This window comes from Loxodonta africana, chromosome 2 (assembly GCF_030014295.1).
Source record: "Loxodonta africana isolate mLoxAfr1 chromosome 2, mLoxAfr1.hap2, whole genome shotgun sequence".
NCBI lineage: Eukaryota > Metazoa > Chordata > Mammalia > Proboscidea > Elephantidae > Loxodonta > Loxodonta africana.
In genome coordinates this window covers 130,433,104-130,494,051 of record NC_087343.1, presented here as the reverse complement: position 1 = coordinate 130,494,051, position 60,948 = coordinate 130,433,104, and the positions used below count along the sequence as shown (strand labels likewise).

Genomic DNA, 60,948 nt, shown 5'->3' with positions numbered 1-60,948 from the left:
CCTAGCATAGGGCCAGGCTCATAGTAGATCCCCTGTTGCTAATAACAATCTCTAGTATTTATTGAGCACTTAACTATGTACCATGCACTGTTTTAGACCTTTTGTAGTGACTCACTTGATCCTCACAACAACCGTGTGATATCCCTTCCATCTGCTCTTCCTCAGAGTTTCTAAGTTGAAGGACTGTTCTAGGTATGATATCATGCTATGTGCTAAACATCAAAGCCTCTTTTTATAGCAACTGGAGATATTCCAAGAAAATTTGTTTTTCTACAGGACAACCTCTTTCTTGAACACATTAAGAAAGAAAATGGCATTTTAAATTGGCATCGGCTTGCCTTCATGGGAAAAGGGATAATTCATACCTTTCCTGGTACCTAGGAATCCCTGGGTGGCCACAGAATGATTTAAGTGTGTGGCTACCAACCAAAGAAAGGTTGGCAGTTCAAACCCACCCAGAGACACCTTCAAAGAAAGGTCTGGCAATTTGTTTCTGAAAAATCAGCCATTGAAGACCCTATGGAACACAGTTCTACTCTGACACACATGGGGTCCACCATGAGTTGGAGTTGACTCCATGGCAACTTGCTACTGGTTTAGGAGGCCAGGTTGCAGTGAGCTCTTTGTAGCAGGTATGTTACAATAAAGTGAAGGAGGAATTCAGAGTTTGGGACAAAACAAAAAAAAAAGCCAAACCCAGTGCCGTCGAGTCGATTCTGACTCATAGCGACCCTATAGGACAGAGTAGAACTGCCCCATAGTTTCCAAGGAGCGCCTGGTGGATTCGAACTGCCGACCCTTTGGTTGGCAGCCATAGCACTTAACCACTATGCCCAGGGTTTCCAAAGAGGACCATAAAAAACAAGATAGGGCTTCAAAACCCCCAACCACTTTCCAGGTCTTGAATTGTAAGCTTTTAGAAGATTTGGGCTTCTAAACCATGTTCCTCATCTGAATTTTGAATTTAGGTAGGAGTTGAGTTCCCTTGAGGCATCAATATAAGAATAGTAACTGGCCAGCCAAACAAAGAAAAATGGATTATACCTTAGAAATGAATTGTATCATTATTTATTATGAATACCCCCAGATTATGACAGATTCACATGTAAGTATGCCAGGGAAAAGTAGCCGTGAGCTATAATACACAAAATCATTTATTACCCAAGAGAATTTAGGTGCTAACGTAGATGGTATTGGCATCTTTGAAATTCTGAAACCCACAAAGGATTCCAAGATATAAAGCCAAATATAATACAGAGAGAAATGATTTTGATTATGCAACATTTTTATATAGCATTTTATTTTACATTTTCAGATTGGTTTTCAGTCATTGGTTTATTCTTCATAGCACACCTGGGGAGTATATCCATGCTGTTATCCTCTGTTCACAGCTGAGGCAGTGAAGACTGAAAGAGGCTGGATGTTTTTGTCCAAGGGCACCACAGGGGCAGGGTGAGAAATTGTTCATTCATTAAATTCCGCATCTATTCAGCACCTCCTCTTGGCCCAGCACCTGGGTCTGTTTGGTGGAGGTGCACAGCAGTGGGTACTGTATATGTGGCTTCTGTCTTGCAGGAACTTGCAGTCTGCTGGGGCAGTTCATGGATTATGCCTCCAGGAGTGCTCTAGACAGAAAGGACCAGGGTTTAGAGGAAAAGGTGAGTATTTTCTAAGATTCCTGGAGGCAGTGGAATTTGGGACAGGCCCTTCAGTGATGGGTAGAATTTTGACAGATGGAGCCTACCGTTGGTGAGAAAGATACAAACAGAAAAACAAAGGTGGGCAAATTCAAGATGTATTAGGGAATGTTTGACTCTAGCAGGGCATTTGTGGGGAAAGGGCTGGAGAGTGGAAAGGAGTAGATTTTACCAGCTGAATAGAAGGATTTCAGCCTGTGGGCAATGGGGGCTGGATTCAGGCCCTGACTTCTGCCATTCGCTCATTAATCTAATGTGCTGAGTGTTAATACATGCTTAGGCTACAGGTATTTTCCCATACACAGGCTTTTCTAACCTTCACAGGATTCCAGTGATATATGCATATCATTAGTCTTCCTTTAGTGGATAAAAAAAAATTGATGTGCTTAGAGGTTGAGACTTGCCCAAGATCATATAGCTAATAACAGATGTGGGATTTGAAAGCAGGACTCCTGGCTTCCTGACTCATAGGAAGAATGAGTGCAGGCTCAAGGCAGTTGCTCAGGATGCCCATCTAATAATATGCCCCTTACCCTGACTCAGTGTCCTTCTAGAAATACTAAGTACATTGGAGAGAAATAAAAGTAATTCCTTCACATGTAGATCATTTTATGTGAAAGTCAACCTAGGTCAAAATGAAAGACAAAGACTGTTTCCCTGTATTTTGTCTGCTCTAAAACTAAAAATAAAAGTCTGTTTTTTGATAACTTTAGTCTTGTGAATGTGTTTAATACATTCTGATCTCAGTGTAATCTTTTCACTAAGCCAGAATCTCTCTGGAGTTGGCCAGTTCTGATCCCTAATCCCTTCCCCTTAGTACTGCAACCTAACCCATTAATCTTAGCCCCTTATGAGGTCTCCATCTCAACTTGAAGCTGCGCCCATTAAGAAATAGCTTTTTCTCTAGATAGAGGCTACTAATTAGCACATTTACTATTTTATCAGGCCTAAAATAAAATAACAAGTGAAAAAGAAGTATCGTTAACTAAAAATATTTAGAAAGGAAACAGATTGCTGATTTAAATCTTTCTGCAATGAAATAAAGAGATGCTCTAAGGAGGTGGGTGGATATTTAAGTGACAAAAATTGAAACAGTGAAAATTTTAACATCTGTTAAATAGAGTACTTCCCATTGATCTGCTTTTGTGGAGAAGTTTGTTTTCTAGCCTTTTTTTTTTTAATAATTTTTATTGTGCTTTAAGTGGAAGTTTACAAATCAAGTCAGTCTCTCACACAAAAACCCATATACACCTTGTTACACACTCCCAATTACTCTCCCCCTGATGAGACAGCCTTCTGTCTCCCTCCACTCTCTCTTTTCATGTCCATTTCGCCAGCTTCTAACCTTTACCCTCTCATCTCCCCTCCAGGTAGGAGATGCCAACATAGTTTCAAGTGTCCACCTGAGCCAAAAAGCTCACTCCTCACCAGCATCCCTCTCCAACCCATTGTCTAGTCCAATCCATGTCTGAAGAGTTGGCTTCGGGAATGGTTCCTGTCCTGGGACAACAGAAGGTCTGGGGGCCATGACCGCCGGGGCCCTTCTAGTGTCATTCAGACCATTAAGTCCTGTCTTACGAGACTTTGGGGTCTGCATCCCACTGCTCTCCTGCTCCCTCAGGGGTCCTCTGTTGTGTTCCCTGTCAGGGCAGTCATCGGTTGTAGCCGGGCACCATCTAGTTCTTCTGGTCTTAGGCTGATGTAGTCTCTAGTTCATGTGGCCCTTTCTATCTCCTGGGCTCGTAATTCCCTTGTGTCGTTGGTGTTCTTCATTCTCCTTTAATCCAGGTGGGCTGAGACCAATTGATGCATCTTAGATGGCTGCTTGCTAGCGTTTAAGACCCCAGACACCACTCTTCAAAGTGGGATGCAGAATGTTTTCTTAATAGATTTTATTATGCCAATTGACTTAGATGTCCCCTGAAACCATGGTCCCCAGACCCCTGCCGCTGCTACACTGGCCTTCGAAGCATTCAGTTTATTCAGGAAACTGCTTTGTTTTTGGTTTAGTCCAATTGTGCTGACCTTCTCTGTATTGTGTGTTGTCTTTCCCTTCACCTAAAGTAGTTCTTACCTACTATCTAATTAGTGAATGCCCCTCTCCCACCCTCCCTCCCTCCCCTCCTCTCGTAACCACAACAGAATGTTTTCTTCTCAGTTTAAACTATTTGTCAAGTTCTTATAATAGTGGTCTTATGCAATATTTGTCCTTTTGCAACTGACTAATTTCATTCAGCATAATGCCTTCCAGGTTCCTCCATATTATGAAATGTTTCACAGATTTGGAGGAGTTTTGTTTGTTTTTTGAAGAAAATTCCTTTCTATGATCAGTCAGAAAAGTCTACCTCTAAAACAAATATCTTCCATGAATAACAGGCCAATATTGACCTTCTACAGGAAGGCAAATAAGAAACCACCAAAATGGGACATTTTAAAATGCTAAATCCAATATACAACGTTCTCCTGGTCTTCCAACACTCCAGTGCCTCATTTGGTTTTTCCCAGCCTGCACTTTATGACCCAAGTCATGGATAATCATGAGTAAATGGCTGAGTGTTTTTCCACCCCTTCAGAAGCTGAAAGAGAGAAAGTAAACTTTAAAGACTGATCAAGTTTCATCTAAGATGTCAAGGATTCCCTTCGATATCAAAGCAAGCGCTAGACCAGAAAATTGTACCTGATTCCTCCTGTGACTTAGAAGTCCGTGACTTTTCCCTCTGATTTAAAGGAAAGCAATGGGCTGGGACATGGGTGATCTATATTTCACTGAGGAAACCGATAAAATTAATTAATGATGCCTTAGCATCTAGAACTGCAAGGCAGGGGAACACTTATCTTGAGATATTGGAAAAACAGGACTTTGAAAGACTCAGAGGAAATCATATAACTTACTGTAACCATTTGCATCTCTTTACAGGGGAAAAATCCACAATGCACACTTCTGGAATTTCCCGTAGTGATGGAAGACAGTGTTCGGGACACTTACATGAATCCCGCTGAAGGCATGTATTAGCATTCATTTCCCCTAACTATTGAAATGAAGCCTGTGTGCTTCTTTCTCTAGCTAAAATGATCAACAAAAATGCTGAGATTCTTAATAAAAAAAGATCATTAAGGTAGAAACATGCTATAATTAATCTTATTTTAAAAACATTTCCTGTGCATAATAGAACATTTTCCCAACCAATGAGACTAACTTTACTGAGTCTTTGCTCATAGAGCTTCTGAATCTGATTGAGCTCTAATGGATATTATAGGTAGAAAAATGTGTGAGAAGTTAAGTAGCATTTCAACTTGCTAGCTGCTGAAGGCCAGTCCAGGAGTTCCCAGGAAACCTTCATGTCAGCTGACCAAACCCTGAGAGTCTCTGTGGGGAGGTTGTTGGTTTTGTCCTGACTTAGGAACACAAGGTCATTTTAGTTAGAGCAACATAAGTGTCTCAAGGAACTTTTAATAACGTCCACAGCACTGACTACAGTGTTATCCACAGAGATAAGTACTAAGTAAATATTTGTTAAATAGGATTTAATTGTTAGCAGGTACTGAGCTTAACCAAAGCAGAAAACTGCCTGTGGAAATACAACCTAAACCCTTAGGAGGTCTAAGGAAAGAGCATGGTCAAGGTCAAGAGGGCCCAGGAGAGTCATGCTTGCCTAGGATTCATGGGCAAATCATCTATGGAGGAGGAGGTCAGGGCACTAAGTCTCGCTCATGGTCACATAACCCATTTAATGGAAGTGAACTGGAATGTTAAAATGGACCTGGCCCTTTCAAAGCAAAATGGAAAAAAAAAAAAAAAAAAGTTTGTTTTCTGCCTCTCTTTTCCAAGAAGCTGAAAATACAGTTCTAATGAGCCCTTAGCTGTAGGCTCAAAACCTTTACAAGATCTGTCTCCAAGGCTAGAAACTCCGTCTCTGCCTCCCCACTCTCATTCACCCTCAACTTGAGATAGGTCTCATTTTGACCACGTACTCCTTCAGTCACTTGGGAGAGATGAGAAGAGGCTAAATGTAACTATGCAAAACCCATCAGCGATAGTAGAAAACAACTTCAGTCTTAACATCAGAAGTGGGTAAGTTGTGTGAATGTGTACAAATATTTACTAAGAATATTTTTCAGAAGAATGCATTTATAAGCACTCTAATTTCTTTATAAGTAATGTGTAAGAGAAATTTAACTAACTGTATTTCAGAGCTTTTATATTATTTGCTGCCATCATTGGCCCTTTGTGACTGGACCATCTGTGTCTGCTTATTAGTCCTGGTGGTAAAGGAAATTGCTATACTTTAGTGGTGGGAAAGGATCTTTCAGATGATGAGGAAGGTTGCAGGAAGGCTTGTTTAAGTATTTATTTCAGTATTTGTTTCATTTTAAAAGGCTGTGACTAGGACTTCATAGCTGTCTAATAAGCATGCGTGTAACATTTTTATGTTTGCCAAGTGGTTCATAGTCCCTATTAGACTCCACAATACCCCTTGAGGGTACATCAGTATTACCGTCTACAGTTTACATTTGAGGAAATTTAAGACACAAAGGGATTATGTGATTTGTACAAGGTCACCCAGCATGAAAGCCTAGCTAATAAAAGACAATTGCAAAGCTTTTTCCAAATAAAAAATGCCTTATAAATGTTTGGTAGTACTAATGGGCATGATCCTAGGATGAGTAAAACACTCTCTGAGAGTATAGTGCTCATACATGTGCTATAATATTCTTTTTTTAACCTCAGGGTTTCTTCTGAAATATTAATTCTCAAACCTGGCTATGTACCAGAAACATCTCTAGAGCTTTTACAACATGCGAGTACCTGGGCCCCTATTCAAGGGTGGGACCCAGATAATTTTGTATCTTGAAAAAGCCCCATAGGGGATTCTGATGTACAGCTAGTGTTAGTAATTATTCTAGAGTAATAACTTCAGTCAAGCCCAGAGCAACAGTGAGATGTTGTAGCGTCAATTCAGGAGAGAAGTCTGGTATCTTCAGGCTTCTGTCTACCCAGTTCACAACTATTAGCAAAAGAATTCAACTGTAGTATCCCTATAGGGAATTTCAGGAAATAGCATAGATTAAAGTGTGTTTAAAACCCACCAGTCCTTAAATGTTATAATTTATTGGCCATTCTTCGGTAATGTTATTATTGAGTACCTCGTATTTGATGATAATAGGCATAGTAAAAGTCTGTAATCTCCATTCATTCATCCATCTAGTAAGCATTTATTAACACTTGCTATGTGGAGATTTCAGAGTGAAAATAACTGTCTTGCCCACGAAAAGTTTATGACCTAATGCAGACACAGGCAAAAACAAGCAAAGACCCTATAATACAAAACCATCCATGCATATTAAATGATAATGACAAAGAACAATCAAAGTTCTTCATGAAGGATTATTCATAATAGCTAAAAGGTGGAAACAACCCAAATGCCCACCAACTGATGAATAGATAAAATGTGATTTTATTGTAATTCATCACTGAAATAGAATGAAGTACTGATACATGCTACAACATGGATAAGCCTTATGAAGACTATGCTAAGGGAAAGATGCCAGACACAAAGGATCCCATATTGTGTGATTCCATATACATGAAATATTCCAAATAGGCAAATCTATAGAGACAGAAAGTAGATTGGTAGATGCCTCAGGCTGGAGGGGTTTGGGGAAAATGGGGGGTGACTACTAATAGGTATAGAGTTTCTTTTCGGGGTGATGAAAATCTTCTAAAATTGATTGTGGTGATAGTTACACAACTCTGTGACTATACAGATAGTCCCCAACTTTCGACATCTTTGAGTTATGAGGAACCGTCCTGTCATGGATTGAATTGTGCCCCCCGCAAATATGTGTCAAGTTGCTTAGGCCATGATTCCCAGTGTTGTGTGGTTGTCTCCATTTTGTGATTGTAATTTTTTTTTTTTTATTAACTTTTATTAAACTTCAAGTGAACATTTACAAATCCAATCAGACTGTCACATATAACTTTACATACATCTTACTCCATACTCCCACTTGCTCTCCCTCTTTTGAGTCAGCCCTTTCAGTCTCTCCTTTTGTGACAATTTTGCCAGCTTCCCTCTCTCTCTATCCTCCCATCCCCCCTCCAGACAGGAGATGCCAACACACTCTCAAGTGACCACCTGATATAATTAGCTCACTCTTCATTAGCATCTCTCTCCCACCCGCTGACCAGTCCCTTTCATGTCTGATGAGTTGTCTTCGGGGATGGTTCCTGTCCTGTTTCAACAGAAGGTCTGGGGAGCATGGCCGCCGGGATTCCTCTAGTCTCAGTCAGACCATTAAGTATGGTCTTTTTATGAGAATTTGGGGTCTGCATCCCACTGATCTCCTGTTGCCTCAGGAGTTCTCTGTTGTGCTCCCTGTCAGGGCAGTCATCAATTGTGGCCGGGCACCAACTAGTTCTTCTGGTTTCTGGATGATGTAGGTCTCTGGTTCATGTGGCCCTTTCTGTCTCTTGGGCTCTTAGTTGTCGTGTGACCTTGGTGTTCTTCATTTTCCTTTGCTCCAGGTGGGTTGAGACCAATTGATGCATCTTAGATGGCTGCTTGTTAGCATTTAAGACCCCAGACGCCACATTTCAAAGTGGGATGCAGAATGTTTTCATACTAGAATTATTTTGCCAATTGACTTGGAAGTCCCCTCAAACCATGTTCCCCAGACCCCCGCCCCTGCTCCGCTGACCTTTGAAGCATTCATTTTATCCCGGAAACTGCTTTTGATCCAGTCCAATTGAGCTGACCTTCCATGTATTGAGTGTTGTCCTTCCCTTCACCCAAAGCAGTTCTTATCTACTGATTAATCAATAAAAAACCCTCTCCCTCCCTCCCCCCTTCGTAACCACAAAAGTATGTGTTCTTCTCAGTTTTTACTATTTCTCAAGATCTTATAATAGTGGTCTTATACAATATTTGTCCTTTTGCCTCTGACTCATTTCGCTCAGCATAATGCCTTCCAGGTTCCTCCATGTTATGAAATGTTTCACAGATTCGTCACTGTTCTTTATCGATGCGTAGTATTCCATTGTGTGAATATACCACAATTTATTCACCCATTCATCCGTCGATGGACACCTTGGTTGCTTCCGGCTTTTTGCTATTGTAAACAGACCTGCAATAAACATGAGTGTGCATATATCTGTTTGTGTGAAGGCTCTTGTATCTCTAGGGTATATTCCGAGGAGTGGGATTTCTGGGTTGTATGGTAGTTCTATTTCTAACTGTTTAAGATAACGCCAGATAGATTTCCAAAGTGGTTGTACCATTTTACATTCCCACCAGCAGTGTATGAGAGTTCCAAACTCTCCGCAGCCTCTCCAACATTTAGTATTTTGTGTTTTTTGGATTAATGCCAGCCTTGCTGGTGTGAGATGGAATCTCATCGTAGTTTTAATTTGCATTTCTCTAATGGCTAATGATCGAGAGCATTTTCTCATGTATCTGTTGGCTGCCTGAATATCTTCTTTAGTGAAATGTGTGTTCATATCCTTTGCACACTTCTTGATTGGGTTGTTTGTCTTTTTGTGGTTGAGTTTTGACAGAATCATGTAGATTTTAGAGATCAGGCGCTGGTCGGAGATGTCATAGCTGAAAATTCTTTCCCAGTCTGTAGGTGGTCTTTTTACTCTTTTGGTGAAGTCTTTAGATGAGCATAGGTGTTTGATTTTTAGGAGCTCCCAGTTATCGGGTTTCTCTTCATCAGTTTTGGTAATGTTTTGTGTTCTGTTTATGCCTTGTATTAGGGCTCCTAGGGTTGTCCCTATTTTTTCTTCCATGATCTTTATCATTTTAGTCTTTATGTTTAGGTCTTTGATCCACTTGGAGTTAGTTTTTGTGCATGGTGTGAGGTATGGGTCCTGTTTCATTCTTTAGCAAATGGATATCCAGTTATGCCAGCACCATTTGTTAAAAAGACTATCTTTTCCCCAATTAACTGACACTGGTCCTTTGTCAAATATCAGCTGCTGATATGTGGATGGATTTATATCTGGGTTCTCAATTCTGTTCCATTGGTCTATGTGCCTGTTGTTGTACCAGTACCAGGCTGTTTTGACTACTGTGGCTGTATAATAGGTTCTGAAATCAGGTAGAGTGAGGCCTCCCACTTTCTTCTTCTTTTTCAGTAATGCTTTGCTTATCCAGGGCTTCTTTCCCTTCCATATTGTGATTGTAATTTTATGTTAGGAGGATTAGGGTGGGATTGTAACACCACCCTTACGCAGGTCACCTTCCTGATCCAAGGTAAAGGGAGTTTCCCTGAGGTGTGGCCTACACCGCCTTTTATCTCTCAAGAGATAAAAGGAAAGACAAGCAAGCAGAGAGTTGGGGACCTCATACCACCAAGAAAGCAGCACCAGGAGCAGAGTGCATCCTTTGGACACAGGGTCCCTGCACTTGAGAAGCTCCTCTACCAGGGGAAGATTGAGGACAAGGACCTTCCTTCAGAGCCAACAGACAGAGAAAGCCTTCCCCTGGAGCTGACGCCCCAAATTTGGTCTTATAACCTACTAGACTGTGAGAAAGTAAATTTCTCTGTGTTAAAGCCACCCACTTGTGGTATTTCTGTCATGGCAGCACTGGATGACTAAGATGCATGCTTACAGCTGTCTTATCGTTAGTAACATGTACTACATGCAGTGTTCCAGCACATAATTTGATATTGCTGATGTGGAACAGCTCATAGATCATGAAGAAGGGGAGTTGACAGATCAGAATCTAATGGATTTTGAAAGAAATACTGAAGAAAGAAATAATGAGGACCAGGAAGGAGAGAAGTTGTCAAAAATTTTACAGTCAAAGGATTAGCTGGAGTTTTTTCTAAACTGAATCAGGGTCTTCAGTTGCTTGAAAACATGGACCCAAACACTGACTGCTTTACGAAAGTCAGGCAGATTGAGAAAACAGTGAGATGTTACCGGGAAATATATGAAGAAAAAAAGAAAAGGACCATACAGAAAACTCTCACTAACTTTCTGACTAAAAACGCCATCCCCATTTCCAGGAATAATCCAGATGATCCAGAACCTTCCACAAGTGGAGTTATTACCACAACTGATAAAACAGTACTGTCTAACTCTTCATCATCATCAGAATAAATTTTTATATGGTTTATGTATAGGGTCACTATGAGTCAGAATCGACTTGACAGCAATGGGTTGGGTTTTTTTTGCATTAAAATATATCTGTAAGTTTATATGTGTTTCCAACCCCCCAAAGACAAAGATAGGATTTATAAAGATACTGATAATAAAAGGCAATAATGTTGAAAACTTAAAAAAAAAAAAGTATTCAACTTAGATCAGAACCAACTTATGACAGAGTGGTCGGAACTGAACCCTGTTGTAAGTCAGGGACTACCTATACTAGAAACCATTGAATTGTATACTGTAAATGGGTGACTTGTATGACATGTGAATCATATATCAATAAAGCTGTTATATAAATTTATATGAACTTGGAGGAAGGAATGATTAATTAATTTGAACTGGAAGAAGTTGGCGGAAAATTTCCTGACTACATTTTGTAAGGTACAGTGGGAGGAGGGAAGGAAAGTTATGCTCAAAGTGATGGCACTTTCGTGCCAGGGCAGGTTGTCTGGAGTAGACGGACTTTAAGATGTATGAAGGGTATAGTAGATGGGGCTCAATGCAGGGTTCTACTGCTGGGCTAAGTTCTATAGTTTGATTTTCATTTATGTAAGCAATGGGGAGCCATGATGGCTTGTGAGTGATTTGGGAGGATAATTGGAAGTGGTGAAGAGGTGAATGGGTGATAGGGTGGGAGGGCTATGGTCAGGGGAGACCATTTAGGAAGCTATTGCAATACCTAGGTGAGAGGATGAAGTCTTCTATGGTATAGCAGTGAGGACTAAAACAAGGAGACAGACTTGGTAAGACATTTAAGAAGCAGAATCATAAAACTCAGTGACAGTGACGGGGAGTTGGTGAGAAGGCACAGGATATGTGCAGCATAGTATCTCAGATCAAATAAAGGCTTGGGTCCTTTTTTGATAAGTTATTTAGAATCATAATGCAAAAACTACAAGCAACCAAATTGTAGCACTTTAACACTTTATTGATAAGGTTTTGATTACAGAGACCCTTAAGTTTCTTAACAAATGAATGCGTATTGTTAATAAAGGGTAGCTTAGAAGAGAGAAATGCTGTCCCATTCTGAGAGCTATTTTAAATCAAACCTCCCCTTCTTGGAGATGTAGCAGTCATTTATAGGCTGTTCTGAATGACTAAGTATTTACCTCTTGCTCAGATAGCTCCCCTAGAAACACTTCCTTTGGTATGAGCAACTTGGATTTACTGCCAGGGCAACACCTCCCATCCAACGCCCACGTTACCATTTGGCTCTGTCCTGTCCCTTTGGGCAGGTGTTTGTAAGCAGCACTTCGTTTTGCTTCTAATAAGGGCACAGGCTCTGAACAGCATAAGCTGAATGTACCATTATAACTTTCACTTACAAGTGTTCCTACTGGGAAGATCTGAAACCATGGGAGTCTTTAGGAGAAGGAAGACAAAGACTGCCTTTTCTCTTAATCATGCAAAGCCACACCTATGTTTTCCGGAAGAAGGAAGGGCAGCCAGATCCTGGACAAGGTCAGAATAGAAACAGTCTCTCCCAGTGCATGGCAGTGCACTCCCTGGGACCTGTTAAGGCCTCCTTTGTCAGCTTCGGAAGGTGTTGCAATGACACTGCCTGCTGCTAACAGAGGTTGGGAACAGTGTCTCTGACAAGTGCCTCACACGAGTTCGCCAACCAGGGAATGCCATTTAGAACACCACTCGCTGAGAAGTGGCTCATCTCTTCCTCTTGGTGAGCAATGACTACGACAAGCCGTGTTCAATCACAGTTGTTATAGCAGAGCTAATTACAGCAGTCTCAAGTGGGAGGAATCCCAGCAGCCACGTCTAAGGGACTTCCATCACAGGTTCAAACGGCTGTTTTGCTGGTAAGCAATGGAGACAGGTCCCTTGGGGATCTTCAAACAACAGTTCTCTGCAACTCTGAACATGGATCCATCTCCCTTCCACAGTTGGTGAGGTTTCATGTTCAAAAGGGAACCACCAAAGGGAGAAGGCAGAAAGGGATGCTTAAAGCCAGTAGGGTAAAAGTTCTGGATTAAATGAAAGCAGAATTGGGTATATTCCTTCAAATGTCTTAGAGGAGACACTGAATGACCTTCTGAAGGATATTTCCCCTTTATGGGCCTCACTGTTCTCATCTCAAAAATAAAGATAATAATACTGGCTCTGTTTATATCATGGGGTTGCTGAAAGAATAAAATATTTTTTTTTAAATAAAAGTTGGGGAAAAATAGAAAATGGTATACAACTGTAGGATATAATAACATAAATGTTATTCCTCTTCTTCTGTTGCACATTTGACTTATAAATGATAAAAGAGAACAGGAAAAAATTCAGTGCTGTTCTAGGATCTCAAACTTCATTTTCTGATGCCTCCGAGTGATTCTGTGGTTTACTCATCTTCACTTTGGCCTCCTCTTCCCAGCTTGTTCAGAGCACCAATTCTGGTATAAACTCATCTCCATTTTGAGGAGTGGAGGAAGAACCTAAACCAGTTGCTGGGAGTTGCCTCTGACTCACGGCAACCCCACGAGGGTCAGAGTAGAGCTGTGCTCCGTAGGGCTTTCAGTGGCTGATTTTTTGGAAGTAGATCTCCAGGCCTTTCTTCCCAGGCACCTTTGGGTAGACTCAGACCTCCAACCTTTGGGTTAGCAGCTGAGTGCTTTAACTACTTGTACCACCCAGGAACTCCTTAGAATCTATCTATTCTCCCGTCTTCTCATGTCCTGTGCAGCCCAAGCCCTGAAGGTCTCCTTTCTCCCCGCCATGAGACAGGAGTTGGGAGGATGTTGGCCCTGAATGAGCACTCCCACAATCAGATGGGTAAGTTTTCAGGGACACTTTCAGGACAGAACTGAAAAGAATCTGAAACCTATGTGGAACATGGCTTAGTCTGGGTCTCTAACTACATTCTTATCCCTGTTGAAAATCATAGCACACTTCTAACCAAGCAAGGCACGTCCACTTATCTGATGGTGCTGTCAGTGATAGAAAGGGGTCATATTATGGATTTGGCAGGGAGGAAAAAGAAGATTTATTTCCAGGGTTTGAAGATTTATCTTTTCCAGATATGCAAAACCAGTCAGAGCGTTAAAAAATGTCGATGAAAAGTGATCATGTTTTGTGAGCAGAAGGAACCATTCTTGACTTTAAAATAATAAGGAAGATTTATAAGGATACCAAATCCATGATTTAAAAAAAAAAAAAAGATTTGATAATAATAGCATGCCAGCAAGACTACCAAACTCTTAACTGCCCTTTATGGTGAGATGATGTCTCCATTTAAACCGGCACCTTACTTCGAATGTTTAAATCTTCTCTTTTCTGTTTTCTCTTCCCATCATTTGAGTGTTCAACATAACTAGAAAGTCTAAGTGGGGAATTACACATAATTACAGGCTCTGCACCAGCAGCAAAGCAATGCTTCTTTCTAAGTATTTGTAATGATCTGTTCTACCCTTTCTTCTCCCTCTGGACAATTTAGTTAGAATGACAGCAGTGTCCTTTATTTCTCTTGAAGGCATCCTTTGGCCTCACATTGTGAACAGGTTATAAAACCTACCAAGAAACACAATATTGTATTTTCCGTGTGTTCACACATATACAAATAGAAAACAACATTTTCAATGGATAGACCCAAAGGAGGAAATATCTAAATTTTGTTTTATCTATTAAATTTATTTGGGAAGGTAAAGAGATTAAAAAAACAAACAACAACAACAAAAAAACACTTTTCCAACTCAAAGGCCATGAGCACCCTGGATGTATTTAGAAAACATTTTCCTCAAAAATGAGTTAAAATTTCATCATGGGACTGGCCATGACCACCCTGGACATATTGGCCTACATGTGACAGCTGAGAGGTTATTGTTTTGTGCTGTTAGGTGAGAACTCAGTAGCATCCTTTGCCCTCTCAACCTTTTCTCTATGACTGGTTTAGAGAAATCTGATGTTGCTAAAAACCCTATCTTGTAAATGCTCCACAGAGCAGGATCCTTGCCAAATTCAGGATCCCTGCTAGTTTGCAAGACAAGAGCTGTCATGCAGCACAGAAGGCTAATACTAGAAGTCAGCATCACAATGGAACTAAATCCTACAATCTGTGGTTTCTGAATGCATTGATCTCCTCAGACCTTAAAAGAGATGCTAGCCTTATTTTAAGGATTACTTTATAAAGAAAACGGAAGGTGAGGTGGAATTAAATCTTAAAACTTAGCTCCTCTGGCAGTTACTTTCCAACGCTGAACACCTTTTTATTACCCACACTGTGAACTGATGCCCATTTTCTTAGCATTAAGTTGGTAACAAAGGACATACAACAATGCCTCACTTTCCTGGTCAAGGAATAAGTTGTTCTGAATAAGAGAGTTTCCCAGCTGAAAGTTAACCTAGTCCCATGATGAAATTTTAACTCATTTTTGAGGGAAATGTTTTCTGAAGTCGGTTTCCTTCTCTCCCGTCTTAGTGGTCAGGGCGTGGGTTGACCTTGTCCTAAGGACTCAGGGTCATTGCCATGTTCTTCTGTACAATACAATGTTGCAGTAAGACCATCAGCATTTCTGAAGGAGTCACATTGGTCATTGTGAGTAGCACAATGGGGCCATAGGCTGAAAAAAAGAACTTACTTTTAATTAGTATCCTTTCTGTGTTTGGGTGTTCCTGAATCATTAAGAAAAGTTGCAACTATATTAGGCCTACCTTGCTGCACTGGGTGTGGGACCTTGTTTCTGAGGGTAGAAGATTGTCCATTAGAAATAGCTGAAATGTAAATTTCAGCATGAAGAGAGGACTCCCTTGACATTCAGTATGGGCCTTTGGCTGGATTCTTCTTACTGCTTCTACTCTATTGGCTGACACTGCTCCTATGTGCTGCTTTCTACATTTTCCTTTATGATTTTAGTCCTTTTTTCACTTTCCTGCAGCTTCTTCTGCTCATCAAAGCTTTAGAATTTAGAACTTGTTTGAACTTGAGAGGGAAGGTTAATGCAAAACATTGGTGCTAAACCAAAAATGGTGGAAAGAAGCCATTCTCTGCTAACTCCACCTTGATGGTTGGCATGGATTTTGTGTCAATGGAGAGATGAGGCTGTGCCACGTGCAGGATTTGGAGTCACAATATAAAAGTATCCTGGTCTCTGTGATGAACAAGAGTCTAGTACGGTGCGTGTGGCTGTGGACTAGGACAGGTTGCCATGGTAAACAGTCTCCAGTGTCAGGGTCACTCTGGATGCTGCCTTGAATTTTTTCTTTTTTAACATTTTGTTGTTTAGGTGACAGTTTACAGAGATAATTAGTTTCCCATTCAACAGTTCATACACAGCTTGTTTCGTGACATTGGTTGCAAACCCCTGAATGTGTCAGCACTCTCCCCGCTTCCTACTTGGATTCACCCTGTCCGTTCGCCCATCTTTCCTGCCCCAACCATCCTTCATAACTTCGTTTTTGGGCAAGTGCTGCCCTTTAGGTTTCATATAGTTGATTGTTCTGAGGTATACATTCTTTACTGGTGTTATTGTTCATTTTAAAGGCTTGTCTGTTGTATGGCTATGATGTGATCTCTAGGAGTGATTTCAGTTCCAAGTCTGAAGGATGTCTAAGGGCCATAGTCTCAGGAGTTCCACCAGTCTCTATCAGACCGGTAGTAAGTCTGGTCTTATTTATGAGTTTGAATTCTCTTGTACATTTTTCTCCTGCTCTGTCCATGACCTAAGGTCAGAGCGGTCAGTAGTGGTAGCTGGGCACCGTCTAGTTTTTCTGGTCTCAGGCTAGTGGAGGCCATGGTTCATGTGGTCCATTAGTTGTTTGGACTAATTGTTTCCCTGAGTCTTTGGTTTTCTTCACTCTTCTTTGCACAAGACGGCAAGAGACCAATTGTTTTATCTTATATGGCTGCTCACAAGCTTTTAAGACCCTAGTTGCTACTCACCAAGGTAGGATATAGAACTTTGTCTGTATGGATTATGCTACACCAATTGACCTCAATGTCCCCCAAGACTGTGGTGAGGCTGCCTTGAATCCTGCTGCGCATTTGTTTAGCTTTTCTAAGAGAAGCTGAAAGTTATGGTTGCTTTGTCCTGGTATTGCCCCAATATTGCCTACCATTTTTGGGTGTTGAGCTAATCAGTTAGATCAGGTCTTCAGCTCTTCTCTCTGATGCTTTTTCTTAGATGGTCAAATGAGAAATATTTGAAAAATCCCTGAGAGACTGATACTGTGCGATCTTTTCTGAACCCCTTACTCATCACTCTATTGTAGTTTTCTTTCAGTCTGCACCCCTTACCATCACTAAAATTGTTCTCAATAAGGTCAAGTCACCATTCTTATTAGTTTTCTTTTGTTGCTGTAGCCAGTTACCACAAACTTGGTGACTTAAAACAATGCAAATTTATTCTCTTACAGCTCTGTAGGCCAGAATTCTGAAACTGTTTCACTGGGCTAAAGTCAAGGTGTCTTCAGGAATGGTTCCTTCTAGAGGCTTGAAGGGAGCATCTGTTTTCTTGCCTTTTCTTCTTCTGGAGGCTGCTTGTCTTCCTTGGCTTGCGACCCCTTCCTCACATCATTCCAACCTCTTGTTTCTGTCATCAGGTCTCCTACTTCCTCTTCTGTCTCCCTATGTCTCCCTCCTACAAGGACACTTGTGATTGCAATTAGGACCCACCTACATAATCCAAGATAATTTCCCCAGCTCAAGGTCCTTAATTGCATCTGCAAAGTCCCTTTTGCTATATAAAGTGACATCCAAATTCCAGGGATTAGAACCTGGATATCTTTGGAGGCCATTAGTTCGACCACTCCACTGACTTCTTAAATGTCAAATCCAATGTCTTCTTTTCAGTTATCATCCTATTTCTCTTGATATTTGAAACTGTCAATTGCAGTGGGAAGAGCCCCTCCCTTGACTTTCGGGGTATGGTTATTTTCCACAGATGTGATATCTTTATTGCTCTCTCTCCCTCTAGAATGTAAGCCGCATGAGAGTAGGACACTTGGCTATTTTAGAACGTAAGCTGCATGAGAGTAGGACACTTGGCTATTTTAGAATGTAAGCCGCATGAGAGTAGGACACCGGGCTATTTTAGAATGTAAGCCCCATGAGAGTAGCAACCTTGACTATCTTGCTTGCTGCCCTATCCGCAGTACTTAGACTAGTACTTGGCACCATCAAATAATGTAAGGCATCAAATAATGTTTCACTCCTACTTCTATCACCTCTCATTCTCATTTACCTTCAATGGCTCTTCTTCTACCTATGTGAATAGCCAAAGCAAGAAGACTGAGAGTCATCCCAGACTTCATCTTCTGTTTCCCTTCCCTCTCACCCCTAATCAGGTCAGTTTTGAAGTTCTGTCAACCTCATTCCTAATATCTTCTCTTTTTACAAATATTAATTTTGTTGTTATTGAGACTATACACAACAAAAACATACACCAATTTAAGTTTCTATGATTATAATGCAGTGACATTGATTATATTATTTGAGTTCTATAATCATTCTCACTCTTCTTTTCTGAGTTGTTCCTCCCGCATTAACACAAACTCACTACCCACTAAGGTTCCTATCTAATCTTTCCAGTTGCTGTTGTTAATTTGATCCCATATGGATAGTTCTTAAAAAGACTTCAGGGGATATTTTTGTTTCAATGTTTAAAGATTATCTCAGGGCAATAGTTTCGGTGGTTCATCTGGCCTCACTGGTTCCAGAAAGTCTGGAGTCCATAAGAATTTTAAATTCTGTTATGCATTTTCCCCCTTTTGATCAGGATGCTTCTATAGAATCTTTGATCAAAATGTTCAGTAATGGCAGCCAGGCACAATCCAATTCTTCTGATCTCATGTCAAAGGAGACAGTTTTTCATGGAGGCAATCAGTCACACATTCTGTTTCCTCCTCCTGTTACTGAGTCTCCTTCCTCTGTTGCTCCAGGCAAATAGAGACCAGTTGTACCTTGGATGGCTGCTTGCAAGCTTTTAAGACCCCAGGCAATATGCCATGAATACAATATTAGGCTAATTAACTGGGATGTCCCATGAAACCATGACCCTAAACCTTCACACCAGGAAACTAAATCCCATACGGTGTTTGGTTGTACATAAGCAGCCTCAGAAGTTAATCTTTTGTTGTTGTCATTGTCAATATATCACACAACTTTTGCCAGTTCAACTTTTTACAGGTGTACAACTTATTGACAGCAATTATAATTGGCTGTGCAACCCTATCCTTAATGTGGTATTTCCATTACCATAAACTAAAACTCAGTACTCTTCATAAGTAATAACCCCCCTTTTCCCCCTCCCATCCCTGGTAACCACTAATAAACTTTGTTTTCTATACATTTGCCTGTTCTTGACTTTTGATATAAGTCTGGTCATACAGTATTTGTCATTTTGTGATTGACTGTTTACTCAGCATAATGTCTTCAAGCTCCATACATATTGTAGCATGTATCAAGACTTTACTTCTCTTATTGGATGAGTAGTGTTCCATTGTATATATGTACCACATTTTGTTTATGCATTCATCCACTGATGGGCATTTAGGTTGTTTCCACCTTTTGGGTATTGCGAACAGTCCATGTAGATAGATCTTAAAAAAGCATAATGCTCAAGGCAGACTTTCTTTACAAGTTAAGCTAAATTATTGTTTTAAGAAGACTTCAGGGGATATTTTTGGTTTAAAGATTGAAGATTACCTCAAAGCAATAGTTTCAGCAGTTCATTCAAGCTCCATGGCTCCAGAAAATCTGTAATCAACAAGAATTGTATTTTTGTTCTACAGTTTCCCCGTTTTGATCAGGATTCTTCTATGAAATCTTTGGTCAAAGTGTTCAGAAATGGTGGCCGGGCACCATCCAGTTCTGGTCTTATGGCAAAGGAGGCAGTTGTTCATGGAGGCAATTAGCCACACATTCCATTTCCTCCTCCTACTCCTGACTCTCCTTCTTTTGCTCCATTCAAAGAGAGAAACAGTTATTGTACTTTGGATGGCCACACTCTTAGTGTCTCTTGATATCTCTTTCTGCTGCAGTGCCAATGCCTTGGCTCAAGTTCTCATAACTCCCACAGGAATCTTATGGAGTAAGATATAAATGAGCTTATTAAACTATACTTCTCTTGAATATGACATGACACACTCTTAAACTTTTTGGATGCATACCAGAATTACTGATCACTGCTAGCCCTGCTTCTACTGTCTGCTAAGTGGGCAATGACTATAATTTGCATACCACATGACCTTACCCCTCATAGCTGACTGGGCCGTGGATGGGCAGCTGACCCAAGCATGGCTCCTCGTATAGGCTTCATCACCCAATTTATGACTTGGGTGACTGGTTATAAAATACAAGTTGAGTAAAATTCCTCTTGAGGGATTTTAGGATAGAGAAGCTGAGGTACTCAAACCACTGTACTGCTGAATGGAAAGGTCAGCAGGAATGATGAGCATGAGCGAGCTGCAGACGCAGAAACCTTGTGTAGGCAGGGGAGCTAGTCAGCCAGGAGAGAACCGGGAGAGAAAGAAGCTGAAGCTCTGTGAGAAGGGCTCTGGCTTAGTTTTTGGTGGTTTCTTAATAATATTTCCTAAGTCCTGCCAATATTGTGATTCCTGTTGTCAGATTCCTTTATTATTACCAAACCCTCCGGGAGCCACCCTTCTGAGTGGGGCCCCAGTGTGAGTGAACCATTGCTTCCTAAAATAAATTGGCCAAAGGCTTATGTATTCCTGTAAGTCCTTATATGTCATGATGAGACATCTGGAAGAAAGCAGCAATGTAGCTGTTCTAAGAGAAACAACTAAAAACAAAAAAGCAAAAAATCCCCACTGCTGTCGAGTTGAATCCGACTCATAGCGACCTGACAGTACAGAGTAGAACTGCCCCAAAGGGTTTACAAGGTTGCGATCTTTACGGAAGCAGACTGCCACATCTTTCTCCCACAGGGTGGCTGATGGATTTGAACCAATGACCTTTCAGTTAGCAGCCGTGTTTAATCACTGTGCCACCAGAGCTCCAAAAATATGAAGTCCCAACTCAACATTTATTCTATTCTCTCTGAAACCATTAGCTTAGGAAAAGAGGTTGGGTCACTTTTTTCCTTTGGGGGGGGTAATATTATGAGCTTATTGTGTCAAAATTAGTCATTATATAAGAACAAGTTGATTCCTGCAAAAGTCATCTCAAACAGAAAAAAATACCACCTGAAAATGGCGATAGTAAGTGACTGAAGACTTTTAGGTATATATCAACAGAGGGATAATCAAATCAGCTTTTGGATGCCATGTTTTAGATATCTGCCTTTCAGTTTGCCAACTGTTGGGACTAGAGATTATAGAAGATCTCCTGTAATTTTAGCCACATAACCACACTTCTCTCTCAAGGATAAGTTATCCCCTGAATTCTTTTTAAACCCAAATAGTTTAGCTTGACTAGTAAAAAAATGTCTGCCTTGAGCAGGAGGAGACAGGCAAGTTGGTAATAGGGAACCCAAGGTTAAGAAGGGAGAGTGCTGACATATCATAACCAGTGTCATAAAACAATATGTGTACTGTTTAATGAAAAGGTAGTTTGTTCTGTAAATCTTCATGTGAAGTTCCCAATAAAAAAAATAGTAAAAATATATATATTAAAAAAAAGTTTGCCTTGAGCATTATGTTCTTTTCCCAGCAGTGGTGGCCTCCGTTGCTTCCTTCCTTTATCCAGAGTCCGCACCCCTGGTTCCTGATTCCTCAGGGGCATCTGGCATTCCTGCCCTAGTATGTCACAGTCGTTCCAGCCCTTAAGCATGTTAAGCTCAGCAGTCCCCTCTGGACCCCAGTTTATCTTGTCCATCTCCTTCTCTCTCCTCCCCTTCACTTGAGCCACATGAAACCACATGCCATTTCCTAAATCTGCCAGGCCCTTCTACACTCTCATATTTCGCAATTATTGTTCACCCAGGATGGAATATCCTCCTTACCTAAAACTCCCTTCCATTGCTTCTATTCAACCATCAAGACCTTGTTGAAGTCTCATTTTTTGCCCCCCTCCTGCTGCTGTCCCACTTTACATATACCTGAGTTCTGGCTCTCACTACACTATGGTGTAGTGCTTTATTAACTTGTCTCTCCCTGTTCCCTAAGAGACAGTGAGTGTCTCAAAGACAAGGACTGTGTCTTATTCATTTTTGTATGTCCAACACCTACCATTGTGCTTCAGGACATAGGGATTTGTATTAGTTTTCTCTTGGTGGAAAACTAATTACCATAAACTTAGCAGCTTAAAACAACACAAATTTATTATCTCACAGTTTCTGTAGATCAGAAGTTGGCCCGGTGTGGCTGGATTCTCTGCTCCGGGTCTTACCAGGCTAAAATCAAGGTGCTGGCCAGGGGATTGGGGCCCTCTTCCAAGATCATGGATTATTGGCAGAGTTTATTTCCTCAAAGCTGAAGATGGACATCCTCATTTTCCTGTTAACTGTTGGTCAAAGACTGTTCTCTGTTTCTAGAAGCCACTCAGTTCCTTGCTGTTTAGCCCCCTAGAGAGTTCATAACCTAGATGTTTGTGTTCCGACAGGCTAGCTGGAGTGTGTTTCTCTTTCTCTCCTGCAACCATCCAGAGAGAACTCTGTTTTTAAAGGGCTCACCTCATTAGGTCAGGCCCACCAGGATAATCTCCCTTTTTCTATATAATGTACTATAATCGCAGAGTGATATTTAATTATATTCACAGGTTCCACCCACACTCCAAAAGGGAGGGGATTATACAAGGGTAATGGCTATTGTTGTTAAGTGCCACTGAGTTGGTTCCGACTCACAGCGACCCTATGTACAACAGAACAAAACACTGCCCGGTCCTGTGCCATCCTCACAATCAATGCTATGTTTGAGCCCATTGTTGCAGCCACTGTGTTAATACATCTCATTGAGGGTCTTCCTCTTTTTTGCTGATCTTCTGCTTTATCAAGCATGATGTCCTTCTCCAGGGACTGGTCCCTCCTGAGAATGTGTCCAAAGTATGTGAGATGAAGTCTTGCCATTCTTGCTTCTAAAAGCATTCTGGCTGTACTTCTTCCAAGACAGATTTGTTTGTTCTCCTGGCAGTCCATGGTATATTCAATATTCTTTTCCGACACCATAATTCAACGGCATTGATTCTTTTCGGTCTTCTTTATTCATTGTCCAGCTTTTGCATGCATATGAGGCGACCAAAAATACCATGGCTTGGGTCAGGTGCACCTTAGTCTTCAAAGTAACATCTTTGCATTTTAACACTTTAAAGAGGTCTTCTGCAGCGGATTTAGCCAATGCAATGTGTCATTTGATTTCTTGACTGCTGCTTCCATGGGCAGTAATTGTGGATCCAAGTAAAATGAAATCCTTTACAACTTCAATCTTTTCTCCATTTATCACGATGTTGCTTATTGGTCCAGTCGTGAGAATTTTTGCTTTCTTTATGTTGAAGTGTAATCCATACTGAAGGCTGTGGTCTTTGACCTTCATCAGTAAGTGCTTGAAGTCCTCTTTGCTTTCAGCAAACAAGGTTGGATCATCTGCATATTGCGGGTTGTTAGTGAGTCTTTCTCCAAACCGGATGCCGTGTTCTTCTTCATATAGTCCAGCTTCTCAGATTGAATAAATATGGTGAAAGGATACAATCCTGATGCACGCCTTCTCTGATTTTAAACCACGCAGTATCCCCTTGTTCTGTTCGAATGACTGCCTCTTTGTCTATGTACAGGTTCCACATGAGCACAATTAAGTGTTCTGAAATTCTCATTCTTCACGATGTTATCTATAATTTGTTATGATCCATACAGTGGAATACCTTTGCATCATCAATAAAACACAGGTAAACATCTATTTGGTATTCTCTACTTTCAGCCAAGATCCATCTGACATCAGCATGAGATCCCTAGTTCCGTGTCCTCTTCTGAATCCAGCTTGAATTTATAGCAGTTCCCTGTTGATGTACTGTTGCAATGGTTCTTGCATTATCTTCAGCAACATTTTACTTCCATGTGATATTAACGATATCGTTCTATAATTTCTGCATTCTGTTAGATCACCTTTATTTGGAATGGGCACAAATACGAATCTCTTCCAGTAGGTTGGCCAGGTAACTGTATTCCAAATTTCTTGTCACAGACAAGTAACTGCTTCCAGTATTGCATCTATTTGTTGAAATAGCTCAATTGGAATTCCATCAATTCCTAGAGCCTTGTTTTTTGCCAATGCCTTCGGTACTGCTTGGACTTCTTTCTTCAGTACCATCAGTTCTTGATCATGTGCTACCTCCTGAAATGGTTGAATGTTGATCAATTCTTCTAAAAAAATTTGGCCAGTGAAAACTTCATGAATAGCAGGGTAACTGGGGTCATCTTAGAATTCTGCCTACCACAAGGCTCAAAAAATATCTACAATACCAAATAATACGTGTTCCAGAAATTTGTAAACTATAAAAACTGCTATTTGATTATAGGATTTTTTTTTTCTATTGTTACTTTAGAGGGCTTTTTACAGTTTCTTCTAAATTTGTGGTGGATCCAGATAGTTGATGCTGTAGGGAGATAATACAATGAGGTCCCTGATGTGAATCCAGGTGGTCTGCAATTAGGGTCTGGGGGCAAAACCTGGCCCTGCAGCTGACTGGCTGTGTGATCTCAGAATAAGTCTCTGGCATTCTCTGAATTTCAGATTCTTCCCCTTCACATGGGGGGCTGGACTGGACAAAGTCTAAGGTGTGCCAGCTCTAACAGACTATAGTTTCTAAGACTAAATCACACTGCTCAAATTAAAACGTAGCCAAATGACTCACAATATCCAGATTCATTAAAATAGTTCATCAAAGAATTTCATTATAGATGAAACTGCAATGATGTGATTTTAAGAGGAAAAGCCAGCTTTACTTTTAAATGGATCCATTTGTATATTGGCTGAATCTGACTAAATATAAATAAGCGTGCCCACCTGTATTTTTAACACTTGACATAAAATGGTGAAAAGCGTATTTTGTCTTTAGATGACAAATCCATCCAGTTATGGTTAGAAGTGAATTTTCCCCAGATATTAAAACTTGATAAAGCTACTGTTTTATTATAATAAGCTTAATGAACTTGATTGATGATAACTGGATAACTATCAAAGGCAGTCCTGAAATGTTACGAATCAATTCACTGACTATGCGTAAAGCACGTTGAAATTCTTATACCTTTTTGGGGGTTGTCTGTCTTTTGTTTTTCTCAAATGAAGCCTCTTCGGCTAGGATCACTATTCTCTCCTACCCAACAAAAATGAACTCTAATTTTAAACGGGTATTATTAAACCCCACTGAAACAGGCTTCATGCAGGTGTATTCGTTAAAACACACCTTTATTGACTGTGCACAGTGTATTAACAATCACATTTTACTTTATCTACTGAGTAGAAAAGCATTTATTCTTTCATTAAAAAGTTAAGCCTTCCAGGGCAGCAGCAGGGACGCAGTGTTCTACCTCTAAACGACACTGGCCAGTGAATGTAAAGTACCTCCACATTAATGCAAAACGGGAAAATAAATAAGACAAATCAACTTCTCCCTCCCTCCATCATCCCCGTCCCTGTCAATGCACTCTTCTTATTTTATAAAATGCCAACAGGTAAACAGTTCCCATATTAGTGCTTCTATCAATCAGAAGAGGAATGGCAACGTTTATTGGCACCCACTGAGTTCAGAACACCCTTCAGGGTTGTGTAAAAGTGGCAAAAGGAGTATGTGGCGGCCATGGTCATTTCCTCAGGAAGATGCCTTGTGGACAGAGGGGGTGAAAAATCATGAGGGCATTAGTCAGCCTCTGGCACCTTGCTGCTCAAGTTTCAGGAGCTGTTTTTCAAGCTTTAAGATGTTTACTCGATGCATCATCAGAAATTGGCCATTCAAATGGAAGACAGGAATGTCAAATTTATACCTTTCATACCAAGCAGAATTTTCTGGAAGTGTGATGTCCACCTCCTGTAAAATAAACTGAAACAAAGACATATTAAAGCTCTGTATTTTAGGGAACATGGAAAAATACAACAATTGTAGTGATATAATGATCCCTAGACCTTTTCTATTGCTAAGAGCTTTTATTTTTTTAAGTTCATAGTGATCAAATGCCCCTGATTTCCACAACCTGATTGGTTTCATTATATTTCCTAACTTGTGATCTTGGCTACTTTTCTATTACACCTGTTACATTTACCATCAGGGCACTACTCATTTCCAAATGAAATAAAATGATCTAATTGGGACACCCCATCAAGGAAGCTGCCTGAGATTCAGGATAGGAGTGTTTTGGTTATAAGAATGCAAAAGGTGTGATGGTGTGCTGTATGAAAGTACTTCCATGGAAAATGCACAACAAGATAAAAGGAATGGAGACAAAAGCTTAAAGAAAGCATGAATACTGCACCTGCTAGTTAACTTTGACTCATATTAAGAGTCAGAGTAAGACAACCAGTATGCTCAGAGAAAAACACTTAGGGGTAATGAGTTTTATGGAAATCAGCACTAAAATCTCTCTCTAAAGAATAGAAAGAAAATTTAAATGAAGAATCATTTAATCTCTTTTCCTAAAGAAAAGATCTGGGCAGATTCTTTATACCACATATAATATCCATTCCATACACATAAAAGCTAACTGTATTATATTACCCTGTTATTATAAGGCTTGAGTACTTCCTTGGCTTCATCACAAAGGGGGCATGGATCCTACATGAAAAAAAAAAAAGCCATTAAATCCAAAGAATGATATGTAACCTAACAAAAAAACCAGATGAAACAAATTATACTTATTTTAAAGGACAGTTGTCTATCAGGTCAATTATACTGCTTTACTTCTGAAGAATAACACTGCCACAGAATTTTGTAAATAGCTTATTTTTCATGGTGGATGGGCTCTCAGTATTTTTTGGTTGCTTTGTTTTCTTTCCACAAATTTTATTTAACATATATTTATATACTTATAAATATATAATAAGTTACTACTTTACATTTGTTACTAACCCACCCAGTGCCGTCGAGTCGATTCCGACTCATAGCAACCCTATATAGCTTCACTGAATTGGTATCTGGGAGGATTATTTTTCACTGATCTATGGTCCTGGGCCCTTGCACCTTCCTGGCCTCAGACAGTTGGCCTGGCTGACACCCCCAGAATGGCCTAAAGTCTATTCTGTGATGGGGGCAGCCTCATCCTTAAAATGGAGAAAGCCTCTACTCCGGATGACGATGATACCAACTCATTAACATTTTGCCTGTTTTCTCATCAGGCATAGGGCTTCCAAACTAATTCTTTACCTGAAGCGCAAGCAGGTTTCAGTGCCCACTGTTGCACACCTAACCACCTTGGGAGAACTCTCTCAAGAATGCTGTGGATCACTGGCAGGTTTTAAAGGTGTCTCGGCCTTTGACTCTGTGAATAAGGACTAGCTATAGGTTCTCTTGATGAGCTTAAAATAGACTCAGCATTACTGACGCTTATATAAAACCTGCTTTTTAATGCGATGGTAAGAGATGGTCTGTGATACAGAAAAGCATTCCTTCCTCCATTTTAACTCACAACTGGTTTTGGAATGAGGACCCAGATCATCAAAAGACCACTTTCCTTCACAAAGAAGTTGTCTTCCTGGCTGTAATTTCCTGGGTCAGAGAATTAGGCGTATCGTGTTATTATTAACATTATCAATAAATAGATTATTATGGATAGTCTGTGATGTTTTAAGATAATCATTTTAAAAAGTAAACACAGGATCTTAAAAGGAAAAGGAGAACATGCTAAATTGCAGAAGTAACAAATGTATCACAATTTTACTCTTATATTAAAAAAATTTAGAAGAGCCTAGACAAGGTTTTTGTTTTTAACCTGAGGTCTATGGAAATCCATACGAATTATGTGTACATGTATTTTTATGTGGAAAGGTCCATCAGATTTTAAAGGGCCTACAAACTGAAAAAGGGTAAGATCCCATGGTCTGGAACATTTAAACACCACAAAAAAATAGCCAGGCTAATTCTAATAATGAAAATAAATGTTATCTTTTGTTTTAATAATATTTCAATATTTAATATTAGCTGTAATTTATATGAAAATCCAACTAATCTGAAGATTTTGGTGACTTTTTTTGGAGTGGGAAGTCTGTTTTATAGGCTAAAGGACTAAAGCTTTTATAGAATCACTAACTTTTATGTCTACAAAGAGAAGGAATGAACTAAGGGTTGTAGATTTGGAGAAGAAAGCTTTTAATTTTTCTAAAAGTTATGAAACAAGAGTGCCTTCCAAGCAGCATTAATATCATCCTCCTCTGGGATTCTCCATGGCACCAACACAGCACTTGTTATTTACTCTATCCCTCAATGCAGTGGGCATTCATTGGGTTGGCAATTGTGGTGCGACTGATTACATTTGTGTGGCCTTTCTAGCCATGATCTGGTAACTCCCACCCAGGTGATTGGGCAGGACTGTGTGATAGGGTACTTGTGGCCCACCAAGGGGATTGGTCAGTTTTGCCTTAAAAGAGAGCCAGTTATAGAGCAGACAGGAGGGTCCTACCACCGCCAAGGAAGAACAGCCAGGAACAGAGAGCATGTTTTTGGACCTGAGATCCCTGCGCTGAGAAGCTCCTGGAAGTAGGAGACTGAAAGAGAGAGCAAACTGTAACCCTGAAGACAGTGAGAAGCAGTAGCAGGAGAGACCCTGCAGCAGAAGACTGTGCAGTGGGCTTCCCGGCTCACAGAGAGAGAAAGCTGAGTACCTTTAGGGAGAGGCCTAGGGCCAGGGAGAGGCATGTCTGTGAGCACAGTTGGGAAGAGGCTGTCCTGATGGAAGAACTGTATCCTGCATGTTCCTGAGCCTGAATTGTAACTGTTACTTCCCTAATAAATACCACAATTTTGGGTATGGTCTGTGAGTTCTGTGTGGGCATTGCCATGAATTATCAAACCCAGCAGAGACAGCTATGCAAGGGATGGTTGGTGTCAGAATTAGTAAGGATGACGGAGAGAGGAGGCTTGTCTGGCCTCCACATCATGGGAATCAGCCTTGCACTGTTGATCTTGGTTCTCCTTCCTCCTCGTGGGGTTGGAGGTAGTCAGACACTGCCTTCGAACTGTTTTTACTTCAGTCCACCACCTACTCCCCTTTCTTATTACAAGAGTACTGTGATTTTACTCACAGAAACTACTCTTAGCTCATGCCTCATGGCTGACTCCATCCCTGAGCAGTAAGGGTGGAACAGCTGACTTAGTCCGAGGCAATCAGAATCCTATCTCTCTTGGCTAGGGTTGGCTCAGGGATAGGCCAATCAGAGCCAACAGAAAGCCATGGGACTTTTGCCTGAGTTTCTGAGATGTGGAATCTGGGACTTGAGATTGCTGTAGTTGTCCATGAGGAGAACTGGACTAAGGATGGACTTAACCCAGAGGAAGCAGAGCTGAAGAGACTGGTACCATGCTCAGTTTCTGAGTTAAGCTCCTTCTGAAACCAGACAAATCCATAAAGTCCCTTTAAGCATTCTGGGAAATACTTTCTATTATCTGAAAAAGATCTGATACTATAGTTTAAGTATCTCTTTCTTTAACTGGATTGTGAACTCTGAAGGGAAGAGTGATATTATATGCCTAATGGCAAAGACCAAGGACTCAGTACATATATTGAGTTGAATAAGTTAGCGTGTGTGTGTGTGTGTGTGTGTGTGTGTGCTGAAAATATTTTTGGCTATCTGAGCTGCTGCTCAGATTGAAAAGCAGTGCAGAACAGTTAGGCTGAGTGAGCACCACCAGCCCTAAGGGACTATTTTATTGTTGTGATGAATTCACACATACATTTCCCATAGTAGACTCTCTGATGAAATATTTTTGTTCAGTCATTTCCAACAGTACAATATATACTTAAAGACATGAGAAGTAGTTTAGATTAAGCATTTTCAATAAGAAATTCATTTTGAAAAACTACTTAAACTTTGTTATTAGATAACTGACTGCTGAATATTTTCAAACTGCTGAAATGCCTGGAACATGAAAAATCTATTAGAGGCCTTTTTTGTTTGAAATGCAGTATTACTCACTAAAGTTAATTCTATTACCTTGCAGTTTATTTCTTTTATGATTATAAATCACACAAATGTCAACAGCAAAAGGAAATCAGTAATGTTCCTACTATAAATTTCTGGGGGGAAAAAAAGCTCTTTAGAAAAAGATTCATGGCCTAAAACTAATGTTAGTTAATAAAAAAAAAAAAGGGAGGGGAAAATCAGTACTTCTAAATGATTTATTTGTAAGCATCCTATTATAACCTGATAGTTCATTTTGTCAGTGTATGGGTCAAATGACCATTAAATACATTAATTGATCCTCTCATATTTGTGAAACAATGAGGTGTCTGGGTAAAAAATAGAATTACTACTATTATGATGATGGAAAAATTGGGGAGCAGGTCTGAAGAAAGTTCATTCTATTGCCTTTCCTTGCAGTATGTTTTCTCTTTCGTAAATGTATAACTTTCTTTACCCAACAATTTTAATACTTTACATTTTTATAGTAGTAATTTTAGTTTTTCATTCTGTACCTTTGTGAATAAGGTCAGCACAGGCAGAGTAGTCTTAGAGGCAGAGAGATTTCTCAAGAGGAATCCAAAAGAGTATTTGGCAAGTTGTATTCTATTGCCTTGAAACCAAAGCATCTTAATTCTGCCAAAAGAAAAATAAACCAGTAAACTTACACACTCTACACTTTGCTCTTTACAATACGAACGGTACACTGCAAGCTGTATGATGGAATTTGAAGACTTCAGGCTTGTTTCTTGGATTCCAGGAGTGTCAGATGCCCAGATGTTTGGCAAGTCTCCACGATGCCTCAATATTCACTGTCTTCCAAACAAAACAGAATTTATAATAGGTGGAAAATCCATATTTATTCATGTAAATAGAATAGCTGTGAATCTAATTATTTGGTTTCTGTAAGCAAACTGCATGTGTTTGTTAATTTGAATACAAAATTAAATTTCACCTGCACATTTTGCCAGCATCATGAAGATCTTCTAAAATGCAGAGGTTTCCCAAGGTGGTTTTTATTCACAGGGATAGACTATCTTACGGGCAAGCATTCAATAACACTGAACCACTGCCACTATAAAGAAAACTATTAGTAAGCAGCACAAGTCCCCAGCTGAAGGTTCAGGCTACCTCTTGGAAGATCGATGCCTCTCCATTGCAAAAGATGGGGAAATGCTGAGCTGTACTTAGAGGAACTACAGTGAAGAATCAGGCTGAGTTAACTTGTCAAGGGAAAAAAAAATCTACTCAACTGCTTAAGAATTATTTTAAAAGGAGATTGCCATCACTTTCAAAAACCTCATACACGAGTGTACTAGTGTTTCTTCTGGAGATATTCTAACAAGAACAATTTGTTAGTTGCAGCAAGTCAAACACTAGGCTTTGAAGCTCCATCATCCTGCTACCTTGCTTGACATAAGACACCTACTTATTCCTAGTTATTCTACTGAGCCTCCAGTTTTGTTCTTAAAACTACAAATATGATAATTTTACTTATGTAACTTTACATGCACTGTTGACTTTATTCTTTATGAAGCTTCCCAAGATGAATTCTTTCCTGGGATATTCATTTCTTAACCTTGCTTTACTCTCTCTCTCTCCAACTTCATCTTTCATTTTCCCCTCCCTTACCATACTCCAGCCACAAAGATCTTTGTATTCCTTGAATACCCAAAGACATTTCTTCATCAGGACCTCTGCACTTGCTGTTGCTCTGCCTGGAAAGCTCTTAAGTAGCTCCTCCTCATTTGGCCTGGGCTCATGCCACCTCCTTAAAGAGGTCTTAGTAACCACCTACCTTACCGATGCTGGCCAGCCTATCGCGATTTGTCTGCATACCTTGCTATAGTTTTCTTTTATACTTCACTATCTGTTATTGTTGTTACTTGTCGTTGAGTTGGCTCTGACTCATGCTGATCTTATGTATTACAGAATAAAATGCTGCCCAGTCCTGTGCCATCTCTGTCACCCTTCTCATTAATCTTCCCCCAGACTAGGAGTTTCTTTGTACAGGAACCCTAAATCCAAAGGACATGCTCTGCTCCTGGTACAGCTTTCTTGGTGGTATGAGTTTCCCCAACTCTCTGCTTGCTTCCTTTTCCTTTTATCTCTTGCAAGATAAAAGGTGGTGCAGGCCACACCTCAGGGAAATTCCTTTGATATTGGGTCAGGGATGTGGCCTGAGCAAGGGTATCTTACATCCCACCCTAATCCTTTTTAACCACAGGCAGAGATTATGATTTATAACACACAGGGAAATCATAAAATAAAGGACAACCACACGAGGCCTAACCAAGTTCACACGTATTTTGGGGGGACATGATTCAATCCATTATACACATCATTGATGGTTCTTCTCATTTTTGCTGACCTTTCACTTTAGCAAACATTAAGTCCTTTTTTTAGAGGCTTCACTATCTAAAGTTATTTATCTACACGTCCCCTCTACTACTTCTAAATTCCATATAAGCAGGTACTTATATACCCCTATATCCCCAAGCACCCACAGTTACGCTTGGCACATATTAGGTGCTCAAATATCTGTTTGAATGTTAAAATGTCAGAGAGAGAGTTTCTCATTCTCTTTAGTCTTACCTCTAACCCTGGAAGCAGCATTCAAGAAATCAAATGATGCATTGCAATGGGCAAATCTGCTACTTTAAAGTGTTAAAAAAGCAAAGATATCACTTTAAGGACTAAGGTGCCCCTGACCCAAGTCATGGTGTTTTCAAATCACCTCAAAAGCATATAAAAGCTGGACAATTAATAAGAAAGACTGAAGAAGAACTGACGCCTTTGAATTATGGTGTTGGTGAAGAATACCGAACATACCAAGGACGGCCAGAAGAATGAACAAGACTGTCTCGGAAGAAGTACACCAGAATGCTCTTTAGAAGCAAGGATGGTGAGACTTTGTCTCACACATTTTGGGCATATTATCAGGAGGGACCAGTCCCTGGAGAAGGACATCATGCTTGGCAAAGTAGAGGGTCAGCAAAAAAGAGGAAGACCCTCAATAAGATGGATTGACACAGTGGCTACAACAATGGGCTTGAGCATAACAACAACTGTAAGGATGGACTAGGACCGGGCAGTGTTTCATTCTGTTGTACATAGGGTCACTATGAATCAGAACCAATTTGAAGGCATCTAACAACAACCACCATCCTGATAAGATACTCAGTGTGCACAGTAGTCATATTTGGGCCTATCTCATCTCATACCTAGAGGGCAGCATTCCTCAGGGCTGGGGCACTGTAGGTGGTTCCAGCCCCTCCAGTACCACCTCAAACCTACCCCCACTCTACAGAGGATGACTGTATTAGTTAAAGGCCAAATCTCCACTAGTTCCTGGGATCTTCAATGTTAGAATAGCCTTAAACTCATTTTAAACAGGCTGATATTGACCCTGGAGAAAAACACCAACCCATATGAAACTCCAGTAAGGATCATAGGAGCAAAAAAATCAGATACTAATCCATGAAAACAATGGTCTTTCCCACACTCTTAAACTGTTACTCTTCCACTTCTCTCCAGATCTCCCTGCTAACTGAACGATTCTAATAATGCATTAAGAAAGGAATGTGATGAGACTTTCACTAGGATAGGCTACCCAGCATTGTCCCAAGGTGTAAAGTTAATCTACACAATTTAACAGTATGCTGTGCTATTGTAAGTGTTAAACAATGGTAGAATTCTTGCCTTCTACACCAGAGACCCAGGTTTGATTCCTGGCCAATGCACCTCACATGCAGCCTGTCCCTGTCTGTCAGTGGAGGCTTGTGTGTTGCTATGATGCTGAAGAGGTGTCAGTGGAGCATTCAGACCAAAACAGACTAGAAAGAAAGTCTTAGTGATCTACTTCTGAAAAATCAACCAGTGAAAATCCTGTGGATCACAACAGTCTGATCCCATAGTGCATGGGATCACTATGAGTCAGTGGTCTACTCGACAGCAGCTAACAACAACAAATACACATTTTCCATAAATTCAGCAGAATTAATAACTCCAGTAAGTGGATGTGGTTGGAGACAAAGCTTATAAACATAGTTTTGTCCACACAGGATATAAATGAGGGGGAAAACAGAATGTTGACTATGTTTAGGCTAGGTAGAAATTTCCGCATCACTGGATTTGGGAAGGCCCTATGCCTACAGTGGCGCACCCTCACAGGGTGTTGAGTTAAAGAAGCTGCACTACAAACGGAGGAGAAAGAAAATTTAAAAATCGGCTTTGTTAGAGTAAAGGCAGAAATGAGAAGGATGAGGCCATCTATGGCAGTGACCTAAGACTACAACCAGGACAGTGAACCGTAGCTACATGCTTTTGGTGGAGGATTTAAGATTTATTGATGTCTGGCTGGTAAGGAAAGGAAAACTTACTGCTTTTACCCAGCTGAGTTGAGACTGAGGTGTTAAGGCTTTAAAAAAAAAACTGACATTCCACAATGGAAATCTGCTTCAGTATTTCCAACATGACAAAACACAGCATGTAGTCTTGGTTGCACCCAAGACAAATAAAACCTGTCAGAGTAAACAGAGCTGCTATTCATTCCAGATTTGTTGGTATATTTGTTCAACCAACCCAGAGAGCTAAGTAAAGTCTTCAGTGATGCTACAACCAATCTATTTACAACCTAAGTCCCTTTCCACTGTTAGCCTCCATTTCCACCTTTCTAGATGTTTTTAATCACTTAAACATGGCATATTTGCTTACGGAGGACTGCACCAGCATTATGCAATTTTACTACCTGCATATTTTTCAAATGCCCTAAGGCACATGCATTTTACCCTATTGTAAAATTAACTTATTTCGTTGAAAGCATTATATTTTACAATTGCATTAGAGTTTGATATGAAGAAAGAGCTCACTACCCCTTTCCTAGGCAGAAATAAGAATATTAAGGCCGAAATCCTGAACACTGGTGTCCACTTAATTCTAGAAAAGAGAAAGTACAATGAAAACATGACACACTCCAGCTGCAACTCTGTAATACTCTTCTTAGAACATTTTACTAAGTCTGTAAACCCTAACACCATTGCTGTCAATGTCACATTCACCGAGTAATGCCTTCTTGAAGTAAAATCTTAATATGGGCTACTCTGTCAATGTGACATTTTCATTAGTTCTATTATTTTTGAATGGTATTTCAGCACTATTAAATATCCTGAGAGACAGTCTCTGCCTGTTAGCTCATGACTGTGAAAGGACAACACTTTTTTGATTATGTCATTCAATTTAGTCATGAAATATGTGCCCTTACTACACACACATAGTTTTATCCTTTGTATTTTGTCATATGCTTCTGTGATATGAGCAAAAAAGGCTGTGTTCATAGTATCAAAGAAATACAACTGGGTCACCTTTGTCCCAGACATAAAAAAAAAAAGCAAAAGGCATAGACTGGATTTAGAATGTGCCTAAAACAAATTCCACAGCCTAACAATAAAGATGGTGACTTCCTGCTGGTTCAAGTCCAGTGCCGTTCACAGAGGCACAGCTCACCCTGAAAGAGAAAGTGAATGCTGGCCTTTCAACAAAACTGAGGCCGATTTCAGTGGTCTTTATGACAGAATCAAATACAACATGGGGGGAAGACTGAATTGGCCCAATTTAGCCCTCCTTGAAGCAAGATAAGGACGACAGCTTAACTTTATAGCCTTTTCCCTGTGAGCACTGAAGGGCACACCATTAAAGCAACTGATTACAGCACAGAAAGAAGTCAGGGTTGTTGGAGCCTTTATTAAGGATTATTCATTTCTTGCATGAGGGGCTGCCCAGGCTATGGCTGCACATCACTTACGTGGGGCTCTGGGCTACTTTAAGTCCTGTGTGTGTGTGATTAGAAGGAAAACAACATTGTTCTCGCTTGAGTAGAGAAATTGACCTTCACTGACCAGAATTTTTATTCCTACAAAGAATCCGTGGGCACATCAAATCTCCAGGTTCACATGATCTCTCATCAGCAAGCTGAAATGTTAGTTCATGTGCAAAATTTAAAGGGCTATACAAGCCCAGGTACCGCCTTGGCTATTAACAGGTAATGCTGGAGCTTCTTCACAGGAGTGTAATGTAAATTTAATGCTGAGCTGACATTAACCAAACACTATTACCGAAGCTCTTGCTGAACCTGTGTTCCATAAAGAGAGGCTCAGGGCTTCCGTTTAGTCATTTGTGCCATGTGAGATGTTAAGTGCTCCATTTCACATTCATTACCATCGAAGTATAATGGTTCCTATTTTTACCCAAATGACTATACACACACACACACACACACACACCCCTACCCCTCTCTTTTGGGAACAAAATCCATTATTTTAGATGACTGCAAGTTTATATAGTAAGGTAGAGACTCACCTGGGTCACTGGGCTCTACCCACTCCAGGGAAACAGGGACAAATGATGCCTCCCCAGGGCTCCTCTGAGCGTTTGGTCAGTCAGCTGTGTCCAAGCCTCTGTACCAAACAAATGGGAGCCTAGCCTGGTATCTTGGCTACAAGGATAAGAAAGAGAGGACCCTGTGAATCCAAGAGAGACAAGAAAAGGCAGTGTATGGGGACAAAACTGAAAATTGAGCAGGTACTTTGAGCAGTCAAATCCAAGGGCCAAGCAGTGGTAGAATGAGGCCACAGGAGTAGGGCCCCTAACTCACTGGTGTGGGTGGAATCTTAGGTGCTTTTCTTTAAACCTCAGCAATCAGGGTAACTGGTCAGGGGAACTGCGAGGAGGTGGAGCCAACTCATGCAAGATGTGGCAGCAAAGATCCCAAGCTAACCACCCACCTGTGGGCCCAGTTGTACAGGGCATTGTGCTCAGCTTCATTCTGACTATCACATTTTGACCGCTGATTTGCTCCCACATAGCACATTAAACTACGCGTGAGCTTACGTCAAGCCCCAGCCCTGGGGAATGAGACACAGTTCCTCATACCTCACGTTTATCACACTCCCTGTAGCCTCTACTTCCAGATTTCAGTGCCAACAAGTTCGCCAACCAGAGGGCCAGAGAAGTCAGTGGATAATGTTTCTAGAAAAGAATAACTGGTCAAAAGGGGTGCCTAGAGACAAAAGCTCTTTTTGTTTCCCTTCAAATTATTACCATGACTGCAGATTTTCAAGTATCTGAATGTCTCAATTCCACTGTTGGTACTCAGCACACTACTCTGTGAAAATGTTCTTCAACTGTTTGAAGTGTGCAGCTTGTCTATCCAATAAATAATCATTTCACAGAAGGTATATGGTTTTTACATATTCACTACTTAGTTCATATATTTCCTCTTGAACCCCTACTAATTCTCGGTAAAACTAAGACATAAGAAATTTTCTTCATTCTGTCTGGTGTTTAGCCTATTACTTTCCCTCCCAGATAAAGCTGTCACATGGAGAAATCAACTCCACAAACTAGATACAAACAACTGGAACAACAGAGAGAAGTATTTCAGTGAATTTAGGAAAAGGGAGTTAAATTCTTAACTGAAACAATATAAATTATGTCAGGCTTCACAGCAATTAGTAAACCAGTGATACCATTCACTCATTTGTCCCACAGTGGGGAGAGAAGGGCTAAAAATGAATAAGAGACTATCTTAACCCATGAAGAGTTAAAGAAATCTAATCGGGAGATAAGACATGTATATGTAAAGGTAAATTAGAAATACAGGGCAGATTATAACGGGTATATGATGAGCGACATCAAGTGCTATAAGAGAAAGGAAAAGAAGAGTATTACGTTGAGATTGGAGGTGGATTCACACAAAAGAAGGATCTTGAATCACTGAAGGTTTGGATATGAAGAAAAAAGGGAAGGCATTCTAAATTTGGAGTTAGACACAAAGGTGCTCAGCTAGGAATGCCATGGCCCGTTTGATGGTGGAAAACGTGAATGGGGTAAAGAGACTTATGTTGAAGAACAATGGGAAACAAGTTTGGAAGGCATACTAGGATGCGACTGTGGAGGATCTTTAATGATGGCTAAATAATATGTGGAAACCCTGGTGGCGTAGTGGTTAAGCGCTATGGCTGCTAACCAAAAGGTCAGCAGTTTGAATCCACCAGGTGCTCCTTGGAAACTCTATGGGGCAGTTCTACTCTGTCCTATAGGGTCACTATAAGTTGGAATCGACTGGAGGGCAACAGGTTTGGGGTTTTTTTTGTTTGTTTGTTTTAAGCAATGTGTGATTTGTTGCATGTATCTTGGGAACTGCTGAAGGATTTTGAACCAGGGCTTCAAACCAGTTCTAAACGATTCAGTCATGGCCAATGGAAACAAGGCAGGGCTTTGAACTGGTTCAAAGTAGTTCAGCCATGGCTGATGGAAACAAGGATAGTGGGCATGTTTCATAGGAACCAAATCTCTTGTCAGCTTTTGACCCGAGTAGGAAACAGGCATTGGTGCCCTGCTCAAAGATTGTGGCTGACTGCACCACTTTGAATGGGTGTCACTCTCCACAGTCCTGCCAATAATCCAATCTCCTGCATCTCTCCTGAAAGTCTCCTGATGCAGGAGATTGGATTATTTGAAGGACTATGGACAGCGGCACACATTCAAAGCAGGGCAATTGGCCGCCATCTTTGAGTGGGGCACCGCACTCAACCTGCAAGAGATTTGGTTGCTCTGCAACACATACAATTCCTTCAGCCATGTCTGAACCCTTCAAACTGGCTCAAAGTCCTGCCTTGTTTCTGTCGGCCATGCCTGCACATTTACAACCAGTTCAAAGCCCTGTTTTGAACAAGAGAGTGATGTGATAGTGTTTCAGAAGATTAATTTAGCAGTAGTACACAGGATGGAATGCAAAGGAAAGGAGAGAGGGGGCGGAAAAGACATAGAGGTCAACTGCAATAATCTAGGTGTAGGATGAGAGTCATTCATTTATTCAACAATTATCTAATGTTTTCCATGTATCAAGGACTATTACAGGTGCTTTTTACAGTGGTGAACAAGAAAGCAAGGTAGCTGCCCTTATGGGTCCACATTCCAATGAAGAAACTCTTTAATGCCAAACAATATGAGGAAGAGTGACAAGTACAGAAGAGGGTGAGGTGACAGTGACTAAGGTAGGTTCTTGAAGTAACTCTGAGCAGGTGTCATTTCAGCTGGGAGTAAAGGTTGAGAAGGCATAAGGATTTGAAAGAGCACTTTAGGGAGGGAAAACAGTAAGTGCAAAGGCCCTAAGATGAGGAAAAGCTTGACTCATTGGAAGAAACACAAAAGAATGTTGTGGCTGAAGCACAGTAAACAAGGGGAGGAGTGGTAGGAAATGGGGTTAAAAAAAAAGGCCAGCAGGGCTCAGATGATGTAAGACCTATGCGTTGTTAAGGAATTGAGAATTTAAGCACAATTAGAAGATTTAGAGGAGGGAAGTAACATGATCTCACATATATTTTTAAAGATTGCTTCAGCTGTGGTTTGAAGAATGGATTGTGGGGGGCAAGAGTGGAAGCAGAACCCTGTTAGGAGGCCTCTGCAGTAGTCTGGATGAGAGAGGATGATGGCATGGACTAGGTGGAAACAGAGCCAATAAGACTGGCTGGTGAAAAGGATATGAGGAATTAAAGAAAAGACGGCCATCAAGACAATCCCAGTTTTTGGTCTTGGGCCTCTGGGTGGGTGGCGGTGCCATTTACTAAAGTGAGGAAAACTGGAAGGACAGATTGACAGATGCATGGAACCAAGTGCATGGTTTGGGACATTATGGAGCTCAGGTAGAAAGTGGCACATACAGGTTTGGTACTTAGCAGAGGCCAGAGCTGAAAATAAAAATATGAGACTCTATCGTTTGAGGGCTGTATTTACAGCTATGGAACTAGATGGCGTCGTTTAAATAAATTAAGAGAAAAGACAGCCCAGGACACAGCCCTGAGGCAATCAACATTTAGAGGTAGCGAAAAGAGGGGCCAGCAAAAGAGGCAAAAAGGATGGTTAGTAAGGTAGAAGGAAAACCAGGAGCCTGTGTCATCACAAAAGCCAACTGGAGAAAGTATTTCCAGGACGAGGGACTGGTCCATTGTCTTGCAGAGTGATGCGGGCTTGGACTAGAAGAGGAACAGTGAAATAATCTATCACAAATCAGATGAGCTAGGATGTGCCTGATATAGCATGGAAGGAATTAAATCTTCCAACCAATGCCTATCCTAAAATGAAGTACCTTGTCTGCTTCCTGCCTAATTTAACATCTTAAGCAAAAGGGATGTTTCTGGTGAGGCTGGGAGGCTGGGGGAGAAGAATGAAGACAAAAGTTGACTTGGTATCTTAAAATAAGATAATAAATATAAAAATCACAGGTTATAAAGCAGTACAGAGAAATAAGGCTTGACTGATAAAAGTAAGGCATTGTTATTAATAACAGTAATGATTTTATTGACTGGAATGTGCTTTTACTGGCCTCAAATACAAGATTTAAATTTCTAGTAATAACAGTTTCAGAAATAGAGAATTACAAAACTAAAAATAAATAAATAAATAAAATAAAAAAGAAATAGCTGGACCCCTGAAACTATCACCCTGAGATAATGTTTAAACCTTAAACCAAAAATATCCCCTGAAGTCTTCTCAAAACCAAACAACAGTTTACCTTAAGTAGTAAAAAATGTCTGCCTTGAGCATTATGCTCTTTTAAGATCTACATGGGATCAACAACAGCAACTCGAAAGATTAGATAGAAAACTTAGGGGGCAGTGAATTTATATTAATGGGGAGGAACAACTTACAAAAGGAGGGTTAGAATGGTCACACAACACGAAGAATGTAATCAATGTCACTGAATCGTACGTGTAGAAACTGCTGAATTGGTATATGTTTTGCTGTGTATATCCTCAACGATAAAATTTAAAAAAGGAAAAAAATAGCTGAAAATTTCAGATTGTAAACACTACTTAAAGAGAAATTTCTAAGACAGGATATCACTGATTAAAGATTTGAAATATTCATCCACTATTAAGGATGTCACTAAAGGGGCCCTGGTGGCACAGGGGTTAGTTAAGTGATCGGCTACTAACCGAAAGGCTGGCGGTTTGGACCCACCAGCTACTCTGCAGGAGATAGATGTGGCAGACTGCTTCCATAAAGATTTACAGCCTTGGAAACTCCATGGGGCAGTTCTACCCTGTCCTGTAGGGTCACTATGAATCGGAGTTGACTTGATGGCAATGGCTTTGGTTTTTGGTTGTCACTAACGATGTCACTCAGTCTACCTACCAACCTAAGTCTAGGTAAGGCTAAATATCTAGACTAACAAATACCTCAGCTCCAGTTATTGGCTTACCTTACTACGGATTCACAAAATTACAAACAAATTTAATTTTCAAAGAATGGAGATTTTCTTCTGATAAGTAGAACACAAAAGCCAGTTCCCTTCCAGTTGCTCTTTCCCAATGCTTGTCCTTATTTTCAAAGAGGGAAACATTCACTATTATTTTACCCATGGATATCCTCAATCCATGTATGTGCAAACAGAAGCTGCCAATGCAGTTGGACTTTACTGATAATTTTTAAAGACAAAACTTGATCCAAGTAGTAGTTTTGAATAAATTGTCTAGAGAGGTCAAAATACATTTAAATGAAATAGCTCCCACTAACTCATCAATCATGGGAATTAAGCACAAATGGTATAATTCTTCATTTACAGCTTTAAAATTACTCTTCACATAGTTTTAGTTGGAAGTCATTATGTTTAAATCCCCAAGTGCATTTTTAGATAAGGTTTTATAAAAAGAAACCCCAAAGAGACAGGCAACTAACTAGTCTGAGACATTGGGCTAATCCTCATCTCTTTAAGTTCTGTTTTCAACTGTAAAATGGAAATGCTACCACTTGGCCTGTTTTTGTTGGTAGCTGCTGTTGAGTTGGCTCCAACTCACAGTGATCTCATGTATGACAAAAAGCAATGCTGTCTGGTCCCATGCCATCTTCATGATAATTGGTATGCTCGAGTCCATTGTTGCAACCACTGTGTGTTTTGAATGCTTTCCAATATAGGGGGTTCATCTTCCAGCACTATATCAGACAAAATTCTGTTGTGATCTATACGGTTTTCTTGGCTAGTTTTCGGAAGTAGATTGCCAGGCCTTTCTTCCTAGTCTGTCTTAGTCTGGAAGCACCACTGAAACCTTTCCACCATAGGTGACCCTGCTAGTATTTGAAAGACCAGTGGCATAGCTTCTAGCATCATAGCAACATTAAAGCCACCACGGTACAACAAACTGACAGATGAGTAGCGGACTTGTCCCGTACACCTCCTAATTTCTCATTTTACGGAGACCCAGGAAACTGTGCCGAAACGCTTTGAGCCTCAAATATCTTCCTGATGAGAGAAGGGGGAAATCACACCCTGAAGTAATGCCATGAGAATAGCCCTGAACAAAGAATCTGAAGTAGTTTTTACCTGTAGGAGCCTAAAGTGGTAGGCCCTTAAAACAAAACAAAACTCATTGCCGTTGAGTCAATTCCAACTCATAGTGACTAAAATTCATGTGTAGATCCAGGCAGAAGGATAAAGGAGCTTGCTCCTCAATCACAACTGAGCAGCCCTGGAGTCAGAAGGACCCAGAAGGTGACATTAGAGTGGCTGGACAATCATCTGATATGGAAAAGCTCCTCACAAAAGGAAGAATAATGCATTTTTCCTTCTAATTAGAAAACACATTTTAAAAATTATTTTTGATAGCAGGCTCACTTCAACTTGGCATTCTTCTCCACATCCTGAATCACTGCTGTCTTTGTCTAGGTGTGTGGCAAGCTAACAAACAGGAAGTGGAAGAGGACATGAATCTTTAGTGCGAGAAGTTTGTTTTAGAAGAAACTTTAAACCTCAGCAGTCACTCTTTCCAGACCATTGCTTCAGAGGAGGCCACTCAGTAATGGGGTTGGTGCACATGACCATGTTTCCGGAGTAACGGTTGGCCGAGAAAAAGAAAATGATGATGCTAATCAAGAACAGTAACATATTCCCTCTATACACTCCCTCTAGCACCAGGACTCCACAGGGAATTCTGGGCTAATTCCTGTGAACACCATGGGCTTGTACACAGTGCTCATCACACCCCTTCCCTCCATCCCCAAACCCAAAGACACTGACTTAGCATCTGGCCTGGAGCCAGGGCAGCACATTCCGAATTCAGAATGTGCAACAACGTTCAGTACAATTATGACATGATGGCTGCAAAGCTGTTCCTAAAAGCCAAGAAAACCTGAATAATGTGGTTGGGTTATATCATACATGAGGGCTTAATACAGTTTAAAAAACCAATTTTAAAATTCCTTCATTCCATAAAGACAGCATTAAGATAAGGGCAAAACCATTCCAGTTCAAGGGGCAGGAACAAAGTACATAATGAAATACACAGCCTCCTTTCCACATTATCCTTCTTAACCAAAATGACCCATTCCTTTGAAGATATCTCTGATACATCATGCTGACCCAAAAAGAAGGCAATTTTATTAAAGCATTCTAGTCTTATTATACTCAGCTAGTAATGCTGGTTTCCCTGCTATTTAAAAAGCACCCAATCCCATTTCTAAAACCGTTTGTTATTAAAAATCCATCCACCCAGGCAATGTCTTCCACTTGTCACTAATATCCCACCCATCACTATCACTCCACCCACTTTCAATTCATCTTATCAAAGAGATGAAATTATCCTCATGACTACACAAGACCTGAAAGATGTTTCATTCATTCTGAGCCATTTTGTAGCAAACGGCCTTGGACGTCTGAGTTACTAAATCCAGCACTGCCCTGGGCTTGTAATGCCAGCAAGACGTAGGCTGCAGAATCACAGTGCTTAGTCTCAGCTTTGGGAACCATCCACTCTTGAGGTCAGGCCCCACCAACCCTCAGTTATATGAGCTTCTACAATTGTCTCATAAACATGGGAAAGCTGCACGATGAAATGGGAAGACACAAGAAGAATTGATGCATTCATACTGTGGTGTCGGCAAAGAACATTGAATATACTACGGACTACCAGAACAATAAACAAACCTATCATAGAAGAAATATGACCAGAATGCTCCTTAGAATCAAGGATGGTAAGCCTTCGGCTTGCTTACTTTAGACATATCATCAGGAAAGACCAATTGCTAGAAAAGGACATCATGTCTGGTAGAGGGTCAGTAAAAATGAGGGAAGCCCTCAATGAGAGGGATTGACATGATAGCATCAACAATGGATTCAAACATATAACAATCATCAAGATGATGTAAGACCGAATGGGCAACATTTTGTTTTTATACATAAGGATGCCATGAGTTGGAGCCAGCAACTAACGACAGAACAATCCTCTGAATTCCTATTGAATTCCTATCTTGTTGCTTAACAGCTATCACTGACAGAATATCTTAATATTTTGGAACTCAGAAGTGACTTTGTAGATCCCCTTGTTTTATGAATAAAGAAACTAAAGTTTAACTTAAGTCCTTCATACTGTGTCTTTTATTTATTTCTTGGTATTTTCTCCTTGAGCAATTGCCTATATTTATACATAATGGGGCCAATACAGAAATTTTCAGAACTAAAAAGGATCTCCAAGTTCAACCTCCTTTCTTCCAAAAACTCTCAAAAGCTTTATACACTAATCTCCACAGTATACTAAAAAACAAATACCACATTCCATTTATGGCTTAATATTAGGATGGAGAGAATGAGGGAGGTCTCAGCCTGAGAGGGCAGAATTCTTTTACTATCAGAATGAGGTTTGTATCTCTAAATCTAAGAAAATTCAGATTAATTTCAATTTGAACCTGGGAAAACACAGCTGTATTTAAATTTTTTTTTTTCAGTCTTATGTTCTAAGCTGCCTCAGCTTACTGAATTTCTAGTAAACAGTATCCTTTCTCTTTACCGACTGGAAGAACTACATACTTTGAGAAGAGTTAAAAAAAATTAAATAATTCAATTTCATATCATCCCTTCTGACTAAACTAGAACCCATTTCCCATTATTTCATGATTAATCTGAAAAAGTACTGAAACAATGAGAGGAAGTTCATTTGTTTCCAGTTAACAGTCTGGTTTCTGTTGCAATCCCACTGGCAACTGAAGGAAGCAGCATATACCACGCGTCTACCCTATTACAACACAAAAAGCTATCAACTTTGAACTCCTTTGGAATGTTGTTATTAAGGTAGGAAGGACAATTGTGTATTTCCTTCCATATTAATTGGGCAACCTAGCCTTAAAATAGTGACCATATATAGGGCTTCTATTTTTAAGGCAGGACCAAACCAAGATATAGGTGCCCTAAGTAGGCTAATAATTTGGTACCCCTTCAAATGGATGGAAACCTGGCGATCTAGTGGTTAAGAGCTACGGCTGGTAACCAAAAGGTCGGCAGTTCAGATTCACCAGGTGCTCCTTGGAAACCCTAAAGGGCAGTTCTACTCTGTCCTATAGGGTCACCGTGAGCTGGCATCGACTCAACAGCAACGGGTTTGGTTTGGTTTGATTCAAACAGATAGTCTTCAAATATCTACTCAACTGGTATTTGGGTGAAGAGTTGAGCACCGATGGCCTGGGGGAAGGGTAGAATCACAGGGCTGGTGAAGCCTTTCAGTTTGCCTACTCCCCTCAATACAACAAAGGCCCTGCATCTGACCAGGCCAAATCTCCATGGAAGGCTGTTTGGTGGTGTCTACGCATGTGAAAGTTGGACACTGAAAAAGGAAGATCGAAGGAGAACTGACGCATTTGAATTGTGGTGTTGATGAAGAATATTGAATATACAGTGGAATGCCAGAAGGGTGGACAAATCAGTTTTTGAGGAAGTACAGCCAGAATGTTCCCTAGAAGTGAGGATGGACTTTCTTTTGCTTACTTTGGACACGTCATTAGCAAAGACCAACTGCTAGAAAAGGACCTCATGTTTGGTAAAGGGGAGGGTCAGTGAAAACAAGGGAAACCCTCCATGAGGTGGACTGACCCAGTGGCGGCAGCAGTGGGCTCAAACATACTGTCAATTGTGAAGATGGTGCAGGACCGGGCCATGTTTCATTCTGTCATACATAAGGTTGTCATGAGCAGGAGTTGACTCAACATCTGCTAACAACAATGGATTCATAAATATGCTCCTCTCCACTCAAAGCTGCTTATCAAAGCATTCCTTTCAACTACATCTAGTAACCCCTTGAAAGGAGCTCTGGTAAATATTCTTTACCTTGTTGCATTCTCAGTGATGTTTTAACATGCATTATAAATCCAGCCTCCCTTCAGGGATACTGTCTTTTCATTTCCATAGCATGTACTAAGTGTTTGTAACACGCCAGGCACTGTGCCAAGTGCTAGAAATATAAAAGTTGTTAAGATACTGTACCTGCCCTTAAGGAACTCACACCTTTGGCAGGAGAAGGATTTACAAACAAATACAGTACCACAGTTGATGAAGGCAATAGCAGTACAATACTTGTTACTAGACAGTACTGGTGAAATGCTCTGAAATCCTTAGGGGTGGATACTTTCTAAAAATGGAAAGTACTTTGAGTTTTGCCTCCATTTCTGGAAACCTTAACAGTGATAAGGATTGGAATAAAAAGAGAGAAATGCTTTCATGTCTCCTGTTCCCTGTGGCTATGACTGGGATGAGAAGTTAGGGGCGTGGGATAATATCTATGGTAAACTTAGCCCAAAATTTTCATTTTGCACTTTCTTCTCCAATTGATTTTGTCCCTAGAATTTGCTATGCAATACTCAGGGAAGGATGGAGGAAGCTCATCTAGTCCCTGCTATCTGTGTAACTACACATCCCTGATCCAGATGGTTTCTCCCCTTCAAAATAATTGCAAACAGGATTAAACCACATGCAGAAACTGTTCCAGCTGGCTTTTGGCTTCCTCTGATGTACACTCTTTGAATAAAACAGTGGCAAAAATTAGATTTAAAATAAGGAACATAAAAAACTTCACAACTTGTATTATGTCACGTCAATGTTCTGCTATGTTTGAAACCCCAAGTACTGGTACGAGAGCAACTGAATGCATCAGCCAGCTAGAGTATACACAAGTGTATGAAATACAAAAACTTTAGTAATAAAAAAAGTCCTTATTTTGAAGGCATCTCTCCACAATGCCTCTGGGTACTTAATAGTTAGAGAAAGCCAGGCATACGGAACAAAACAAAAACATGGTCTAATAAATTCCCAAGTTTGAAAATCTTCATTTCTTTTTACTTACCTGCCATCAGTCCAGCTACAGAAGACCATCTAACCACATATTCCTCTGGTGAAGGGACAAAAATATATTGATCCTTCCTTGGCAGGTATTCACCACTGACCACAGCAAGCAGAAAACTCATTGCCATTGAGTCAATTCCAACTCACAGTGGCCCTACAGGACAGAGTGGAACTGCCCTGTAGAGCTTCCAAGGAGTGCCTGGTGGATTCCAACTGCCAACCTTTTGGTTAGCAGCTGTAGCTCTTAACCACTACACACCAGGGTTTCCACAGCAAGCAGGAGAGAAAGAAAATTTGGGAATTCCTCCTGTCTAAACCACCAGCCCCACTAATCTTCATTTTCACAACAGGACCTTTCTGGTTCTAGGCAATTCCTCACAGAGCAGAACTTGAGTTATTAGGCTATGACGTTTCACAGAACTGTGATTAGTTCTGCCTTGCCTGAATATTACTGTAATCACTCAGTGCTTCTAGGGTCCAACTCCTTTTCCAGGCATTTTAAATTTCTCCCTGTTACTTACCTACAATACACTCAAAGTATACAGCTCCAAATATTGGTAGATAGCGTCACAGGTATTTTATCAGCTATGCCTCAGAAAGACGATCACTAAAGACTGTGGTCTAAAGGCCAACTCAATGTACTCAGTCATTATGCACAGTAAGACATGGCTGTAGCGGCTGCATAACCAAGACAATGTATAGTTACACAACCTTGCTTATGTTGGGAAATGTGCTAGAAATTGCTGGGGATATAACAGGGCCTTGACTATGGATTGCACCTCAACATTAAGAAAACAAAAATCCTCACAACTGGACCAATAAGCAACATCATGATAAATGGAAAAAAAACTGAAGTTGTCAAGGATTTCATTTTACTGGGGTCTACAATCAACATCCATGAAAGCAGCAGTCGAGAAATCAAAAGAAGCATTGCATTGGGCAAATCTGCTGCTAAGGACCTCTTTAAACTGTTGAAAAACAAAGATGTCACCGTGAAGACTAAGGTGTGCCTGACCCCAGCCACAGTGTTTTCAATCGCATCATATACATGTGAAAGCTGGACAATGAATAAGGAAGACCGAAGAAGAGCTGACGCCTTTGAATTCTGGTGTAGGTGAAGAATATATGAACGTACCATGGACTGCCAAAAGAACAAACAAACCTGTCTTGGAAGAAGTACAACCAGAATGCTCCTTAGAAGTAAGGATGGTGAGACTATGTCTTACATACTTTGGACATGGTGTCAGGAGATATCAGTCCCTGGAGAAAGACATCATGCTTGGTAAAGTAGAGGGTCTGTGAAAAAGAGAAAGACCCTCAAGAGATGGATTGACACAGTGGTTGCAATAATGGGCTCAAGCATAGCAACAATTGTGAGGATTGTGCAGAACTAGGCAGTGTTTCATTCTGTAGTACACAGGCTCACTATGAGTCGGAACCGACCTCACCGCACCTAACAACAAAAACAGACACTATCCCTGGCCTTGAGGAGCTGAGAATCTTGGAGTCAGATTGGGCCATAGCATGGATTTTTTAAAGGCCACTAAAACAAAAACAACAAAAAACTCAAACCCATTGCAATCCAGTCGATTCCAACTCATAGCGACCCTGCAGGACAGGGTAGAACTGCCCCACAGGGTTTCCAAGGAGTGGCTGGTGGATTCCAACTACCAGACGAGCTCTTCGTTAGCAGACGAGCTCTTAACCACTGCACCACCCGGACTCCATAAAGAACTGTGACGACAAGGAGACCAAAAACCTGCTGTGGTGGAGTCGACTGGTACCCAAAGAAACCCCATAGGATAGGGCAGAACTGCCTTATAGGGTTTCCAAGGAGTGGCTGGTGCATTCGAACTGCTGACCTTTTGGTTAGCAGCCATAGCTCTTAACCCCTGCACCATCAAAGTGCCTACTATATAAAACATTATGGAAAAAAAGAATAAAGATCATCCAGGCAAAAAATTCCCATCTGGCCACAGCCCTAGAAAGTCACTTAGCAGTAATTTACTGTTATTGCCTTCATCATTATGGTACTGTATTTGCTTGTTTTCTACCCCTAGACTTATTTAAAAATTGTATGAGCTGCTATCTGTCAGTGATGATGACAAGGTGAAGTATTTGTTGAGCATTGTACAGTCTCTGCCTTCTCTCACTGTTCAACACCCAGAGGGTTGCTTTTACCCAATAAGGCAGAGAGGAGGCCCAGAGAGGGATCCAGAGAGCCCCCGAGCTCACAATGTTCCCCAATGAACTTTTCAATCTTTACACCCTCAATTAAAGGTCAATATGGCTGCTTGAAAATATTTACTGTATTTAAAAAGGCAGTTATCTCAGCGGGGTGTCAAATATGATTATATTGTTACTTCACAGAATTCAATTACACCCGAGATGGGGGATCTGTCTGGAGATGTTTTCTGCTTTCTCTTGCCTTTTCCCGCCGGTTATTTTGCTTACTTCGCAGAGTTACATCGCCTGCGCGCGTGCGGACACACTCTTACACTCACTTATTTAACACGCACACGTACATGCTTATAATCCTCCCCTCCTCCCCGGTGGTTCATGGATTTATGGCTCCCGGTGTAATTAAATTCCCTCTAAAGACAAACAATCGAAATTGGCAGCGTGCGACCCACCAAAGGGCTCGCGGGCCCCCCACACCCCCGCCGCATCTGGCTCGGGGCCGCGGAGCCGCAAGCGCCTAACCGCCAGCGCCAGGCCACCGGGACCCACCTGAGCCTCCCCGCCGCTAACGTCGCCGCTTCCGCCCGTGACCCGGCACTTCCGCCCCAAGCTGTCCCGAGCCGGCACTTCCGCCCTGACCCTCCCCCTGTCGGCTGCTCTAGTCTTTATCTCAGATTCACCCGGATCGTCTTTTTTAAGGGTGGTCACACCAGGGCTGTCACGCGTGAAAGGTGTGATACAAAAAACCAATGCCAAAATGTAAAAAAAAAAAAGCCACAGAAAAGTGACCCTGTGTGTTTGGGGGACTATGTAATAGGTAGCCTCTGGCGTGAGAGCCAACTTTCTGAGATCATTTAACCCCTCCCTGCACTCATTCGTTCAATTGTTAATTTAATATTTACCTTTCCCACACCTCTTGGTCCGAAATTCACTTCGGGTCTTTTTTGGGTCGGGGGAGGATTTCCCCTTGGTCAGGGCTGAGCTAGGTAATGAGGAACAAGGTGATGAACAAAATCGGCTGCCTTACTCCCTCCACCCCCAAACTTAAAATCGTGTAGACAAGTCAGACATTAGGAAATAATCCTTTCAATAGGTCATACACTTACTGAGCTAAAGGGAGGAAATAAGGACTTTTGAAACCATATGAGTGTGGTCTAGTTGAGGTAGTTTTGGGACTGAGGTGTGAAGGGAGTGGGGCAGTGAAAGAGCACTCCAGCCTCTAGCCTTAGGGAACAGCAGGGCTGGAGGAAGCAAGGCTGAGCTTGAACAGGAGGTTGACTAGTACAGCTGGGGCATGGAGGCGGTGGAGGAGATAGATGGAAACAGGCGGGAAAGGATGGGCAGGAGCTAGGCCCAGCGTTTCAGGTTTGTGCTAAAGGCAGCTGGAGGAATTTTTGTTTTACTCTGTTTTTGTGTTTGGACAGAGGGCTGAACTGATCACGTTTCAATTTTGAAAAGATCTCTCAGCTTCAGAAAGGTGATGAGAAGTGGGTGGAGGATGTGAGGGCAAAGTAGAAGTAGGGAAGTCAGGAGGATACCAAGCAATCCAGGTGAGAGGTGTGGTGACTTGAATGGTGGCAGTATAAATAATGAGAAAATGATGGATAATAATAATAGAAATACTCAAAGCTAACATTTATTGATTGTTTACCGTGAGCTTTACACCTTTTAAACTTGTTTAATCATCAGAACAATCTTATGAAGTATTATTCACCAGTACCATTTTAAAGATAAAAAAAATGGAGGTATCATAACTTGTAAAAGCTAGGAAATGGCAGAGTTGGATGTTTGATGCCAGTATCCATGAATTTGCCACCGTATACTCAACATGTATGCAGTGATTTAAACAAAGCAGACCAAGGTCAGGAAAGAATCCTCTAAAGAAACAAGGAGAACACTGATTATGTGATTTCGCTAGAGGACACGCCTAGAAAGCAGTTTACAAGTTCTAACTTTGTCATTCAGCGTTTGCTGATAGCTTTAGAAAGAGGATTTTGTGACTGTCAACAGACTATGATTTTTTTTTTGAGTTGATACCATCTGATAAGACTTAATCTTTCTAAAAAAAAGTAATTGTTGAAGTGTACTCCACCTAACGTTAAAAAAAAAAATTAGCTGATAGAATATCTTTAAAGAAGTAATCTTGAATCTAGTTATAAACAGCTTGGTGGAGCAGGTATAACTTGCATTTTGTGTAGTGATAGGAAAGCCTCCTAGAAATGCAACACCAAATCAGCTTCCAAATTCCATTTCTTGTTGGAAAACAAGCTTCATAAAATAAGTTGGATTTATGAAAGCTGATTTCACCCACTGGAGGAGGGAAATGGCATCCCCAATGGCCAAAAATGAAGGCTTTTAATGTTGGTAATGGCTAAATTTCTCTAAGGAACCCCAAATTCATAAATTTTCAGTATTGAATTTAATTAGGAAGAATTTCTCAGGTTGTGAAAGCGATGGCATAAGACTCGATACTTTATTGTTTTAATTGAGGGCAGTTGTCCTGTGAGATGATTGAGAACTCGTAAAGCTGATGACCAGTCAACGCTGGGAGTGTGAGGTACATGGCTGAGTGTCACCAGCCCAGAAGGACCAGTTTAACTTCTAGATACAGGACTCAGAGTACTGAGCATATGATATGAGTCTTTGCTTGGGTAAATGTCTGGAGTCTGGCCAGGAAAAATTATTGTCTGTGAAATAAAAAAGAACACTGCAAAATTGAAATTAATAAACATTAATTAAGTGGTACAAAATATAACACTGTGTCAGCTTCACTAATTGCTGGGTATAGTATTCATAATGATTTCATTAGATTTGAAAGCAATTTTTAGACGAGATGGCCTCACACAGTGAGAGTTCCTGAATATACATGAAGAGCATCAAGAAATCACAAACTATTTTAAATTAGTTACTTTGGCCAGATAATTACAAAAGCAAAACTATATGAATCCTTTTTATAGCAAAAATATTAAGTGTGGAATGTGTACACATTTTAATATGTCTCAAGTGATGTGAAAGTAAGAATGTTTAGAGAATATGAAGATCTTACTGTAATCCTAGGTCTTATACAATGTCATTCACTCAAAACACACTTGTTATGGGACATTGACCTACATCTTATCTTCTAAGTCTGGACTCCTAATCTGGGAATCTAGTCAGGACTGGTACAGGGATCTCTGTGTTCTGGAATGTCAGTTCAGAACTCACCTGGGTTGAGCTCCCTTACATCTCAAGGCCCTGCCTGCTGCTCCACCATCAGTGCTGAGACCGAACTGTGCTCCACAGAAAGCCTGCTGGTACAGGCTGGTCAACATCTTAGCAGTTGTAGTTTAGAGGACACATTACCTGTTCTTCCTAGTGCTCTTCAGATCAGAGATGACCTGGAACAAGGCTTCCCTCCTAAGGCCTCCTAAGGACTGGACGTGTGAGTGTAGAGGGAGCCATCCTCACTCCTGTGCCCACTGCCTTAGCCTCTGGAAGAGCAGGAGTCAAGAAATGGCCTTTGATGTCCATGTTTTCCTTTTAGAATACCTTAGAAAACTAAAGTATGCTCTGACATGTAGTGAGTGTCATGTTGACTCTACGGTGACCTGATTCCATGCTGGAGTACCTGGGTGGTGCAAACAATTAAGGCACTTGGCTGCTAACTGAAAGGTTGGAGGTTCGAGTCCACCCAGAGGTGACTCAGTGGCAACTGGTTTGTGGACTCTATGCTGCCACTTAAAGAACATGCCATCTGAACTTTGACTAGGAGGGACAATCCCAGTAATTGCAGCAATTGGATGGCATAATCCTGATGTTGGAGGTATTCATAAACCTGGTAGATTTTCTTCCCTAGTGTTTTCCTGGTCTTTCTAGAGAGCTTATTTGTTTATCTCATGAGTCCCCAGTACGGCAAATTCTGCAGGAAATGATCTGTAAGGCCCAGATATTGTGTTATGAAGAAAGCCAGTGGCAACCTCCCAAAGAAAAGACAAGGCTTCTGAGAATCTGAATGCATTGGGTCGGCGGGGTCACTGTCGACTCCCCCAGACCAGCCATTACAGGAAACAGAATTATAAGCCTGTTTTACCAGGGGAGAATGGACCTTAGAAGCCTGATTTCTATACCCTCCCTTGACATTTTTAAAACACTGCTTTTGTACCAGGCATTCAGAGGAGAGTGAAGAAAATTTTTAAAGGGGAAAAATGTTTACTTGTTTTAAGGCTTGCTCAGTAATCCACTTATGCCATTTACATTAGTTAAACAACCTTACCTTGTAAACACCATTAATTATGTAGTATGAGAGCCAAATAAAAATGCTAGAAAATAAAAGTAATTGTATAATAAATTCGTGTAGCTTGAGTGCACATATATTACAGAGAGACTGTAGACTTTTACATTTTATTAAGGGAGGTGGATGTGTGATTTCCTATTGTTTGAGCTACTAGGATGGAACTGACAGGAATGACATTTTACGGATGGATACTGAAGCTGTAAAAGTATAAACCCATGCTGGCAATGAAATTACGGTTTTCACAGGATCCTTGACTTGTGCCCCCCTCTATTTTTGTCTTGAAAAGACTGTCAGGGGAGACTTGGGTTGAATGTTCATGATTTTCGCCAGAAGGTTTGTTGGAGCAGGACCACTGCTGTCTACTCCAAAATCAGTAGTCTCCAATCTCCTATCAAGTGCAATAACCGAAGTTTGCTTGTGTGCATGCTAAAGGAAATGAATTGTGTGAAGCCTGCCAGGCACAAAGAAGAAGGGCAAGGACTGAGTCTGCTGAGAAAATATGTTTTGGGGGCCTTGTAGTAACAATACCAAGTGTACATTTATATCGCCTAGTATTTCAAGGGCCTTCGTATATATATTATTTAATTTGATCCTTCACAATAATTCTATAAGATAGTTAGGACATGGATTTTTATCAGCCCTATTTTACAGACAAGGAAATTGAAACTTAGGGAGGGAGAGCATTAAACTGGGATTGGAAAGCATTTCCTCAGTCCTATCTATATTTTTTCCACCTCCCCACTCATATTTCTCTTTAAATGTAAATGAAAAGAAACATGGTTTAGTTTGCAGCAATATTTTGTTCTATGTGGGATCTTTTAAGACGATCTGAGCACATTTGCATCATTTCCTCAGGGAAAGTTTTGCTTTACCTAGAGAAGGAGGAAATGGAGTTGAAATAGCAAAAGATTTTCATTCTTATGGATTAAATCTATCTGTTATGTTCACCAAGCCTGGATCATGGAGGAGGATAGATTTCTCACAGCATAAAGAGAGGCGAGAAACATAAAAAGCTCTGCCTTTGTTCCCTGATTTAGATCCACGCTGATCTGTGGAGCCTCGTTCAGACAAAACAGGCCAGCCAGCCTACCAGTGAACAGATGAGACATCACTAGCTGCAAACATGGCCCAAAATATTGAACAATTTTCCACAAAGTTGAGGGATAATATTTTTCACTGTTTTGAGCATCCTTTAGAGAAATGTACTTAAATATTTCACTATATTATCTGCCTATGTCTGCATGGCACAAAAAAAAGGTAATTTTTTTTTCATTTATTCAAAATCATGCTTACTGAGTACCTACTATGTGCTAGGCAGTACGCATTGGAACTATAGTGGTGAACCAGACAGAGGAAGTCCTTGTTGTAATGTAACTTAGAGTCGAGTGGAGACATAAATATCAATCAAATGATCACATCAATAAATACATACTATAGAAGTCTCCTTCTCTAATGAGAGCAAGACCAGCAGTGGGTTAGTTAAGGGAAAAGACAGTTCAAGTGTGAAATCATGAATATACATAAAATATATATACTTAATATGCATTAACTTATATTTATACTTTATATATACTTAATATATATTAACTTGTATACATATATGTAAACACTTATTCTTATATAAAACACATATATGAACATTCATTTGCCAATTTAATAGGGCTAAAGTACTTTTGGAAACCCTGGTGGCGTAGTGGTTGAGAGCTACGGCTGCTAACCAAAAGGTCAGCAGTTCTACCAGATGCTCCTTGGAAACTCTATGGGGCAGTTCTACTCTGTCCTGTAGGATCGCTATGAGTTGGAATTGACTTGATGGCAATGGGTTTGGTTTTTGTTTTTTTAAGGTGCTTTCAGGTCCCTGGGTGGTGCAATTGGTTTAAGCCGGGCTACGAACCTACCCAGCAGTGCCACAGAAGAAAGACCTGGTGATCTGCTTCCATAAAGATTACGATCAAGAAAACCTTTTTGAATGCAGTTCTACTCAGTAATACATGGGGTCACCATGAGTCAAAATCGACTCAACGGCAACAGGGTTTGCTTTTTTTTTTTTTTTAGGATGCTTCTTTTGAGAATCAGCCCAGTCATTGCAATTTTACATCATCTTTGTTGCACAAATCACACTCAAAATGTGTATCATCTACAATTTCCAGTTTCAGATACTTTAAAGTGGAGGGAGAACTTAAAGACATGGTTAAGTAATTTAAATCCAGAAGTCATTTAGATTCTTACTATTTTCCCCTATCTTTTACACTTGTCTTGCCTACAACTAATTTAGCAGCAAATTTTCAGGTCTTTGCAAAGCATTTAACTTAGTTTTCATAGAAACAGCAACTCTATTTTTATGCTCATATTTGATCAGTTTATTACTATTTAATTAACTACATAATTATAGTAATCTAGTACAACTGCCATAAACAGGTTTGGGAACAAAAACAACCAACTCTTAGTACACAGACAGCTCAGCTGGTGGGAACAGAAGTGGTGAGGACACTAGACTGCAGGAGCCACAGGCGTTTATCCTGCTCTGGGCCATCTGTCAACAAGTTTTACAGAGGGATTTCAAAACAGCGGTTAATACCCTGAGGAGCTCAATTAAAAGAGTTTCTATTGTATTAAAAAGTAATAAGCGGCGGCGGAGCCAAGATGGAGGACTAGGCAGGCGCTACCTCGGATCCCTCTTACAACAAAGACACGGAAAAACAAGTGAATCGATCACATACATAACAATCTACGAACCCTGAACAACAAACACAGATTTAGAGACAGAGAACGAACTAATATGGGGAAGCAGCGATTGTTTCCAGAGCCTGGAGCCAGCGTACCAGTCAGGTACGGCACAAGCACAGAGAGCTGCTCCACCCCCCTGAACTAACCCTGGGAGGGGGACCAGCCGGTTCCACGGGCGGCGTGGGACGCAGCCAGTAGGAGAAGTCCCCGGGAGGCAGTGACTGGTCTTGGAGCAGAAAGAGCAGCGTCCGAGCCGGGGAACCGTCCCGCAGGGATTTGGACTGGACGCAGGTACGGCATAAACACGGAGAGTTGCTCCACCCCGCTGAACTAACCCCGGGAAGGGGACCAGCCGGGTCGCGCGGGCGGCGTGGGACGCAGCCGGTAGGAGAAGTCCCTGGGAGGCAGCGAGTGGTATTGGAACGGGGAGAACAGCGTCCCACCCAGGACACTCGGTCACGGCACAAGCACGGGGACCTGCTCCACCCATCTGAACTAACCCCAGGAGGAGGCCCAACTGGTTCTCGAGGGCGGCACTGCCACGCGGCTGGAGGGACGAGAAATCCCCAGGAGGCAGCGACTGATTTTGGAGTCGAGAGTGCACCATCCCAGTAGGGGAGCCTTGACGCTGGGCATGGGGCTGGAAGTGGAGGATCTGACCGTGACTCCAGCGGGCCAGACCCCCCAGAGGCAATCTCCACACAGCCAGCACACATAGGCGACGCGCCCGTGGGAATCTCAGATATAATAGTCACTCCAAGCAAGACAAGCAACTCTGGCTATATTCTGAGGTGCTACTCTCCTATCTCTCTGTTCCCTCCCCCACCCTCCCCAGGCGGCTTCATTAACATCTGAATAGCCTGAGCCAGAGGGAGAACTCTGATAGGGATCTGACTGCATTTTTTTTTTTAGCGGATTTTCTGGAAAAACTAGTTTCCCAGTGATGGCTCGGAGACAACAATCCATATCAAACCACTTAAAGAAGCAGACCATGACAGCTTCTCCAACCTCCAAACAAAAGAATCAAAATCTTTCCCAAATGAAGATACAATCTTGGAATTATCAGATACAGAATATAAAAAACTAATTTACAGAATGCTTAATGATATCACAAATGAAATTAGGATAACTGCAGAAAAAGCCAAGGAGCACACTGATAAAACTGTTGAAGAACTCAAAAAGATTATTCAAGAACATACTGGAAAAATTAATAAGTTGCAAGAATCCATAGAGAGACAACATGTAGAAATCCAAAAGATTAACAATAAAATTACAGAATTAGACAACGCACTAGGAAGTCAGAGGAGCAGACTCGAGCAATTAGAATGCAGACTGGGACATCTGGAGGACCAGGGAATCAACACCAACATAGCTGAAAAAAAATCAGATAAAAGAATTAAAAAAAATGAAGAAACCCTAAGAATTATGTGGGACTCTATCAAGAAGGATAACCTGCGGGTGATTGGAGTACCAGAACAGGGAGGGGGGACAGAAAACACAGAGAAAATAGTTGAAGAACTCCTGACACAAAACTTCCCTGACATCATGAAAGACGAAAGGATATCTATCCAAGATGCTCATTGAACCCCATTTAAGATTGATACAAAAAGAAAAACACCAAGACATATTATCATCAAACTCACCAAAACCAAAGATAAACAGAAAATTTTAAAAGCAGCCAGGGAGAAAAGAAAGGTTTCCTTCAAGGGAGAATCAATAAGAATATGTTCTGACTACTCAGCAGAAACCATGCAGGCAAGAAGGGAATGGGACGACATATACAGAACACTGAAGGAGAAAAACTGCCAGCCAAGGATCATATATCCAGCAAAACTCTCTCTGAAATATGAAGGCGAAATTAAGATATTTACAGACAAACACAAGTTTAGAGAATTTGCAAAAACCAAACCAAAGCTACAAGAAATACTAAAGGATATTGTTTGGTCAGAAAACCAATAATATGAGATATCAGCACAACACAAGGTCACAAAACAGAACGTCCTGATATCAACTCAAATAGGGAAATCACAAAAACAAACAAATTAAGGTTAATTAAAAAAAAAAATACACATAACAGGGAATCATGGAAGTCAATAGGTAAAAGATCACAATAATCAAAAAGAGGGACTAAATACAGGAGGCATTGAACTGTCATATGGAGAGTGATACAAGGCAATATAGAACAATACAAGTTAGGTTTTTACTTAGAAAAATAGGGGTAAATAATAAGGTAACCACAAAAAGGTATAACAACTCTATAACTCAAGATAAAAACCAAGAAAAACGTAACGACTCAACTAACATAAAGTCAAGCACTATGAAAATGAGGATCTCACAATTTACCAAGAAAAACGTCTCAGCACAAAAAAGTATGTGGAAAAATGAAATTGTCAACAGCACACATAAAAAGGCATCAAAATGACAACACTAAACACTTATTTATCTATAATTACCCTGAATGTAAATGGACTAAATGCACCAATAAAGAGACAGAGAGTCACAGACTGGATAAAGAAACACGATCCATCTATATGCTGCCTACAAGAGACACACCTTAGACTTAGAGACCCAAACAAACTAAAACTCAAAGGATGGAAAAAAGTATATCCAGCAAACAATAAGCAAAAAAGAAGAGAAGTAGCAATATTAATTTCTGACAAAATAGACTTTAGACTTAAATCCACCACAAAGGATAAAGAAGGACACTACATAATGATTAAAGGGAAAATTGATCAGGAAGACATAACCTTATTAAATATTTATGCACCCAATGACAGGGCTGCAAGATACATAAATCAAATTTTAACAGAATTGAAAAGCGAGATAGATACCTCCACAATTATAGTAGGAGACTTCAACACACCACTTTCGGAGAAGGACAGGACATCCAGTAAGAAGCTCAACAGAGACACGGAAGATCTAATTACAACAATCAACCAACTTGACCTCATTGACTTATACAGAACTCTACACCCAACTGCTGCAAAATATACTTTTTTTTTCTAGCGCACATGGAACATTCTCTAGAATAGACCACATATTAGGTCATAAAACAAACCTTTGCAGAGTCCAAAACATCGAAATATTACAAAGCATCTTCTCAGACCACAAGGCAATAAAACTAGAGATCAATAACAGAAAAACTAGGGAAAAGAAATCAAATACTTGGAAAATGAACAACACCCTCCTGGAAAAAGACTGGGTTGTAAAAGACATCAAGGAGGGAATAAGGAAATTCATAGAAAGCAACGAGAATGAAAATACTTCCTATCAAAACCTCTGGGACACAGCAAAAGCAGTGCTCAGAGGCCAATTTATATCAATAAATGCACACATACAAAAAGAAGAAAGAGCCAAAAGCAGAGAACTGTCCCTACAACTTGAACAAATAGAAACTGAGCAACAAAAGAATCCATCAGGCACCAGAAGAAAACAAATAATAAAAATTAGAGCTGAACTAGATGAATTAGAGAACAGAAAAACAATTGAAAGAATTAACAAAGCCAAAAGCTGGTTCTTTGAAAAAATTAACAAAATTGATAAACCACTGGCTAGACTGACTAAAGAAATACAGGAAAGGAAACAAATAACCCGAATAAGAAACGAGAAGGACCACATCACAACAGAACCAAATGAAATTAAAAGAATCATTTCAGATTATTATGAAAAAATGTACTCTAACAAATTTGAAAACCTAGAAGAAATGGATGAATTCCTGGAAAAACACTACCTACCTAAACTAACACATTCAGAAGTAGAACAACTAAATAGACCCATAACAAAAAAAGAGATTGAAACGGTAATCAAAAAACTCCCAACAAAAAAAAGCCCTGGCCCGGACGGCTTCACTGCAGAGTCCTACCAAACTTTCAGAGAAGAGTTAACACCACTACTACTAAAGGTATTCCAAAGCATAGAAAATGACGGAATACTACCCAACTCATTCTATGAAGCCACCATCTCCCTGATACCAAAACCAGGTAAAGACATTACAAATAAAGAAAATTATAGACCTATATCCCTCATGAACATTGATGCAAAAATCCTCAACAAAATTCTAGCCAATAGAATCCAACAACACATCAAAAAAATAATTCACCCTGATCAAGTGGGATTTATACCAGGCATGCAAGGCTGGTTTAATATCAGAAAAACCATTAATGTAATCCATCACATAAATAAAACAAAAGACAAAAACCACATGATCTTATCAATTGATGCAGAAAAGGCATTTGACAAAGTCCAACACCCATTCATGATAAAAACTCTTACCAAAATAGGAATTGAAGGAAAATTCCTCAACATAATAAAGGGCATCTATGCAAAGCCAACAGCCAATATCACTCTAAATGGAGAGAACCTGAAAGCATTTCCCTTGAGAACGGGAACCAGACAAGGATGCCCTTTATCACCACTCTTATTCAACATCGTGTTGGAAGTCTTAGCCAGGGCAATTAGGCTAGACAAAGAAATAAAAGGTATCCGGATTGGCAAGGAAGAAGTAAAGTTATCACTATTTGCAGATGACATGATTATATACACAGAAAACCCTAAGGAATCCTCCAGAAAACTACTGAAACTAATAGAAGAGTTTGGCAGAGTCTCAGGTTATAAAATAAACATACAAAAATCACTTGGATTCCTCTACATCAACAAAAAGAACACCGAAGAGGAAATAACCAAATTAATACCATTCACAGTAGCCCCCAAGAAGATAAGATACTTAGGAATAAATCTTACCAAGGATGTAAAAGACCTA

At 40.5% G+C, this 60,948-nt stretch overlaps 1 protein-coding gene across 11 annotated transcripts; it reads right to left on the bottom strand.

Annotated features, from left to right (window-relative positions):
- Window positions 1-11,036: 11,036 nt before the first annotated feature.
- On the bottom strand, window positions 11,037-49,778 carry C2H5orf63 (chromosome 2 C5orf63 homolog). 11 transcript variants are annotated; one of them, XM_064275675.1, is made up of 7 exons: window positions 49,739-49,766; window positions 48,239-48,304; window positions 36,778-36,873; window positions 36,205-36,365; window positions 30,363-30,483; window positions 26,453-26,509; window positions 11,037-25,780 (listed from the first exon to the last, which is right to left on the bottom strand). In XM_064275675.1, exons 5-7 carry the CDS (start codon window positions 30,474-30,476, stop codon window positions 25,604-25,606), a joined length of 348 nt encoding a protein of 115 aa, XP_064131745.1. In that variant the 5' UTR covers window positions 30,477-30,483; window positions 36,205-36,365; window positions 36,778-36,873; window positions 48,239-48,304; window positions 49,739-49,766; the 3' UTR covers window positions 11,037-25,603. The 11 variants fall into 11 exon arrangements, 9 of the variants coding, with proteins under 9 accessions (XP_064131745.1, XP_064131742.1, XP_064131741.1 ...); XM_064275672.1 differs by having other exon boundaries at window positions 30,363-30,663; window positions 36,205-36,340; XM_064275671.1 differs by having other exon boundaries at window positions 36,205-36,340.
- Between the last annotated feature and the right edge of the window lie 11,170 nt (window positions 49,779-60,948).

Coding starts and splice junctions, on each gene's coding strand:
- C2H5orf63 (XM_064275673.1), bottom strand. CDS start 30,476: ATGCTTTGGTTTCAAGGCAATAGAATACAACTTGCCAAATACTCTTTT. Junction 26,510..30,362: donor TGCTGACCTTATTCACAAAG/GTACAGAATGAA, acceptor TTTTTCATGTAG/GATCCATGCCCCCTTTGTGA. Junction 25,781..26,452: donor TCAAGCCTTATAATAACAGG/GTAATATAATAC, acceptor TCTTTGTTTCAG/TTTATTTTACAGGAGGTGGA.